At 37.1% G+C, this 67,602-nt stretch overlaps 1 protein-coding gene across 1 annotated transcript; it reads right to left on the bottom strand.

Annotated features, from left to right (window-relative positions):
• Positions 1–17,346: 17,346 nt before the first annotated feature.
• moxd1 (monooxygenase, DBH-like 1) lies at positions 17,347–41,595 on the bottom strand. Its single transcript, XM_051876045.1, has 12 exons — positions 41,080–41,595; positions 38,726–38,872; positions 38,275–38,442; positions 37,746–37,829; positions 31,897–32,076; positions 31,714–31,816; positions 31,077–31,243; positions 29,360–29,551; positions 28,684–28,743; positions 24,875–25,017; positions 19,082–19,250; positions 17,347–18,229 (listed from the first exon to the last, which is right to left on the bottom strand). The coding sequence occupies exons 1-12, from the start codon at positions 41,347–41,349 to the stop codon at positions 18,068–18,070; spliced, it is 1,845 nt and encodes a 614-aa protein (XP_051732005.1). The 5' UTR covers positions 41,350–41,595; the 3' UTR covers positions 17,347–18,067.
• Positions 41,596–67,602: the final 26,007 nt, after the last annotated feature.

The following is a 67,602-nucleotide window of genomic DNA, read 5'->3' as shown; positions in this document are numbered from 1 at the left end:
CTGCATCGTTAATCCTTTTGATCTTTTATTTTAAAAATGTACAAAAATCTAACCTTTCATTGGAGAATAAGAATTTTAAATGGGGGGAAAATCTCATTACCCAGGTGAAAGTACACTTCTATAATGTACTTAAAGTGCTCTATTTTCATGCACTAATTTTGTACTTAATATACAAAAAATTATTCTTTAGTACTTCTTAAGATAATCTTAAGAACATCTCAACTGTGCTATTTTGAGACACCATGAAATATGAACTAAAATGTGTTTTTTACATACTACCTCTGTATTAAAAAAATGTATTTAGTTACCATTTGTAGTACACTATGGGTTCAAATGTACTATAAGTGGTAACTAAATACATTTTTTAAATACAGAGATAGTATATCAGAAGCTTGGTTTTGTGCTCAGTGACCCATTTTTATTTGGATTTTGATGTTTGTTTTTGTATCATTGTCCTGTTGGAAGAACCATATAATGTTTGAAAAGTAACTGACACTACTGGAATTTCAAACGGGACAGGTTCTATGGTTAGATGAAATAAAAAAAAATAAAAAAAAATGGGTTTGGTGCACACATGAAGATGGGTTTGGTGCACACAGGAATAAAAATATATAGCAATATACTGCTGTATCTTTAATGCTGTGGGCCTCATTTTCTGCCAGAGATCCTGGATCTTGTTTACATGGCATCATGGATTCTATCAAATACCAAAAGATAAAAAATCAAAACCTGACTGTTCCTGCTAAAAGTCATGTAATGGGCCAGAGTTGGATCTTCCAACAGGACAATGCAAAAACAAACATCAAAATCAAAACAAAAATGTGTCACTGAGCACAAAACCAAGCTTCTGCCATGACCATCCCAGTTCCTTGACCTGAACCCCATAGAAAATGAATGGGGTGAACTGAAGAGAAGAAGCACCTACATGGAGCTGGGAATCTGAAGGGGTCTGGAGAGATTCTGTAAGAAGGAATGGTCTCTGATCTCTTGTCTCCAAACTCTTCTAGCATTATAGGAGAAGACTCAGAGCTGTATTCTTGGCAAAAGGAGGTTGCAAAAAGTATTGAATAAAAGGGTATGATTAATTGTGAGCAATGTATTAGAGAAAAACATTTATTTCATAATGAGATTGTTCCCCCATTTTAAATTTTTATTCTCCAATGAAAGGTTGGATTTTTGTACATTTTTTAAATGAAAGATCAAAAGGATTAACGATGCAGACTTATTTTCACAGCCTTCTTTGGTCATATTTACCAAAGGTATGAATAATTTTGAGTACAACTGTGTGTGTGTGTGTGTGTGTATATATATATATATATATATATATATATATATGATGTTTCATTAACAAAGTTCAGGAGGAGCATGTTCAGATAATTAACCTAATTAACACAGGAGGAGCTTATTCAGTTAATCAACTCAATTAGCATCAGGAAGTATATATACAGCAGACTTTCCTCAGCCCTGTCCACATGAACACAGGTATTTTCAAATCCGCAGCTTTTTTTATGCGGTTTGGCTGTTCGTCCACATGCAAACGCAATATCCGGTGACTGAAACCGAACCTTTTTGAAAACTCCGGCCAGGGTGAAGATTTTTAGAAAAAACAGCGTTACAGCGTTGTCATGTAGATGGTGAAACCGGAGATTTTGGCCAGTGACATCGGAGTGCACACTGTTATCTCATTTGTTTGACGTCAGATTGTGCGCCGCTATCTCCTTTGTTTACGTGAGGCGAGTCTGTGCAATGAAGGACGTAGCCAAAATATTGCTGCTAATAACTGTGCTAACAGGGAATATAACATGAATACACATACATGCACAGTTCTCCCATTATATTGCGGAACAGAGGCGTCAGAATGCAATACTACGCTGTTTTTAAAAAAAAATTTTTTTTACTTTGAATGAATATGTCACATTGTATTGTTCTGGTTTATGGAATTAATAATAATAATAGTAATAGTAACAAAATGCTTAATAAAATGACAATGTTGTTAGCCTACTGAACCGGTAATAAACTTTTTTTCAGGCTTCTGATTGGCCAACATGGCTTTTGACTGCGCTTCATAGCATGTTTTTGCGATTTCATGTGGACGGAGATTTTTTTTAAAACCGTGCTTGTGTGGACGCGATTTTTTTAAAAAAACGAAGAAGGAAAAACTCTGTTTATAAAAATACCCGTGTACGTGTGGACTAGGCCTCAGTTCTATGACAGTTTTCCAGCATCCTTCCACCACCCCATCTCATCACTTATAACTATTCCTATCCCAACCTAGGATGGGGGGAGGGGGAGTACTCTGGGTTCGGGCCATATTCCGAGCTCAGAGCCCTCCCCTCGGACAGCACGCCAAATACGCATAACCTTTACTCTATTTAATTATACGTAAGTGTGAACTTGTGAAATATAGAACTTTTATTTGTATGTATCTTATAAGTAAGTATATAATTATGTAAGTATTTTTCGCTTACTATATAGTAGAAAAGTATGCATATTTGGAATAGAAAATGTGCATCATAAGGTGTGTACCGTCCCAGAGTCCACACCCACCACCCATAATCTCTGTGGCTTTGAGTAAAATCTCTGTAAAGCTGCTGACCTGATGTTTTTTGTTTTTCCACATCTACTCTGTGTGTGTCTGTATCCACCTCCATGTTGAAGTCATTGTTTCAGAGGTGCACACCTGGGATAGAGGTCAGCAGAAAACTTGGGAAATACCTTCTCTGCGTCCTCTGAGGCTTGTGCATTTCAGATTTATATCTCAGTGCCAGGGGATCAAGATAAAAAGGCGGCTAGAAGTCAGGTCTGGGTCTCATTCGTTTGGAGTTTAATAACTGGAGCCCTGGGAAGTATAAAAACAGTTATGGCATTAGTTCACCACTCATTCGCCCAGCCTATAGTCTGATCCCTGAGCTCGTAAACCACAGCACATTACTGAAACACACAACTTTCATCGGGAAACTCCTGGAGCTCTCACCTCATTCAGCCATGTTGCAGAATCTCTGTTTTCTCCAGTTTCACACATGCTGTGAAAAAATCCTCTTCAGAACAAATCAAGATGCTTTAGTTTATAGTTTAGTGCCAAACCGCTCAGCTAACCATTAAAAAAACTCCAAGGCCTGGCTAAGTCTGACAAACAACATACAGACAAGGTCAGAGTTGTTGCTGCCAGGTCAAATAACTTGTGTATTCATGTCAGTCATTTCACACAGGTATTGAATGACCAGCAGTCTTACAGAATTGCAAACCTCAGTATACTTGTTGTTAGTCTAGCATGTAAAGGCCTGTTCACACCAAATGCGAGACAAATCACATGGGAAAGGTGCATTCACACCAGGAATATGTCACGACAGGGGCTAGAACCCAGAATGTGTTGCTGGTAGCCCCGAGCTCTAACCACTACACCAAGGAGCAGTGTAGACCCAAATTGCAGAGAATCACAAGAGGCAGGATTGGAGAAAAACAGTCTTTACTTAATGTCCTTCTTGAATAAACACAGAAATTAAGCATCAAAAACAGGGCTGAAGAAGGTACAGATCCATAAGGTGAAGATAGGCTTCTGGAAAAGAAGGAAATTGGATGAACTTTGTTATCTGTAACTGATCTCTGAGAGAGCACTGCTCCTACTCCCACTTCAGATGCATCCACTTCAACAATAAAAGGTAATTCAGGGTCTGGGTGTACCAAGATTGGGGCAGAAGAGAACAGTTTCTTTAATTTGTCGAAAGACTTCAGAGCTTCAGCAGTCTACGAGTGGGTGAACCTTTTGTAAGCGCGGAAATGGGTGCTGCAATTGTGCTGAAGTTACGAATAAACTTCCTGTAGAAATTGGCAAAGCCAAGAAATCTCTGTACCTGCTTCAGTGTTTTGGGCTGGGGCCAGTTGGTGATGGCAGATGCCTTCCTTAGTTCTATCTGGATGCCTTTTTGAGAGACAACATAGCTTGGGAATGAGACTTGAGACATGAAACTCACACTTTTCAAGCTTTACGAAAAGATGATTCTCAAGTAGCTTCTTCAGAACCTGTTGGACATGGTGAATGTGTTCCTGTAGAGAGTTTGAGAAGATTAATATGTCATCTAGATAGACAAATACAAACCGATTCAACATCTCCCTCAAGACATAATTGATGAAGGCTTGAAACACTGCTGGGGCATTAGCTAACCCAAAGGGCATGACTTGGTATTCCCAGTGGCCCTACAAGTGTCAGATCTGGTAGATTATTCAAGGAACGAACACTCACCTCTTCAATAGCTGCCAGAATTTCTTTATTCCCAGCCACAAAGGAAGCAAAGAGGTGCAGGAGTCCTTACATGCTGAACCCCAGTCAAGAAGAGTTCCTGAGGTCCAGGAATATTGAGGGTTGTGAAGCCGCAACCGGGGTAACCCAGGATAAGGGGTTCTCTGGAAGATTCAATAAGATAAAAGGAGATTGTTTCATGATGGTTAGCTTCAATGGTTAAACACAGAGGAACTGTTCTAAATTTGATCATTCCAGACCCAATAGGTCTGCCATCCAGGGCTTCAATTTTCCAGGATGAAGGACAAGTCTCATAGGGGATACACATCTTCTTTGCCAGTTCAATGTCCAAAAAATTGTCAGCTGCACCTGAATCCACAAATTCAGGGCAGGAAGAGCGCATGTAACCAGACCCTCCACAGTAGAAACAATGACCCTCTCTCATGCGTCTCTCTCTCTCTTTAGGTGATAGGCGAGTCCTGCCCAGCTGCATTGGTTCTTCCTCTGTCTGTTGGTTGAGATGAACAATTTCTGGAACATTTGGAGGTGATAACATGGGCATGACTTGGGGAGTGCAACGTTATCTTCTCCTCTCACGAATTCGGTTATCAATGCGGATGGCCAAGGTTATGAGTTCCTCCAGACTTGAACCCCAGTCTCTACTGGCTAGTTCATTCTTTACATCTTCAGAAAAACCACGGTAGAAGGTTGAGAGAAGAGCCTCTGAATCTCATTTACTCTCAGAAGCCAGAGTACGGAACTCAATGGCATAATCGGCCACAGATTGATGCCCCTGGCGTAGGTCAAGCAGCCTTCTTGCTGCCTCACGGCCACTGACTGGATGGTCAAACACCTGTTGAAGAGTCTCTGTGAACACCTTTAGATCTGAGAAAATGGGGGACTGTTGTCTCCAAAGAGCTGAGGCCCAGTCCAGGGCACAATCACACAACAGGGAGATTATATATGCAATCCTAGCCTTCTCAGAAGAAAAGAAAGAGGGTTGAAGTTCAAAGATCAGAGACACTTGAGTCAGGTACCCTTACAGGTACCGGGCTTCCCATCGTAGTGCTGAGGGGCTGGGAACATTTCTGGATAAATATTGTTTCGGACCAAATTAAAAAGTATGTTCTCTATAGACCTTATGCGCCAGAGAAACAAGCGCACCGCCATCTTTATAATATTGTCTTTGAACTTCCGTTTTTGCAGTAGCTCTGTATATTTCTATGGCATCGCTGTCAAAGAATATTTAGCTGGTGAAGTGAATTTACTTGTTGTAGAGTTCATGGAAGTTATCATGAGCATTGTTATGTTTAAAGCAGATGCCTTAACAAATGTCAGTAGACCGGGAAGATTTTAAAATGAGCAGTTCATTCATAAATACGTAAAATTGCTGTGGAAATACAAACCGGAAGACAAAAGCCAACGAGCGCAGCGCTGAAAAGGGGCGGGGCTACATAAGGTCTATAATATAAATTTTATCTGGACATACTACATCTGTCATGTTGTCATGTGACTTTGAGCATCAGTTGTGTCACTTCACTGTCATTCAACTCCTCCCATGGAATCATGGGATAATAAAGTGTCCATTGAATGCACACTTTAGAATCTCACCGGAATTAGTAGGTCATCCAGGTACTTTAGGCTTACTGCTTTATGAATATTGTGAATTCAGATTCATATTACTCATATTGCTCTGTTCCAGTGTTATTTTAGTCATTGGGATAATATTTTGAATTCAATATTTTGAATTTTTTTATTCTGTATCTCAAGTTAGTTAAAGTTATAGTTATTTTGTTGAGTTTTTGTCATTTTTATTTTTTTTTATTTTTTATTTTTTTTTTTTTTTTAAATCTGCATAGTTTTTATTAATTTTTATTTCAGTTTTAGTTATTTTAGCACATCAAAGTTAAACTAAATGAAAATGACAAATGTTTTTTATTAACTATATATACATTTTTATATTTATTTTATTTCAAATAATGTTTATTTTATTTCAATATTTTTAGATTTAGTTAACTATAATAATGTTGGATAAACTCTGACCCAGTCTGATAGCACTCAGAGAGGACCTGCCTGCGAACTTGAGTGTGCAAACATAAGCATGCAGGGTTGGAGGATGTTTTTGACATGATAAATTCCACTTTTTTGGCATTTTGGCAGAATAGGGTAAAAATTTTCTCAGTAAATGCCAGGACTGTTTGCGCTACAGCGGGTGCTATTTGCCCTGAAAGCGGACATTCCGACTATGGGAGTGTGATTTACGGCCTCTCTGTGTGGACACTTTACCTCTGCTCTCTCTGATAGGCAGAAACAAGAAAAACAATCTTTTATGGACCATTTTAATCTCATTTTAAAAACATGTTTTCTCCCACACTTTCATTTCCAAAGATAACCGTGAGCTCAATAACTGTGCGACCTCTTGACCCTGAGTTTCTGAAAAATCTGACTAAAATGGATAAGAGTACATTACATAGCCAGATGAAAAACAAGTAGCTAAGACATTTTTGTATAGTTTTTCTTCATAAATCAAGTGGCTTAATTGATCATTCTCTTTGTGGAATGAAACCCAACCGAGGCTATCCCTTGATTAGTGTACGTGCTGTTTCAAACGTCTTTGGCGCAGTGCTGAATGGAAAGCATGGGAAATAGGATAATTCTTCATAGCACACACAGTAACAGCGAGGACAAAAAAAGCCCTGCATTCTTTAATCATAGATCGGTTAGTGTCCGTTCCAAGTATTAGACCCACTTAATGCAGTTCAAATAAAGCAAACAGACTGCTTCCACGACGCACAGACACACACACCCTGCTATTATTGCGGCAGAACTCAAGAGGTGGTGAAGTCATTGTAATTGTTTAGGCTGCCAAAGATGAACTGAGGAAGAGAGGTATGTGACGTTAAGGCATATATCATGGCTGAAGTTTAAAACAGACCTTGCATCAGAGCAACTCTGTTTAGATATCATCCAATAGCTATTCACTGCTCCAGACACCTCGAATAGCAATAGTTCCATCGCCAGATGACAGGGTTTATTTCAAAGGCGCTGAGAAGCAATGCATCTTACATGTGATTTGAAGTCATTTACAGAAAATAAACTAGGAAGTCATACTCCATAAGTAATCAGGATTAGGAAAGATTTAACATTCCAGAATACACACACACATTGGGTTTCCATGTTTTATGGGGACTTCCCATAGACATAATGATTTTTATACTGTACAAACTGTATATTCTATTCCCTAACCCTAAACCTAACCATCACAGAAAACTTTCAGCATTTTCACATTTTCAAAAAACATCACTTAGTATGATTTATAAGCTGTTTTCCTCATGGGGAAACAAGGACAAGGATTTTGGATATTACCATCTTGGTGGGGACATTTTTCACACACATTTTTTGCTTTTGCATTGCTTGCCATGGATTTTTCTTTACAATTTATGAATTTTCAGAAATAGAGTCTTAAAGGGTTAGTTCACCCAAAAATGAAAATTCTGTCATTGATTACTCACCCTCATGTCATTCCACACCCGTAAGACCTTCGTTCATATTATTGAATAAAGTTGTTATTTTGTTTTTTTGGCGCACAAAAAGTATTCTCATCGCTTTATAATATTAAGGTTGAACCACTGTAGTCACATGAACTCTTTTAAATATGTCTTTATTACCTTTCTGGACGTTTGAAAGTGTAAATTAACTTGCTGTCAATGGAGGCCTCACTGAGCCAACGGATTTTATCAAAAATATCTTTATTTGTGTTCCGAAGATGAACGAAGGATTTACACATGTGGAACGACATGAGGGTGAGTAATAAATGACAGAATTTTCATTTTTGGGTGAACTAACTCTTTTAATAAACATTAAGCAGCATGCCAGAAACACCCACAGATTAGTTGAATGTTTTTATCAGTGAAAGGGTGAGAGATTAATGCTAGATATTCAGAAAAACACACATTTTTTTTTTTTTTTTTCATCCTAATTTTTATGCCAAGGTGTATGAATTATATGTTCACCTTGGATAACTCTTGGTTTCTCTCCAGCTTCCGGAGTCTATCCATCAGTGAATGACCCGCATTAGGCCCTTCAGAGGCCCTCTAATCATTTTCTCGTGTCCAAGATTTAAAGGAGATTTTATTCAAAATATGAGGTCATTAGAGGTTAGAAAACACTGAGAACACCCTTTTTGCTGTAAAATGTTGACATGTTACCCATGCCACATGCACAATATCTGTGAGAGCTCTGAAATGTTAAACTGGTCACTACCACACACAGACTTCACCTTTGGAGCTGTTAAAAGCAGGCCGCCATATTCACTGAAGCTAAACTTGAACTTCTAAATTAAAGAAAAACATTTTCCTAACTAACTTCAGAAACTCACTAAAGTCTATTTCTAATTTTACTTCATAAGGTTCACAGGATTAACTGTGACAGCTAGACAAACTCCTATAGTACATACTGTATTGAAAAATGTCAAAGAAAATAAACAAGTCCTGCATGCTGCAGGACAAACAACCCCAGAATTCCAGAGCGATCTGGTGTACTGTGTGGTCAGTGAACAGTTACAAAGAGCCCCTGTGTCTGTGAGGGTGGTGAAACGGGGCCTTACGAACATTCCAGCGGACATAAGAAGGCTTCTCTCTCTACGGCCGTTCGAGCGGCTGTTTTCGTAAGCTACTTTAGAATGTTTGCGCAACTGCTGTTGACCACTTTATTAAAAATATCTTTTGATGCTGAAGCTATGTCCAGCAATGGGGTCGGCTCAAACTGGTTTGCGAGGAGAAACAACGTTTTGTGGCGAATGAACGAAGCGTCTGTCAATAGGCCCAGCTCGCAACTACGGTTTGAGCTCAGGGAGCACTTTTGCAATCCGTCTCTGTTTGCCCAGGATGTAAGCGAGACGTACAGTGTTCGCACACACTCACCTGTCGAATTCAGGCTTTATGCCACCTCACTTCCTCAAACACGCATTTGTGATCTCTCTAGCCCACCTGTATTTCTGTTAATCTGTCTGGACAGAGGTAAGACAGACAGAAAAAAACACAAAACGGAAACGGAGTAGCCTGCGTGAGATTGTGACGAAAGTAACAGTATGCTGTGAGTCAATAAATGCTTTGCTGTGGGGGAATCTGTGAGTGTAAGAGAGTTTGTCTATCTGGGAACTATGAATATGTGTTATTAGAACAGGGCTCTATGGAAAGCTACAGGGTCACAAAGCAGCTTTAAGGTCTGTTTTTATTGACTCTTCATTTTTATAGTAAATCCAATTTTATATATATATTGATTATTATTATTGTTATAAGAATGGCAACAGTACACCATACAAAATTTAGTTAACAATTCAGTTTAATTCAATGTGATACATTCTGTTTCTTTGTTTGTGAAATCTACTAGCAAATTCTGAGTGAAAACTGTTTTGACACCAAATTTTCTTCAGTATATATATCATGATAGCTATTTTTGCTATAAATTCAACCTCAAAAATTGTATATATAACATAAATTAAGTGCTTTCCTGTTGATCAAACAGTAAAGTGTGGAGCTAGCAACGCCAGGGAATGCAAAAACTGATACAAATGTATATACCTTAAATGCAGTGTAAGCTGCTTTGGATAAAAGCCTCTTCTAAATATGTAAGTGAATATAAATGAAATGTACTTATTTTTATGGTATTATATTGTTTTTTTTTTAATTTTTATTTGGAACTTGATGGATGCAAACCAAAATAGTACGAATGATAGTATGAATATAGTATAATAGGTACAGCGGATTTTCTACCAGACGTGCCACAAAAAATTACATGCACTGAACAGTGCTGTATTCATGTCTTTTTGTTAGGGATAAGGTGTTGTGCTTGATAAAGGGTGTCTAATACATGTGAGAGGGACAGAACAACTTCCTTCTGTCTGGCTTCAGTGTAGTCAGGTCTTTGACCCTTGACCTCTGATCCCTAAGTCTGTCTGTTGAACTACCTATAATAACCTACATTGATCCATATTACTACCCCTACAGGCCTAGAAGACACAGGACCTGTTCAAATGCATAGAATAGAATAGAATAGAATAGAATAGAATAGAATAGAATAGAATAGAATAGAATAGAATAGAAGGTCAAAAAGTTTTTACAAGAGCCTGTTTGTGTCTAACTGTATTTACATGTTTTCCTTCCAAAGGAAACCATGTGCAGCTTTAGAGCTTGAGCTGCATCCCATACTGTGTTACTTATGTAACATGAAGAATGTAAAGGCTGGAATACACTACACAACTCAAAATCTGAAGAGATTTTAAAACATTAAACATTAAGACTTTGTAAATTGTTACAGAGAAAAAATGGGCATCATACACTAAATGACTGAGGATATCACACTATCAGCTTTCTCGAGTACATAAAAATACATAAACCTTCAGACCTCTTTTGCCAGAAGACTTATGACAAATGAAAATATGTTCTAAAACTGGCTCCAACTGTCAAACATGTTTGATATCCTCCAATTGCATTGAATCATACGTCTAAAGTTTAAAATAAATCTGTGCCCATCATACACAACAAAATTTCTGCCAGTCTGCAGATTTTAGGAGGTCAGAGTTGAAAGATTTAACAGATTAAATCTTTCAAATCTGACGTCCCTAAATCTGCAGACTGGCTCTGACTTTAAACAACTCGTGTTGACAAGTGCAGACTGCAAATTAGGGCAAAAATCTGGGGAAAATCATGTAGTGTATTCCAGCCATAATGAATAGTTTACATAAAATAATAATACAAAAATGCCAATTAAAAAATATTTTTGTTGCTCTTTTAAAAGTGAATGGTGGCTGTAAATCAAAATTTTCATAGGATAATTACTTAAAGGGTTAGTTCACCCAAAAATGAAATTTCTGTCGTACTCACCCTCATGTCGTTCCACACCCGTAAGACCTTCGTTCATCTCCGTAACACAAATTAAGATATTTTGATGAAATCCGAGAGGTTTTTTTATCCTCCATTGAAAGCAACGACATTACCGTCATTCACGGTCCAGAAAATTAGTAAAAACATTGTTACACACATAAACACAGAAGCTCTGCTACGAAAATGGTATATGAGAATGACAGGGGACTGACGAATTTGTTGAATAAAATCATTATTTTTGTTTTGTTTTTGCGCACAAAAAGTATTCTTGTCGCTTCATAACATTATGGTTGAACCACTGTAGTCACGTTGACTATTTTAACAATGTTTTTACTACTTTCTGGACCTTGAATGACAGTAATTTCGTTGCTTTCAATGGAGGATAAAAAAACCTCTCAGATTTCATCAAAAATTAATTTGTGTTCCAAAGATGAATGAAGGTCTTACAGGTGTGGAACGACATGAGGGTGAGTAATTAATGACAGAAATTTCATTTTTGGGTGAACTAACCCTTTAAATTTGCCCCAAACTACTTTTATGATGGCCCTTTTTGGAGCTTGAGAGCCTCTGGTCCCCATCCACTTTTACTGTATGGAAGAAAGTGGCACAGACTGTTTACAAAACTTCTCCACTTGTGTTCCATTGATGAAATAAAGTATTTGGAATGACATCATGGTGAATAAATGCTGACAACATTTTCATTTTTGGGTGAACTGTCTCTTTAAAGCATATTCAGTACTGTGTCTGGCCTAATGTTAGTTAGTGGAAGCTCAAGATAGAGGCAGTTCTTACCATGATGGAAAACAGGAAAAGGAAAAGTGGTATTTGTTAATGTATTTGCAGGCGCTGAACTCAGGGCAGTTGAGTCCTGGGTCTGAAAGTGATATTGTCTGGAAATGGAAAGAAAGCTGGTTTTGCACGGACAACAGCTCAGCAGCGCTCTGTTTTGAGTTTCCAGCATGCGATTTTAACAACAAACAGTGTCTGCTGACATGGTAACGTAGGCTGTTATGCTTTACTCTGGCAAAGCTGATGTCACTCACTTGGCAGGGTGGATCCTATTTACATCACTCATTTCTATCCATTTTTCTGTTTGCTTTGACGCAATTTGCCATGATTTCTTGAGGCATGTGGCACCATCCAGCTAGTCGGACACGAAATACACAAGTCATTTAACTCCCTAATCCAAGAAAAATTTCAACACTGAGTCCTCCAAATAAGATTGAATGAAACAATGCCATCCAACGTGTTTTTTCTGGACAGGACTCCAGCCAGAAGGGAAAAGGACAGGTGGAAGGAAATGTTTGCCGTCAGTCGTGTGCGTCACTAGCATTGGCACCTCAAATGTTCCACATTCCTTGCAGACCTGAGAGGAATCCTGAACATCCCGAGGCCTTGTTGCCAGATTCAAAAACACCGTGGAGTAGACTAACCCTCATCGTAAACTTAACTCAAAGCTCATGCATCAGGACTTGAGGCCTGGGGCAAGACGTGAACTGTATTTTTACAGTGCTCAAATATGCTCTTTCATGAGCAAACACACAACATCTGCACACATGGAGCCGCTACAGCATGGACGACGCGATCGCTCCAAAGTAAAGTTTGCATTCCGTGGAGGTTTTGATGAATTTGACAGAATGTGTTGTGGAAGAGCCCCTTGAATCCGCCCGTAAGCAAATCCTGGCTGGAACCGTTTTATTGGGCAGGGGAGGAATGTACGTTTCGAACAAGAGTTGTAGCTTTTTGGTTTGCAGTTATTTCCTTTCCCTCCGGATAAAGATAAATACAGAAATGTATTTCCCGTGGGCTGGCACAGTGTCTAAAAATATGGCTGGCAGAACACTCTGGTACATTTGGCGGGATTCTGACAGGGATCAAAGACAAATGAACCTGGGCTTGAGTTCTACTCTGAAGTAGTTAACAAAACAATTAGTTAACAATAACAACGCTGACTGTACTGCATTAAAATAATAATCGATATATTGATGATAATATATTTATGTAATACAGAATATATTAGTGCAGTGCAGTAATATATTAAAGGGTTAGTTCACCCAAAAATGAATATTATGTCATTAATTACTCACCCTCATGTCGTTCCACACCCGTAAGACCTTCGTTCATCTTCGGAACACAAATTAAGATATTTTTGATGAAATCCGATGGCTCAGTGAGGCCTCTACTGCCAGCAATGTCACCAAACCTCTTAAGATCCAGAAAGGTACTCAAAACACATTTAAAACAGTTCATGTGAGTACATTGTTTCTACCTTAATATTATAAAGTGACGAGAATACTTTTTGTGCGCCAAAAAAACAAAATAACAACTTTTCAACAATATCTAGTGATGGGTGATTTCAAAACACTGCTTCATGAAGCTTTACGAATCTTTTGTTTCGAATCATTTGTTCAGAGTGCCAAAGTTACGAGATTTCAGCAGTTTGGCAGTTTGATACGCGATCCACTGATTTGAAACAAAAGATTTGTAAAGCTTCATGAAGCAGTGTTTTGAAATCAGCCATCACTAGATATTGTTGAAAAGTTATTTTGTTTTTTTGGCGCACAAAATGTATTCTTGTCACTTCATAACATTAAGGTTGAACAACTGTAGTCACATGAACTGTTTTAAATACGTCTTTAGTAGCTTTCTGGGCATTGAAAGTGTTAATTATCTTGCTGGCAATGCAGGCCTCACTGAGCCATCGGATTTCATCAAAAATATCTTAATTTGTGTTCAGAAGATGAACGAAGGTCTTACGGGTGTGGAACGACATGAGGGTGAGTAATTAATGACAGAATTTAAATTTTTGGGTGAACTAACCCTTTAATGCAGTACAGGAAAAAAAAGAAGCTTAAACACACCAAAATGATTTGGACACATTTCAGCTAGCTAGACCGGCTGAGAAACCAGCTAAATCAGCGTAAACCAGCGAACTAGTTTTTTTTTTTTTTTTTTTTTTCCAGCAGAGCCCATTATCAGAAAACAGTTTGGTTTTAGGCCTATTGAAGGATATTTAGGTCATTCATGGTCCCAGACTACAGTACTCTGGTTACATTCAAACTCCTAATGAGGAAACCAAGATTGGGAGATAAACAGTTGGTTTTACCTCAGCAACAGCAGTTTGGAGCATGTGCTGTGCCTCAAAGCTCCTCATTCCAAAGTCATATAATATTTAGATAAATCTAATCGTGTTATGAGCTTCCCAGGATGTATGGATGTCACATCTATTTTAAGCAAATAGTCTTAGTCAGTTGTCCTTCAGGGATGAATTCCAGTAATGCTTTGACTATTTTGTAACATAGTTGATCCTTAAAGTGACATATGGAATATTTTTATCTGGTTATTCTGAGTTTCAGCGCCATTATGAATTACTGTCAGAATAAAAAAGTACATACGCGAGGACAGAATGTACTAAAGGAGCAGATGGGTTTTGTCATTTACAAGTGTAACAAAGCAAAGGGCTTTGAACGGAACAAAAACTTGAAATGATACTTGAAAAAGACGTTACTAGCCAATAAAAGGACTTATTCAGTGTGTCTGACACTTCAGAAAAACTGATGTTGAACAATCTGACATTTAAATCTACTCACTAGTAGTGCCATGGGGGATTTTTTTTGGACATGTGCCATGTAGGTACCATGGTATTCTTGGAAGTATCTTATAAATGCCATGGTTTATTAATTTCAGTACCATAGTGTATGTCAGAGTACCATGGTATTGCCTTCTGATAGTAGGCTACTGCCACAGTAGTCTTTTGTAACATAATAATAATAATTAAAAAAAATAGAATGGTATAATATTTATATACCATTGTATTCACAGAAATAAAGATGTGTGGAAACACTGTGGAACGTTTTTGTAAGTTTTATAATAAACTAAAAAAGTATGTTTCATAATACTTTTATTATGATAAAACTTAACTAAAAATTCCAGGGGGAAAAAAGTAAATAATCTCTGTTGTTTAAACATTCCCTAATGAACCATAAGTAATTTCCATCCCTGGCAAACACCGCCCTCTGCTGGCTCTTATTGGAATTAACATCATCTGAAATATTGTGAAGCTACACAGAATGTCCACAAAAGTCATGCCAGGTTTTCGGTCTCTTATATAAATTAAATAATAATAATAATTCATCATTAATAACGTCAACAACATAAATATTACAAAATGTATTCATACCAAACAGTTGGCAGAAATTTATATAAAGCCTACAACTCTGACTTTGACTTAGTCAAAATGGAAACACAATCAACAGGAAGTTGCCTTGGCACCACAGGATGTGTTAGCTTTCTCATTACCCTGCCATATTCTCAACTCTCTGTGATGTTCCATTACAAGAATCTAAACCTCAGTTAAAGTTCACCTCAGACTGGAAGACTACTAGACTCCCAAACATGACTTTTTCAACCAAGTCTCTCTACTTTATATAACCCATTTCAAGCCACAATATAAACAATAACTCAACCACAAATACATGTTTAAAAAACTGTCTTTTAATCCTTGTTTCTTTACATTAGTTGAGAGATTTTGGACACCATCTAAACATCCGTGGTTCCTGTGATGTGGCTAAACTGATGAAGATTTGTGTTCCCACACCAAAGCCTGGAAATTCTCAGTCACAAAACCTCTTTTCACGGCTCCAGCTGACAAGAAGAAGTGTAGCCCCAAACCAAAGGCTATTGTCCTTGTATTACATCAGTGACTTCCTCTCCTAAACTCTACTATGACCGCAACCTCCTATAGCGGCCCGTTAACTAATGCCTGACTGCTGTTTTCCATAGGCCAATTATAATTGGACTAAACATACCAACATAAAAGACACAAGTCTTTTGAAGAAGAAGAAAGAGTGATTCATGATTCCTCTCCCTTCCTCTTTCACTCTTAGGTTGACATTTGTGGTAACACAACTAGCACTTCATTAGTGCCATCTTGGGCTAAGCATCTTCTGAAACAGTAAACAAGTAACAAATCTTACCGCTCTTGAAGAACATCTTGGGGCTGGGTTGGAAAGTGTTAGGAATGAGAGATTGAGGGAAGAAAACCGTTCTGTGGCATTCTCGAGCACACATTGGCACATTTTTGCCGTAGTGGTGTGTGTGAGTGAGAGAGCCTGGAGGCCTTAACAAGAGATGTTCCGTGCTGTACCAGGGACTCCCAGGCAGTAACAGTGGGCTTACAGTACCCTGCTGTAACAGTGGATAAATCTACTGCGAGCCTTCAGAACAATCACATCCCTTCAGCTTCAAATTTAAGGACTGTAAAATACATCCTGACTAGTTCAAGTCCTGAAGAGGAGTCCATTTCTGATCCTATTTTTGTACCAGTCCGAATTATGCCATATAAAATTCACAATTGTGTCACTTTTTTTTCCCTTAAAAGACTTAAATGTATGCTTGTCAGCAAGCAAAGATGTTGTTTGGCTTGAGAAAACTTTTGTGTCCTTTTTATAAGGCATAGTTCATCCAAATTTAAAACAAAAAAAAAAAACATTTACTCGCCATCATGTCATTCCAAACCTGTTCAACTTTCTTTGATCTGCAGAAAAAAAGAAGATATTTTGAAAAATTTGGGGGGTCCAAAACAATGCTAAACCCCATTTAATTTCATTGTATGGAGGAAAAAAAAAAAAAAAAAAATCTCCTTTTATGTTCCAAAGAAGATAGATAGTCATACATGTTTGGAACACCATGTGGGTGCATAAATGATGAATGTAAGTGTGTGTGTGTGTGCGCATGTTTTTTTGTGATTTATGAGCACACAAATTTGTATAATGACATGGGTATTACGACGTAAACATGAAATATGAGGACATTTCATGAGTCCTCATATTTAAAATAGCTCTAAAAACATACTAAACAATGTTTTATTAAAAATGTAAAAATGCAGAATGTTTTCTGTGATGTGTAGGGGGATAGAATGTAGAGTTTGTACAGTATAAAAACCATTACGCCTATGGAATGTCCTCACAAAGATAGCAAAACAAACCTGTGTGTGTGTATTTATAGGACATTCGTCAAATTATGTGCTTTTGTTTTATACGGAGGAATAATTTTTATTTTCAGATGAACTACACCTTAAAAGCAAAAAAGCAAGCAAACTGAATTGAATAATGCAAACAGAATTAAAAAAAAAAAAAAAAAAAACAGTAAACATAAAAATGAGTCTGTGTCATTTCATTAAAAACTCCAGCTACAAATAAAGCCTCTAAATATTACAAGAATATATACAAGAAATAAACATTTATTGCTTCAAAGACATAGACAGCGTATAAAAATGTAATAGCATTCATTTATGAAACACACTTTTAGCTTATAATGAGAGGAACACAGTTCGCAGAGCTCTGGACTGAACGCTTTTGCACATGTTATTTTTAAGGCAGTTTTCACTTTTAATAAAACTACCAGTATGAATGAGAGACATGTACTGTATTAAAAAATATACACCACTTCTGAGGAGTTCTGCATGACAGTGCTTGAAGTAGTTTTTTGAAGTCATTGGGGTCCAAAACTACATTAGACCTCACTTTATTAGACAAAAACAAAAAACATTTTTCTAAATATCTTCTTTTGTGTTCCACAGAAGAAGTTGCGGAGTTGGAACGGTATGAGAGTGAGTAAATGACATAATTTTTCATTTTTGTTCTCTTTAACTCACTAGACAAAGGATGTGGTGAGATTATGAAGATTTACAGCTATGCAAGGCGTTTGTTAGAAAGGCTTTCAAGACTGTGGTGTACTAACCAAAGGATATTTCATGAGAAGCATGTATGATGCCTACATGAATACAGCACAGTTGTGATCAGTGTTAGTGATAAACTTGATTTAGGTTAAGTAAGAGTGTGTCACACAGTGCAATTACTCTATACTGTCTGCAAGGTGTAAATCTTGTCCCAATGCTGTAAGTATGGTATGTTTATGAGTACAGGGGATGAGATGACAGCAGACATTAGAGGTGTAAGCAGGTCTGCAGTATGAGCAAGAGACTAGCAATGAGGAGCAGAGCGAGGGAACTTTCACAGTGAATTTCTGAGACATTCCTACAGGTCACGACAGCAGCAGATGTCTGCTCTGACTTTAGATCCGGAGGAGAGACGATCATCCCTTGAATCTAATAGAGGCAGAGAAAAGAACCTTTAGAAACCACTTGAAAATACTGACCACTTAAAAACCACTTGAAAAAACATTTTGACATGGATACTACTGTTCAGATTTTTGGGGACGGTAAGATTTTTAAAAATGTTTTTATGTTGACCAAGGTTGCATTTCTTTTGTCAAAAATAACAGTTTTCTATTTTAATATATTTTAAAATGTAATTTATTCCTATGATGGAAAAGCTGAATTTTCAGCATCATTACTCCAGTCTTCAGTGTCACATGATCCTTCAGAAATCATTCTAATATGCTGATTTGGTGCTCAAGAAACATTTCCTATTATTATCACTGTTAAAATCAGTTGTGCTGCTTAATATTTTTGTGGAAAATGTGATACTTTTTTCAGGATTCTTTGATGATAGAAAGTTCAAAAGAACAACATTTATTTTTACATTTATTATTAGTTACTGTAACCTTTTTTATTTTCACTTTTGATCAATTTACTGTATCCTTGCTGACTAAAAATATACTGAACCTAAACTTTTGAACAGTATTTCAGTGCGTTTGTGCACTCAGTATATGTTTCTACATTAAAAAGTTCTTCCCACATAAATAGGACATTTGAGATCACATGACCAGCCAAATAATAGTATTATCTGAAAATCCTGCATTGTGAACAGCATATTTAATGTGCCTTCGGTATCTAAAAATTGCTTCTTTTTTATTATTCTGCATCCACATCACTAGGTGTCAGTATACGTCAAAGGCGCCTTATTCCCCACATATACAAAAAATGACTGAGGGTAACTTTAAAATGAAAGAATATAAAAGAATACAGTACAGGTCCTGCGTAACCAAAATCACTCACCGACCACTCATCCTGGCCGATCTTGGAGCAGCGAACGTTCATGGGGAGTTTCCGTACAATGTCGTTGAACGCTTTCCCTCTCTTCCTCGTCCACTTATATTTGTCCATGGCCTCCGTGAAGGAGAGGTTGCTGTATTTCTTAGGACTCTTAATCACAAATGGCCAAGTTCTTCAAAAAGCAAAAGACATTGGTGTTTGGTGTAGTGCATTTACTTAATATCATAACAATACTGTACTTAAAGGGTTAGTTCATCCAAAAATGAAATTTCTGTCATTAATTACTCACCCTCATGTCATCCCAAACCCATAAGACCTTCGTTCATCTTCGGAACACAAATTAAGGTATTTTTGATGAAATCCGAGGGTCCAGAAAGGTATTAAAGACATCGTTAAAATAGTCCAGTGGTTCAACCTTAATGTTATGAAGCGACAAGAATACTTTTTGGGTGCAAAAACAAAACAAAAATAACAACATTTTTTAACAATTTGAACTGTTGTCATACGCAGTTGACGTAGTGAACGCAGTTCAGCGCTTCCGGGTTCTATATGTCAGAACGCCGGCTCATTATTGGCCGGCTCCTGCGTCAGCATCACACGCATGCATCGTGCTGCTCATGTGTACAGCATCGGCCAAAACTGAGCCGGCGTTCGGACGTAAACACGGAAGTGCTGAACTGCGTTTACTACATCAACTGCGTATAATAACAGTTCAAATTGTTAAATAAAGTTATTTTTGTTTTATTTTTGCGCACAAAAAATATTCTCATCGCTTCGTAACATTAAGGTTGAACCACTGTAGTCACATGGACTATTTTAAATTGTTAAATACTGTTAAATTTAAATTTCAAATTGTTAAAAAATGTCGTTATTTTTGTTTTGTTTTTGCACCCAAAAAGTATTCTTGTCACTTCATAACATTAAGGTTGAACCACTGGACTATTTTAACGATGTCTTTAATATCTTTCTGGACCTCAAAAGGTGCAATGACATTGCTGCCTGGTTCAGAAACCATTGGATTTCATCAAAAATATCTTAATTTGTGTTCCGAATATGAACGAAGGTCTTACAGGTTTAGGACAACATGAGGGTGAGTACTTAATGACAGAAATTTCATTCTGGGGGGAACTAAGTCTAGTCTGTCAACATTTGATTACCCAAGTTTTTCTAATACAGTTTTCCATACAGTTACAAGGAATGGGAACTGGAGCTGTCAAGCTTCCAAGAGGATGCCAAAGCACCTAAACAGTATCATAAAAGGAGTCCATATGACTCTTTTGAACTAAATGACACTTGTCCATATTACTTTTCTGAATTCAAATTTAGATTTTATAAAGTAACTGATATTTACTGATGACATCCCTAGCTTTCTTGGTGCATTCATGGGAGAAATAGTGATGTCTGATAATTTTTTTTTTTTTTTTTTAAATGAATCTTTTAATACAGTTTTTCAAAACTTTGCCTCTTTTTTTTTCAAAACTTTACACACAAATCCAAGAATTGCACACACAAAATGCAAAATGCCTCACATCTCTTGCAAAATGAAGCACTGCATTCAAAATATTACAAACACAACTCAAAAGCAAACATTTGTCTTACGTTGCAAACACCTTTGCCATAATATTCTATTTTTGGTATATCATATTTACACAGTTATTCAAAAACCAAAGCTCTTCTTTCATGAGCTCCTATGTACATTTCTGTACAAGACTGAAAGTAATTGGCAGAGAGATGTTGACAAGTTCACAGTAAACACGAAAGCAAGATTGAAACCAAACTATTTATTTTTTACTGTAAGCATTTGTGAAAAGAAATACATCAACCATGTGTAGTTGGACAGAAACAATGGTTGTGTTTAAAAAAGGAAATCAAGATACTTCCTGTTAGATATTTATGTGTTACATAGAGAATTGTGTGTTGTGTTTTGAAAAAAGTGTTTTATGAAATTGAAAACTGAGTTGAAGGCTGAGAATTAGTGTATGGTTTTGCAGATTTGGTGTGTTGTTCTGGTGTTTGAGTGTCAGGTTTCAGAAATTGTGTGACAAGTAAGGATTTTGTGTGTAAGCAGTTGAAAAAAAACTGTAAATCGATTGTTTTGTTTTACAAAACTGATTTGTTCAGATTTTTAATATTGTACAGTAATTGCATGGAATCAGCAACCAGCACAATTCTTTTAAATTTATGCATTTGTATTTCAGAAAAGAAAGTCATACAGGTTTGAAACGGCTTGAGGGTGAGTAAATGATGACTTTTTTTTCTTCTTTCATTTTTCAGTCAACTACTCCTTTAATATTAAACACTTTACGTTTGCCTAAGTCTATACATATCAATGCAAATATCATAGTTTATATTTATTTAATTACCTATATTCCAACTCCTCTTAGCAGTACTGAACTTTTAAAAATGAATTTTAAGGTAATTATTAATGTTTCTAACTTCTGTGTTACTTGAATAAGGACTGCATCTGTGAAATTAAACGGAAAATATACAGATATGATTTTTTAACATATTAATTATGGTACTGTTTAACATAATCCCCATATCATATATGATGGTTTGAGTGCCATAAATGTACTGATCAAATATACTCCTGAGGGTCTATATCCCCTCAGTGAGCTTTATAGGTGTGTGTGTGACTTGGGGTGATCGAAAGACAGAGGGCGCTTGGGGCAGAGCTTTGAAACTAAATCTGTTTAGAGTTGCCAGGTCTTTTCCCTTACAATCCCCCTAATTCCAGCATCTGAGCACAATACTGTTCTGAGCCTCAGGGGGTCGAATAAACACACTCCACCAGCAGGGCCCTTCAGATGTTCCTCATTTTAGACGTACACACACACGCCCACGTCCATCCAAAACACACATTCGCCTGCTCACACGCGAAATCACAAACAAACATGTGCGGACATAACAAACCACACATCTCTCTCTCTATACAAACTAGTGAAAGGAATCTATACAAAACATCAGCAGCTCAGCAGACACCCACAGAAACTGGGAGTCAAAAACACGCAGCTGCTCTGAGATGTAGACCTCCCTTAAAACTCATATACTATATTATGTGTTTAGATTTATACCATGGTTGCGATAACATCTCGAAGGGCTAGTTCCACCTAAAATTAGCCAAGAACTGCTTGTCTTTCTAGATGACTTCTGGAGAGTCACCATGTTTGAATGTGTTATTAAACTGATACAACAGTCATGTTATGATACCCAGAGATAGCCAGATACCCAGAGATGTTATGATGCCCAATCAAAGATGAAGTTTAGCATTACAGAAATTTCAGAAACATGTATTTTTCATTTTTTGTCTCAGCAACGAAAATCACAAGAGGGGAAAACTAGATTCGATAACATCTGTCAGATGGCTTGTGGTTTCAAAGTGTCTTTCTTTTTTTAGCTCTCTTAGAATGAGACAAACACATTTTATAATGACCATTCCAGATGTTTCAGTGGGTCGGACAAACAATTTGTACTTTCTGATGGAAGCAAGATGACACGTCTTCTGGTAAAGCTCTTGTACTGACATGACAGCAAGAACATTTGGATAAGTGAAAACATTTATCCTCATTTGATCATTTACCTACTCGGCAGGCCATCAATTAACCGCCGTTAAGCTATTACGGGTCTGTGATAGTGACGCCAGTCTTATGTGAACCAAGTTGTCATTGGAAGGTCTTTCTTTCCATTGTTTTCCTCCCATTGTTTCTCGTGTTTTCTTCTTGTTAAGTTTCATAACCTACTGTTAGCTTTCTGCTTAGTACTTGCTTTCTGTCATTTCAAATTTAATTTTAAAGGAGCTGTAAGTGATGTTAACTGTTCTGGAACTTAAACCAGACTAAAGCCCAAAGCATTCACCTTATTTTTAACATAACAGCGTGCAAGGTTTCTGGTCTTATCCGCTTCCAGTTATTTTAGCTGTAAAGAAACAGCTATGCTGCTTGATACTGCAAACTGATATTTGTTATCATATTATTTTAATTTCTTATTGTAATTATAAATACACTTTTTTTTTGCATTTTTTTTTTAAGTTTACTGCACTTTGTTTTTGCTCTAGTTATTAGTGGCTAATGAATCTGAAATCTTGCACATTCACAGATAATAGTTTACTTCCATGTTGTAAAATAATGTGGATACTCAGGTTTTTGCACGCACACTCGTGTTATGCGTGTGACGTAAATTTTGTTATTAGCGAACTGTATGCTCACACCCCAATTTTTCTAAACCCCAAAGTATACATCAGTTTTGACGAGAATCTGACAGTATGAGCGAACACAGGTGTTCATCTTTGTCCATTATCTGTGCTATTTCTCTCCAGAAGTTATGACTGATAACTTTGTACTTTTTAAAACTAGTTGTGTGTTTCTCTTAACTCTTTTACACTAGTGCTTGTTAACTCAGGCCCCGTTTACTCTAGTGCGTTTTCATTTTAAAATTCAGAAACGATCTCCGTCTACACTACACGACCGAAAACGCATGTCACATGACCGTTCATGCACACTGGGCATGCGCGTACAAGTGTGCATGTAGGCAGCTGTAGTATTAAAAAATGCTGAGTTTAACTGTAATTTTGTTGTAATTTTTAGCAGCCATTATCTAAAAATTACAGCAAAATTACAGCAAAGATTGCAGTTCAGTCTCCATGTTATTGTTTACACGGTCGTCAAGGATACGCAGAGCGAACGTAGGCAGCCATGCCATTGTTTTCAAAAGTCTCCATTTTGGTCCGTTTACACTGAAACGCAACCCCGGTGTTTTCAAACTAAAACGGGCTCTGTAGCATTTTCAAAAGTCTCTGTTGAAAACGCCAGAGTAGTGTAAACGACATTTAGCAAAAGTTATGCGTTTTAAAACGAAAACACAGTAGTGTAAACGGGGCCTCAGCCATCTTTTGTTATTCCGTCTCATCCGTTTCTTTTTTAGAAGATATGCAACTCTGGTTTAAACAAGGTCTATTAAGCACACTATCAAATGCAGTATACTTTAATAGGCTATGCGTTCGGATGTACGCATACGCTAAGAATTCATGTCAAAACTGAAGTATACTTTAGCCACTGAATTAGACTTTCCAAAACCCTGCCTTCAAAGATACCACTGTAATTGGAGCATATAAGTAGTAGCATCTTAGTGTTGTCAAAGTTGACAAAAACAACAGCAGCAAATAGCAATAGTGCTTTCGAATAATAAAATAACTATTGACAATTGCTAAATAAGGCTGGATATAGCAAAATGCTAAATGATTGACAGGCAGAAAGCGCCGCAAAGATTTCTGATTGGCTAAACAAAAAATCTGCAGTCTAGTCTCAGGCTGTCACAGACATTTCTGGATGCTTAAAGGGTTAGTTCACCCCTAAAATGAAATTTCTGTCATTAATTACCCTCATGTTGTTCCAAACCCGTAAGACCTTTGTTCATCTTCGGAACACAAATTAAGATATTTTTGATAAAATCCAGTTTTTTTTTTATCCTCAATAGAAAGCAACGAAATCACCACATTCAAGGTCCAGAAAAGTAGTAAAAACATTGTTAAAATAGTCAACATGACTACAGTGGTTCAACCATAATGTTTTTGTTTTGTTTTTGTGCGCAAAAACAAAACAAAAATAACCACTTTATTCAACAAACTCATAAATGAATGTCATTTTTGGGTGAACTAACCCTTTAAAACAGTCATATCTTTCAGGTAATTGGGATGTTTTTGTACTGCTGCTGCATACTTCAGTGCCATTTACGATAAATGTGCTTATTCATTGTTATGAACTCAAGAAGCCCTTCTCTAAGGCGGTTTTTCAGACTTACGTAACAGGCTCCTGAATCTCTTTGACCCCAATGAATTTAAGCTGGCCGGTGATTTCTGGTAAACTCTCACACCTGGCTAGGTTAACCCTGGGGTAGTACAGCAGATATGACAAACACATCTCATCCCGTGTACTAAGACCTCCCTGTAGAAAAAAAAGAGAGATTCCACATTACTAGGGTCAAGACCTTGAAATACTACACTGACATAATGCATCTGAATCACTGTTACAGCCAAAAGCCTGTGACAAATTATGCCCATTACTGAGCAAAGCTGAACTGACATGCACAGAGCAGCAAATATATTTTGATCTCTCTAATATGAATCCAAAACACCAGTGATTTGGCTCTGATGTTTATGGATTGTGGACTGTCTACAGAGAAAAAGCAGCCCGGCTCAGCCTATCAGCTCACTGGCTTCATGTGTACGGGCAAACGTCAGCAGCTGGATCCATCTCCACAGACTTGCAGCTGTTTGCAGACACATTGTTTAGCCAAGAGCATGCAGACTTTCACAGACCAGCTGGATAAAAACCCTGTTGTTGAGATTCAAAGACGTGTTTCTAATAGAGCTGTTCAGTTTGTAGTCCTTAAGTCTATAGTTTTAGTCTATTGTCGTACAGTTTTTTTGCACCCAGGTGAAAGAAAAAGTATACTTGAATGCACTAAAACAAATACTTAAATACAATCAAGTACATTTGTAGTACATTCTTATTTTTTGTGCTAAATAAAATTGTAAAAGTTATACACTATAAATACACTAATTAAAAGTATATTTCTACTTCAGTAGTACTTCAGTGCACTTAACCGCAAAAATATACAGAGGAGTTTTATTAGTGTATTTCTTAAACGTGTGTTTTGAATGCTTTAAAACTTAGAAGTTCAATCTTAGAAGACTTTTATATAGTAATCCTAAGTTTAAATTAAATTGATTTTATTAAAAATATATCACTAATGTACTAGTTATAAGTATATTTTCCCAACTGTGGTACTTAAGTACACTTAATATAAATGCACTAATTAGCACTAACACTTAAATTGATTTTAAGTGTAGTCAGATAAAGTAAACAAAATATAAGTGTTTTATAAGTACATTACTTAAAAGTGTGCTATGAATGCTTTACATAAAATTTTAGTGGATTTTATATATACTGTCACTAAGTTCTATTTTAATGAATTTTCATGAAAAATAAAACATGCAGGTTAAATGTGTACTAGAGTTCTTACTAGAACTAGGAAGTATGACCATATTAGCCCAGTTCTGTCAACACTGCATTGGCTTCCTGTTAAACATCGTATAGATTTTAAAATCTTGCTAATTACTTACAAAGCACTAAATGGTTTAGCTCCCCAGTACCTGAGCGAGCTCCTAATTCATTATAGTCCTTCACGTCTATTGCGATCTCAGAATTCAGGCCAGCTGATAATACCTAGAATATCAAATTCAACCGCAGGCGGTAGATCCTTCTCCTATTTGGCACCTAAACTCTGGAACAATCTTCCTAGCATTGTTCGGGAAGCAGACACACTCTGTCAGTTTAAATCTAGACTAAAAACGCATTTCTTTAACCTGGCATACACATAACACATTACCAATTTATATTTTCAAATCTGTTAAAGGATTATTAGGCTGCATAAATTAGGTCAGCCGGAACCGGGAACACTTCCTATAACACCTGATGTACTCGTTACATCAGAAGAAGAATGGCATCTACGCTAATATTAGTCTTTCTGGTTATCCCGAGGTTCACCGTAGTCAACCGGATCCGGGCCGTATCCAGGTGAGACCAAGGACCTGCACCTTGACACGACCACAACGCAGCCCTGAAGTATCAGCAGAGATTGAGTCAACTAGATCATCCACTGTGAGGGCCTCATCGACACGACAGCCATGACACAGTTCCTCAACAACCGCCCATACCGCCGTGATGAATACGATCCTCAATTGGATGGAACTGGAATAAATACTTTGAATGTTGCGATCCTGTCGGACTTATGATAGCTACCTGAATCGTAACAAAGCACTGTTGGCCAGAGGAGAACTGGCCCCCCGACTAAGCCTGGTTTCTCCCAAGGTTTTTTTTCTCCATTTAAACACCTATTTGCCACTTATCTGCCACCTGATGTCACCTGATGGAGTTTGGGTTCCTTGCCGCTGTCGCCTTTGGCTTGCTTAGTTGGGGACACTTGATATTTGACTTGACATTTGATATTCAACAGTGCTTTGATCTGCCTGCATTGACACTATTTTTTTAAGAGCTGCTGTGCAGCCAAATAATGTACCAGTTATCAATGTAAAGCTGCTTTGACACAATCTACATTGTAAAAAGCGCTATATAAATAAAGGTGACTTGACTTGACTAAAATTCACAATTTAACAGTAAGTATACTTTTAGCATGAAGTTCTTAAAAGTGCTATATTTTAATGTGGGGAAAAAAGTGCTACTAATGACATACTAATAGTGTACTTGATTATACTTGTCACGGTTCACAGGTTCACTGGTTTATCTGTCTCTGTGAGTTTTTGTTGCTGCTGATGAGCTGATTAGCGTCAGCTGGGGCTCATCAGCGCTGCTATTTAATGTCTGTTCATTTTGCCCTGTGTTGGTGTGATTGTGCAGTGTTAGTCCTGGCTGTGTTTGAGTCTATCGTTCCTGTTCTGGATATTCCCCGTCGAGACAGTTTTGGATTACCTGTTGGACTCTTGTCGGAGGACTGGTTTGTCCGTTGCAGTCTGCGCTACCAAGAAATACTTTGCCATCTGCACCCATGACGTCTGACCCTTTCTATCTTTCCCACTGTTATTTTTCTTAATAAACTGATATTTGCTGCATTCGCTATTGAATCTTTATTTTACATGACAGTACTATTTAAAGACACCATTACCATGCAGTTAAGTATATCATATAAAGGGAATATTAACATAATTACAATACATTTGAAATTAATTATTTAATGTATAAAAATATGTGGGCAATACATTATAAATACATTTTGTATATATTTATCGTATATTATTCTTATATTTTAAATAATTTATAAGTGTTTGATGAGTATATTTAAAAGTATATGAAAGATGTGTTCAAGTGTACTACAAGTGGTAACTAAATACTTTTTTTTTTAATACAGAGATAGTATGTTAAAAGCATATTTCAGTTCATATTCATGTTGTCTCAAAATAGCACAGTACACTTAGATGTTCTTAAGATTATCTTAAGAAGTAAAGAAGAATTTTTTGTATATTAAGTACAAAATTAGTGCATGAAAATAGAGCACTTTAAGCACATTATGGAAGTGTACTAAGTGTACTGAAATAAAATGTATTTTAGTGCACTTTTTTTTTTTTCCACCTGGGCACCTTCATGTTGGTGCAAAACTGATTTTCTTCTGTGAAGCACAAAACAAGATTATTTAAAGAACGTATCTTTTATGTTCCACAGAACAAAGAATGAAAGTCATAGTTTTGGAACAACATGATGACAGAATTTACATTTTTGGATGAACTATCCCTTTAAGTTGGAGAACAAAATGATAAAGTTCAAGTAATATTCACCCCAGACCTTTCTACTCATAAATCAAGAAATGCTATTTTAATATCCCATTAGAAATTCCCAAAGGAAGCCATGGGAAATTACCGCTCGGGGTGGCCTACAAATCAGACCTCTTGACTGAACAGCTCTATTACAGTTGACTAACGTTTGCTATTATCCAGGATTAATATCATAAATAATTCTGTATATGACACACATCCGTACAATTGTTGTTAAAAAAACAAACAAAAAAAAACAAGACTTCACAAGCTTTAATCTTACCCAGGTCATGTTCATTCTGCCTTTGGTGTTGTATCTACATTCAGTGATTAGAGAATCCCCCTGGTGACAGAACAACAGGTCTGTTAACACACGGAAAATAAAAAGGGAATTACAAAAAACATTTGCTTATCTATTATGCTCACTGTTGGGTGCTAGCCAAAATGAATAGGTCATTGAAACTTTTGAGTATAAAACGTTAAAACCTTGCTGATTGTTATCACAGAACAGAACAGGATAACAAGTCACAACTCACACATGAGTCACCTCTCGCCTGTGGGCCCTTTTAAATAAATAGATACCAGTCTTACAGATGCACATCTTTGTGCACTCTTTACATGTTGAATTTATTACACCACTCTTAGGTAATACAAAGTGCTCGGATATGGCTGAGACGTTGGAGCAGATAATGATAATTGCTCTATTCTTTACTATTAAAATACTACCAATCCCTCAGATATAAACTATAAACCCTGAGAACAGTGTAAAGTCCGGAGTAAATGCCATTTAATTTGACCCAAACGAGACTTTAAGGGATAAAAGCACAGTCTGTTCACTATACCAAAATTTAGTAAAGCAAACTGTGAGGTTCACTGTATCTGGTGGTTAATGCAACACATCAATTTCACCCTCAGATGGAGCAATGAAGATTATGAAACTGAAATGGATTCTGACTGACAGGCAGGATGATCCTCTCCTGGCTGAGCGGCTGGAACTCCTGGAAGTTGAAATCAAACTGATCATCTGAGGCAAGTGGCTGAAGCTCGACCTGCCGGCGGAAGTGTCTGGTTCTGATAGCCCGTCCTGCCAGGTGAGCATGGAGCAGAACCGCAAACACATGAACTCCACTGGGCATTTCACTGTCTAATGACTTACAGGAAGAGAGACACATGTTATACTCCTTTTTTTGTGTGGTCTGGGTTTGGAGAAACTTTAAAAAGTTTGGAACTAATAAGACATTTTTATGTTTTTAAAGAAAATTAATACTTCTGTTCAGTAATGAAGCATTTAATTGTTAAAAAAAAAATGTTTAAAATAATTGTTTTCTAAATTTATTTTTTAAAATAAATACTTTTATTCAGCAAGGATGCATTAAATTGATCAAAAGTGACAGTAAAGATTTTTATAGTGACACAAAAGATTTGTACTTTAAATCAGTTCTGTTCTTGTTTTGTACTTTTTGTTCATCAAAGAATCTTGAAAAATGCATCACAGTTTCCACAGAAATATTAAAGGATTAGTTCACTTTAAAATTAAAATTACCCCAAGCTTTACTCACCCTCAAGCCGTCCTAGGTGTATATGACTTTCTTCTTTCTGATGAACACAATCGGAGATATATTAATAAATATCCTGCCGCATCCAAGCCTTATAATGGCAGAGATCGGTACCAACGAGTATGAAGCTCAAGAAAGTGCATCAATCCATCATAATAAAGGCCTTCTGAAGCGATGCGTTTGTGTAAGAAAAATATCCATATTTAACAAGTTATAAAGTAAAATGTCCAGCTTCCGCCAGACCACCTTCCGTATACAACTTGCAATTTTATTTTCCGAAATTTGAATACGGAAGGCGTAGGATGTAGCGTAAGCGTTTTTAACTGCGAGAGTTTTACACTTTCTTTGTAAGTCGAATATTATATAAGATTTTTCTTACACAAACGCATCGCTTGGCTTCAGAAGGCCTTTATTAACCCCCCCGGAGCCGTGTGGAGTACGTTTATAATGGATGAATGCACTTTCTTGAGCTTCATACTCATTGGTCCCATTCTGCCATTATAAGGCTTGAATACGTCAGGATATTTATTAATATAACACAGATTGTGTTCATCAGAAAGAAGAAAGTCAAATACACCCAGGATGGCTTGAGGGTGAGTAAAGCTTTGGGTAATTTTCATTTTAAAGTGAACTAATCCTTTAAGCAGCTGTTTTCAACATTGAAAATAAAAAGAAATGTTACTTGAGCAGCAAATCAGCATACTAGAATGATTTCTGAAGGATCATGTGACACTGAAGACTGGAATAATGGCTGCTGAAAATTCTGCTTTACCATCCCAGGAATAAATTATACTTTAAAATGTATTAAAATAAAAAAAAGTTATTTTAAATTGTATTAATATTTCACAATATTACTATTTTTTTTACCGTATTTCAACACATAAATGCAGCCTTGGCATGCATAAAATACCTTTACAACAGCATTTATTTATACAGGTAGTCATTTGTAAGTCTTTACTGTAATTTAATGCATCCTGGTGAACAAGAATATTGATTTCTTTCAAAAACACTCTTTCATGTTGATTCCAAATGTCTGAATGGTAGTGTAGCTATCAAATATCATCTTATAAAGAGTAAATGGAGTGTAACCACAATAATTCCTGTGTTTTTGAGGTCCCACCTCCTGGAGACACTCCTGTGTGCAGTGTCCTTCAGTAACATAATCCTGCATGCCTGGGGGCAGCATGTGGTAGAGACTGACCCACACTCCTGTCTCGATGACCCCAGCATCATAGCGCCTCAGGCTGGGGCTGTAGTACAAACGCAGGCCTGAACTGTCCAATATCCCTGAGATGAGATCAAAACTCTGAGCAGCTCTGAAGTTTGTGGCTTAACCAACCTGATCTCATGGGAAAACTTAACTATGATACTAGGTGGCGATTTCGTATGAATTTGTAAATGTGTGGAATATACAAAAACATATGATTTTTCGAAAAAAAGTAAGCATGAAGGTCCACCCCTAAACATACCCGTCACCGGGGCGTGAGCAGATCGTATTAAAATATATGAATAAGAATGTAAAAATTAATACGAATTAGCCACCAATTCACCAAAACGTAAAATAGTTATGAATTGCCATGAGATTGTGTTGGCTCAACCACTACAAAAAAGCTCTTTATTGATTGGCTGAAAATCATTTAGTATTACCATGGAGACTATATTGATTATTTTATGCCCTAAGTAAGGTCACTAAGTAAGACAGGTTTGGCCTTTAACTGTTAAAGTGTTACATAAAAAACAGATATAACATACAGTACCTCTTTGTAAAGATGGGTTATCAAAGTGAATCTCCATCTGTACATAGACTGGATCTATTGAGGTTCCTATAGACATTCCAGCATGTGGAGGATAGGTGAAGCCCTGCAATACATAAAATAATTTCCATTCAATATCTGAAACTCTCATTATTTCGAATGAATTTGAACTTATGAAATGACCACCTCTCCCCCAATAGCCCAGGCGAACAGGACAGTTTCACAGGTGAAGAAGGAGTCTGGCATATTTGGATGGTAGCATTCATGTCCTCTGTTGATCTCACTCTTGTTCAGATTGCTGTCACACTGGTAGAGCAGAATGTGGTGAACCAGATTCTCATGACCCTTCTGAATTAATGGCTCTATCTGAAAACACCAAACAATGAGAGTGGAAAAACTTACTAACTCCAAACTTTTGAATGGTAGTGCATATATAATAATAATGAAGGTATTATTTTAATTTAAATTAAATGCAATGAAATGGATTTGAAATGTTATACAATTTATTTTATATAATCCAAAACAAGAACACTTTCCACTACACATGCTGTTCTGAGCTTTGATAAAGGCATCAGCCATAAAGATTTGTTAAAATTAGGTTATCCTCTCTCTCTCTCTCTCTCTCTCTCTCTCTCTCTCTCTGTGTTTGTGTGTGTGTGGATTCTTGAGCTAAAACTAGCTCGGATATCTTTGGAGTAGGAAGTGGGGAATTTTAGAATTATTTTTCTCCTCACAGTGGGCTTCTTCTGTCGGAACTGGAATTCTAAATAAAAGCATTTCCAACAGAGTGAACTGTGTCCTCTCTTCCAGGGGCATCTGCCTGAAGCAGTGGGACCCAGGGCCAAACAGTGGCTGAATAAATATTCAAACATTCCTTTATTTCCCTTTCACCTCCTCTTTTTACCCATGGGGAACCATTTTGTTTGAGAATCCAAAATCTAATGAACATGTTAGCAGTAGTATTCTATTGTTTCTAACTGATAACAGCATGTCTGATCCATCCATCTACAGCAAAATCCATCACAGATTCAGCTCCCACCATCCATATAATGCTATGTTGTCATTATATTGAACAGTATGATTTAACGCACATGGCTGCATTGATATTAATCAAAAGGTTGCTATGAAAGATACACTTTTTGTTTAAGGGGAGACAATACAGGCAAAAACACTGTTTTTTCAGGCACCTGTCAATTTTGAGATTTTGCACTTTTTTACTTTTCATAAAGTGTTTTTTCAGACTGGTGGAAAGAAAACATCCAAAATACATTTTTAAGTGTATATCTTATACCACTTTATCTATTTGCGTCTATAGATTTCAATTACAGTAAATATCTTTAAAGGCCGTTTTCTCAAAATGAGTTTTTTCTCCTGCTCTGAGTCAGAAATCTTAAAATGCCTTAAGTAACAAAATTGCGTGTTTTGTCATTGAGAAGACACTAACATCACTTACAATCATTCAAAAATGTTGCACCACACTGTAAACCCGAATAAGTTGGCAATCAGTTGCCTCAAATTTTTAAAGTTAAGAAGTTCAAAGTTTAAAGGGTTAGTTCACCCAAAAATGAAAATTATGTCATTTATTACTCACCCTCATGTCGTTCCACACCCGTAAGACCTTCGTTCATCTTCAGAACACAAATTAAGATATTTTTGATAAAATCCGATGGCTCAGTGAGGCCTGCATCGCCAGCAAGATCATTTCCTTTTTCAATGCGCAGAAAGCTACTAAAAACATATTTAAAACAGTTCATGTGACTACAGTGGTTCAACCTTAATGTTATAAAAAAAAAAATACTTTTTGTGCACCAAAAATAACAAAATAGCGACTTTATTCAACAATATCTAGTGGTGGGCGATTTCAAAACACTGCTTCATGAAGCTTCAAAGCTTTATGAATCTTTTGTTTCGAATCAGTGGTTCGGAGCGCGTATCAAACTGCCAAAGTCACGCGAACTATTGAAGTTTCAAAACACTTATGGTGTAACAAAGCCTCGTTTACTGAAATCATGTGATTTTGGCGCTCTGAACCACTGATTCGAAACAAATGATTCGTAAAGCTTCGAAGCTTCATGAAGCATCGTTTTGAAATCGCCCATCACTAGATATTGTGGAATAAAGACGCTATTTGGTTATTTTTGTATTCTCATCGCTTTATAATATTAAGGTTAAACCACTGTAATCACATGAACTGTTTTAAATATGTTTTTAGTAGCTTTCTGGGCATTGAAAAGGGAGTGTTATTGCTGGTGATGCAGGCCTCACTGAGCCATCGGATTTGATCAAAAATATCTTAATTTGTGTTCCGAAGATGAACAAAGGTCTTACAGGTGTGGAACGACATGAGGTGGAGTAATTAATGACATAATTTTCATTTTTGGGTGAACTAACCCTTTAATTAAGCAGAACTGGCAGATTTTTATTTTGTACTCATACATTTTAATAGTTCTTATAACTTGAAATGTTTGAGTACACTAATTCATACATTTAACTTAAAATTATCATGTAACCTCAACGTAAACATTTTTATTAGTGTAAACTTAGAGTGCTAAATTGCTCATTTGCTAACATGTTAACATTTACTCTCCCTTTAAAGTGCCATGGGCATGCTGGGAAATAGAAAAATCCCAGCCCAGTTTCAGTTAAACTTAAGTTCGTCTAAATGAAAAGAAATAAGTTAATAAAACTCAAAACAATAAAACAGTTCATTTTACTTAAAATATATCAGTTCTGTGAAAGAAAGCACCAAAAACTCATAAAAGTTTAATTTAAGTTTGTCCAACTCAAACCAACGAATTATTTTAAGCGTTAGGGTTTACAGTGCAGGGTATTCTGATAAAATGACAGAGCCTAGAAAATTAGCTATATGACAAACATGTGTGACAATAAAAGCACATTTCTAATTTAAATATGGGTTTGCATATTTTGCACAAGGCCAGTTATGCATTTATTGTTAGTATCATCAGCAATGTGCATACAAAGCGTGCGTGCAGTCTGTTAGACTACACAAGCAAATTAACTACCTTTTATTTGGGGTCTTACTGTATTAGGTACACCCAGACAGCCTCTTCTAACATCACAGAGTATGAGGTTTAGCCTGAATAAGGACAGTGACAATATAGCCTGAATATAGACAGTGAGAGCATAGTGTCTGGAAAATCTGCTCCTGTTTGACAGTTCAACATCTGCTCCATGAAACTGAGCAGGGACAGAGCAGGAAACATTCAAACACTGCTGTGGTTATGGGGCAGCTGCTGGCATCACAGCCTGGAGCTTCACAAATACCAGACTAGTGTATGTAGAGATGACAGGAAAAGAGGGTGAAGAGGGGTCAGCAATAACTATTGACTTGTTGGTTTTTACTGATTTGTGTTCAGTTGGTGTTAATGAAAGGTTAAACTGAGACTAAATATAACATCTAACTCAAACGTGGTCCATTTACAGTACATGTACCCAAGTGATATGACAAACTTTATTTTACAGTATGCTCCAGCAGTATTTTGGTCATTTAGAACTGCTTGATTTAGGCCATGACTAAAGGCTGCATGCCACTGGCTAGTGAATGCAAGCATGTGTATGTGTGCATTTGTCTGTATGTTTCATCATCCTGTAAAACATGGACTAGGCTACTCAAGTCTATTCACTGTAGAGTCTTTGTATCCAGCACACTACATGCTGAACACTGCAGCAAACTACAGTAAATGGCTTACATTCATACTGCAAGCTGCTCATTTCTGCTTATGTTTTCGCTAAAAACGTGGAGCTGTAGCCATAGTGATGAATTCATGGAGATGAATGCATGCCTGTCTTTCCACAGCTGAATTTTACATAGACACGAACTGGTGACTACAACAATTAAATAAAATTAAAGGTTAGTGCATCTGAAAAATTAGCCTGAAAGGACGAAGCTTAATTGTAGTATTTTATCATATGATTAAAGTACCTATTCTGCCTTTAATTAAGTAAAACTTGAAAAGCTTAGTTATGGGAAGACTCTTTCATCTGGGTCAGAGAGTATAATTTCAGTAACGTGTCTGATCTACAAATAGCAGCTGCAAAAGACATTAATAAGCAGGTGAGACATAAAATAGAAGCGAGGGAGACAGAGAGACAGAAAGAGATGGCAACCGGCATAGGTGACAACAGCAAAAATAAACTGATGTAAAAACAACCAATATAAGGTAAAACATACCATGTTTTGAAACATGCACGTGGAATCTAATTTATGTTTTAAATATTTTCAAGAAAAAAATAGTATCCCACTAAGTAACTAACTACAAATGGCGAAGCTACTTATTCAGTAGCGTGACAGTAGTTGTCATGAAAACTCTCAGAGTGTTTGGCATGGTAATGGATATGACAATGTTAATATGTTTGGTTGGAATAGATCTGCTACACTGCTGCTGCTGTTATTGCTGTTGCTGCAGAGCAAGTACAAGACTTGCTACTGCCAATACATACACAGACACGCTGCTGTGAGCATGTAAGACATGCTGCTGCACAATACCTGTAGCAGATCTATACAGGTGGAGCTGCAGAAGGTGGAGGTTTTCTGAAAACGCACTGCAAACTGGTACAGCAAACACTGACCAAGTATTTGAAAGCTGAGCAGTGAGCTCATTGGCTGCTGATGCAACAGGAACCAATCAGCTGTGCTCCATAGAGAATGATGTGATTGCTAACAGATTGAGTTAAGGACATATCGGCCTGCGCCATCTGGAGTTTCATGACAGAACTTTGTATTTCAGTTATTTTCATAATAATAGCTATTTCTATGGCTATCAAATGTTGGGGGAATAATCAAACACGTTTAATTCAAACATGCTGCGTTCAGTATTCACACTGACAGCGATTAAATCAGATTTTTGAGTCTGATCCTCTCTGTACAGCGTTGGAATGTCTGATTCAGCCTAGTGAATCAGTTCATCCTAAATGGTCCTCTCTCATATGTAGCATTTTCATGTTATGAAAAATCATTCTAGTGTACCTGATCATTTACGTAAATAAACAGATTCACAAAAGTGATTCACCTATTCGAGTCCCTGTATTATATCTCGACTCAGTTATGTAAATTAGAATGATTTTGTCATATTTAGTGTAAATTTATCTCTACAAGTTTGATACTGTCAACATAAAACTCATCATTGTTATTGTGCCAGTAAAATATATGGCTCTGATTGAATTATAAAGTTAGTGCAGAGGCATTGTGTGCGCTGTGTAAACATGATGGGTATTGTAGTTCTAGACTAAATGTGAACATGCATTTACTCATTTCACTTGAGTGAAAACATTCAGTATTCTTCTAAATGAATAAAAACAGTGAAATGCAATCTCAGAATTTAACGCAAACCTGTAATAATTAAATATATTAAATTACGCAAATATACTTTATGTATTTAATCTCACTTTATTAACCAATGTCTTTGCTGCTGACCTTCAATGACCTAATTCAACCAGGTGAGAAAAAGTAACGCAAAAGTAATGTAACACATTACTTTACATAAAAAGTAACTAAGTAGTGCAATTAGTTACTTTTTTTAGGGAGTAACGCAATATTGTAATGCATTACTTTTCCCCAACACTGTATATTCAACTTCAATGTTAGCTCCTTTTTGTTTGCAGCTTGCAGTGCACCTAGTTACTTTTTTAAAAAAAAGAAGCTTGAATGAAGTTTAACTACAAATTAAACAAATTATTATTACCTTGTAGCCTGGCAAGCTACAGTAACAGTAATCTAATAGTAATAACTAGAATTTCTTTGATTGGAATTTGTTTAATACCGCAGCCAGAAGAAAATGCACAAGCTTCATTAAAGCCCATAAATGTAGGTACAGTAGAAGTTAACTGAGATAGTAAAAGGTACATCACAACAGGGAGGATTTAATTGGCAATATGTAAGCCTATAATTTCCTAAGCATGCATCCCTGGAATAGTTATCTCATCTATGGTTAACATGACTTAAATGAATGTAAGTGTTTTAAACAGTATGATTTCATTAAGATGGGCATGTTTTATGCTTTAGTTTTATTACTCACTCTGATTACATGATGTTTCTTCTTCAGCTCTGGAAATCTATAGATCTGACACCAGTATGTTGTATCCTTATGAGGCACAGGAACCTGCAATATTTAAAAATGTTTACAAAATTGTAGGTTTGCACAAGTCACAAAAGTTAAACATAGCAGTTAGATGGCAACAACCATATTCCATTGTGGACTTCCAGCTTTTTATTAATCCCATTTCCTGTTTTTTCCCTATTCAATGCTGAGTATTTGTTATGAGGTTGTAAATATGTACACTCTTATAAAATCTGGTGTTTGGCAGTATCCCACAGGCATAAAAGGGGCCTTGTTTTCATAGAAAATACCCAATCAGCAGGAAAAGAGTCTGTATTTTAAAAGGATTCATATGTAACCACAAAACCTTGACATTAAGGACCTTGATTTTTAAGCATGCACACAAATAGACAAAACGGTAGGCATAACACTGCCTAGGGCTAAGCCGTTCGATGTCACTCTTAACTCATCAAACGCTCTAGCAGTCTGCTGCATGCACTTTCCTCACCTCCTCGTTTTGAAGGTCAAAGAAAGCTGTTCCTGCTGGGATGCTGGAGCTGCTTCCAGGGTTGAGCAATCGCAGACTCTTTCTGCCTCTGTTCATCCCATGGTAGACTGGTCCTGACACTCCCACGTCCTCCGCATGGAACGCCCAGATCACTCTCACTGTACTGCCCTGGTCAATGACAAATTATGGGTAATTGTACACTTACTAGAAAGTGCAAGAGACTTTTTTTATATAAGTAATAATTGAGTTTATTGAACTCCTCAATAAAACACCACACTAAAGTTTTCCCCTGAACAAAAGGCAATTTGCTGACATTATAATTACAACCGAGAGCACAACTTTGGTTTTGGTGCACACTCCAAAAACTGGATAAAGAGACCCTGCCACTGAAAACTGTTTCTTTTAGACTTATGGAGCCAGATGTAATGATGCATGTAGTAGTCAAACCTACCGTAATGACTTTGTCATTGTCATCACAGGTCTGGAGGTTTCTGCTGAAAGCCAGGACAGTATGTGTGCCATTCTCTCTGCCGTACAGCAGCTTGTAGCTCTGCAGTGGATCTTTGTGGACCTTTCTGTTTGAGTCTGTAAAGTAGTCCTGAGTAGAGTGAGGAGGAACCAAGTTAGACCATCTCAGGTTTGCATCTTTTAGGTCTGAATCTGTTTTGATGGCATATTGGGATCATGTGAGTAAATCCTATTGGTTTTGGTCTGCATGTGCTCACATGTGATAACATGTGATCAAAATGTTTGGTCAGCTGCACTCACAAATGTCCTATTTTTTTTGTCCAATACATTCAGATAGAACTATGACTAAGTTTTGGAACAAAAGCAGTCATGACTCATGCTTACAAAACTAAAACTTCAATGTATAGGTATAAAAGAGCCTTCATTAAACAATGCTGATGAATAGCCCTGTGCTGAACACTAATCATAAACATCTAGTACTATTGTATATGGGTCATTGACGAATAAGGTTCTTAAAAGTGTAAAAAACCTAATGGAGATATAATTAATTTTGAAGTTTTATTAAGTGTTAAAAATGAGATTATGTGGTTTTTATAATTAATTAACACTGCTTTTGTCATTTTTTACAAGACGGACAAAATTTGTCACCAAAAAAGTCATTCGGTTTAACCAAAATTTCGGTTTTACCGAATGACACTTTTGGTTATACCAAATGACAATATTTTCAAACAATGCTAAAAGGCTGATATCTAGTTAGATTGCTAGCTAGCTAGCAAAAGGACAATCAAACATATTATATTTAGTACAAGTTTTTAAAATAATACAACATTTTCCATGTTTTATAGCGGTTGTACCGAATGACGTGACGTTTCGGGACATGCGTATGAGCAAGTGGAAACATGAATTTTTCAGATAGTTAAGAGAGAGTTAGTAACTTTGCTTCACAACCATGTGGTCCTTTGCAGGTGTCTGAATGATGTCACATCCTGTCACATGATATTGAACACATGACTTGATCCAAAATGGTCCCTTTATATTGGTTACTCCGAATGACATCCATGAAATTATTCTTTCTCATAACAAAGCAACGACTTCTACACATAATTTTAATACCATTTTGCACTATGTTGATATATGATGTTATAAAATCATGCCAGAATAAAAAAATATATACATTTATTACATTTTAAGATATTTTAATCACAAATGAAATGGCTGTATTTGCCTTTGGACGGTTAAACCGAATGACCTTTTGACACTTCAAAATCTTTAAAACACCTTTATATGTAGCAAAATATAATTAAAATCTTTTGGATTCAATAAAAGTGATCTAGTTGTACGACCTTACATACTTTGGATGTCATATCTTTGTTTTTTATTATTATTAAGGCCTTTGGAAAAAAAATGACCCGTCACGTCATTGACCTATATGCATACAGTTAGACACAGCTGGATTGGGATTATAATGTGCAGAGAATATGGACAGCTGGTGTGGATGTATTCAAATACTGCCCTGCTTGCATTTGAAACTGTGTGCATTTGAAACAGTAGTGTCTGTGCAAGCACTGTCTGATTAAAAACCAGGTCACAACAGGGCAGCTGATTATAGTCAGGTCAGTGGGTTACTGTCGATGATCTCATCGCAATAGATTTCAGGACACAAAAAAAACTATCACTGCAGATTTAAATGTTCAGACAGTAGCCTTTAATGTTGCGCACACTCTTGAATATTATGTACCGGTAATTTTAAATCTAAGAAACATGCTATGTCCATAGAGTATATAAGATTCCCCTTTACTGTAAAAAAAAAAAAAATGATGGAAAATCAAGTAAAACCGACAGAAACTATAACAATATATAAGCTATATTGTTTTTTACGACCACTAAGATGATCTGACAGCGATATGCAGAACAGATTATTAATTTTAGTTATATTTCTTCTTTATTGACACAAATATTATGTCTATAACTATTAATTTAAAATGTTCATTTGAGAACAAATGGCTGTAAATATGCAAAAATTATACATTAAATTAGTTACATTGCCTCTGAAATGTGACCAGTGTTACATGCACAGTGGCATTATGGGATAGTAAAACAAATGAAAGTAAATATAAAATCAAACTGATATGACTGATTTTTAAAACTTTTTTTTTTACTTCATTTTTACATATTGTTGTATAAGGTAAATGGATGGAAGCAAATATGCTAATCAATCAATCCAGCACAACATTTACAGTGGCCAAAATGCAGCAGGCTAATTTTAAACTGTGAGTCAGTCTTCTGTTACTGTATAATCAGAGATGCATTCACACCCAAAGGTGCGTGCACACTTACCAGCAGATATGGACTTCCGTTGAGCACACCACCTATCACGATATCAGACGAAGACATCGCACCGGTCGGTGACAAACCGAATCCTATATATCCTGTCGTTTCCACTTCAACTTCAAAAGTTATCGTGGACTCGTCAAATCCCCACTTAATGTTGTATCTCCCATCCGCATCTAGGGCAGCTGAATGAACGAATCGTGTCCCCTGTGAGCATGTCGAGCAGAAGAGTGAAGTTAGGAAAACTAGAGCGCAAAGATGCTGATTTTCAGACATATCGAGCTAAATCGCAAACAGCACTGACGGCACTCAAGGACGCTTTTTATCCATAGAGCAGTTTATGGAAATATGTAACTTCCGAGGGCAAGAGTGTTTGTTTGCTTTGGTGCATTGGAGGCGAACGATCCTTTCAAGCGCTGGCAGCCTCCCACCGCTGAACTGTTGGAACTTGTGTGATTTGATTTCTCTTTGATGTGGAAAGACATATAGAGCTGAACACCGTGTCTACGAGCGCGCGACGCGACAAAAGTCAAGCAGCTGCCATACAGCCATTATAATCAACGGCGTGGTTACAATACACTATTAAACTTGTGTAATGCTTCATTTCTGAAGTTCAAGTACCAAGTGAAGAATCACTTGAATGTTGGTGACTTTGGGTTCAAATAAAATCCTACTTCGTTAAGCAATTTTATTTTTCTCTGCTATATCTTCAAATGTAATCATAACAATTAATAACCTAATTCATTTCTTCATCAGTAAGTGGAAAAAGAGCCTTGAGCCCATCTACACTTAAGAATATGGACACCTCCCTAATATATTTATTTAGTATTTAAAAGTAGTATTTAACCAAGGAGCCAGGTCGGGGCCTAAACAAACTTAGATATATATATATGTGTGTGTGTGTGTGTATATATATATATATATTTTTTTTTTTTTTCTTTTTTTTTCTTTTGAGGAACCAGGGGCCAATTTCATAAACTTAGCCACTATGTTAAGAATGAGTCTTAAGAACTAGTTTGAACTAGATTCAGTTAACCAAAAGGTAATCCAATTCAAATTAGACAGATCTACTTTTTTATATAATTATGACCAGTCTTGAAAAAAAAAAAAAAAACTTATATAACTTTTAGGACTAGTCTAAGCAGTTTATGCAACTGGCCACAGGATTCCCACTGTCTAGAAAAAATATGAGAAAGCCTCATATTAAACTCGAATATTGTTGTCGGCAATGTCAAAAAGGTTGAGAACCACTGCTCTACTCATCCAGTGAGATTCTGAAGTGTGCAGCCAGTGAATGTATTAGTTAAAAGTCTCCTTTACAAAATTAAGCAATATCACACAAATGTTATTGTTCTGAATATCAGCACTGTGATCAGCCGTAGACACAAGACTGATATTTAGCATTACAGCACAATATAAAAACAGTGTGTATAACTATTTTTATATGTGTCACTGTGGTACAACATGTTGGTTGTCCATAATAAATATTTATGTGTGAAGACAACTGGATCTTTGAATAACTGATTTAAATTCATTTACAACAGAGCAAGGGAAAACATATTTATCCAGATATCTCTTACTCTGAGAATAAAAGTGGCTCCCAGTGACTCATCTTAATTACTCTAGTTTAATTACTGTATGTGTTTTGTGCTAGAGTAGAAGATACAAGCAGATCAAGTTAGGCAACTATGAGTTTGGCAGTTTTTCATATATTAGGTTATGTGTCTGAGAGACACGAGAGACCTAATCTTTGTTTGGAAGATGCAAAGACATGTTCTTAAAGACCTCTGCATCTCTGGAGTTATAAAGTTAAAATAAGCCTCTTTATTGATTCTAAAGGATTTGGAGATCTTTGTTAATTTAGCCTACCTGTGAAAGTTCCAATCATTTTAATAATACAATTTCATCTGGCAATGGTTGTGTGGCAACAAAAGGTATTTCTATTCTATTCTATTCTATTCTATTCTATTCTATTCTATTCTATTCTAGTCTAGTCTATTCTATTCTAGTCTATTCTAGTCTAGGGTTTTGCATTTTTTGACGGATGACTGCCATCTAGTGGTGACAATGCATACGAGTACACTTGTAATGAGAATGTCAGTCATATATTCATCCATCCATCAAATCCTGTTCAGAGTGATGACAAAATCCATTTGTGCTGTTTTAGACAAATGATTGAGATCTGAATCTTAGAAAGACAAAGTATAAAAGTATGGATGATTTCATTAAATAGATTCATTGGCTGGGCTGTTTAGGGCATTTTAATAGATGTAAATTGCCTTTGACATCAATTTGTGGACAGAAAAATGGTAAGTGTAGCCTATGTTAGCTCAGTAGCTTACATTGGATGTTTAAGAATGCTGTCTAGGAAACAGATCGAGATGGTCGATTGGATGATTTTTCTGTCGGTATAGTATCAGACACACTATTTTGTTTCACAATTTTTTTTTTTTTTTTTTGAAACACTTGAGGCTTGTTTGTTATACCACTCTGATAAATGCTATACATCCACGTCTTGGGTTCGAGTCTCAGGTCCGGCAGGAATTGTCAGTGAGGGGAGTGAATGTCCAGCGCTCTCTCCACCCTCAATAACACGACTGAGGTGAGACCCTTGAGCAAGGCACCGTACCCCCAACTCCTCCCCGGCGCCGCAGCATTGGCTGCCCACTGCTCCGGGTGTGTGTTCACGGTGTGTGTGTGTGTGTTCACTGCTGTGTGTGTGCACTTGGATGGGTCAAATGCAGAGCACAAATTCCGAGTATGGGTCACCATACTTGGCCACATGTCACTTCACTTTTTTTTTTACAACAGTACGACCATCTATTTTCGGAGACATTTCCATTATCTGTTTTGTAGTTTCTTCTGTCGACACTAGAGGACAGTAGAGTACAACGATTAACTGAATGGCATTAGTTAAATCAAAGTTCCAAAACACCAAAATGTAGAGCGTTTTTTTTTAAAACACTGTGGTAACATGTACTTTCTTCTCAGTGGCATGAGTTCAGCTCCCAATGAAGGACGTGTGTGTTCAGGATCCGACACAATTTTCCTACCTGCTGGGTCACATCTTCCTTAAATATATTTTATAAGAGATTTTATAAGATCTTTTTTTTTTTTTTTAATCAGAATTTGAGATTTAAGCATTACTGACAAGTTAGTTTACCAACCATATTGAGATCCCATAAAAAGTTTGGATTTAATATTTACTCTATGAAACAGTATTATTTACTTCTTAATGCTGCGCAAGTATATAATTTTGTCAGCACAGCTTCCTGAATTCACACCAAAATCTAAATAAAGCCCTAAGTACTTCAATGTATTTATAAATTAAAGAGTTTAAATTGTTGTTTTTGAGGGCAATTTAGGATTCAAAAGGTATTTGGTGATGCTATTGATGATATTATCATGGGAGGTTTTGTTAACAAGATGTGTTATACTGATAATTAAGTGGTTAATGTGCTAACAAAGTGTTCGAGTGGTGTGTAATAGTGTTAATTCCAATAAGGTAGTGTTTGGATCTTGGAATGAAGCGTGAAATTGCTTTTCTTTTGGAAATTTGGAACACTTCTCCACTAAAGTTTCAAAGTTGTTAAAAAAAAACAACAACTTTCCTTAATTTCCTCACCAAGAAGCCTTGATGCAGCGCAGTGTTAGAAAAACCCTTTTAAAAAAGTTACTCATCTCTTCAGATGATGCAACTTTCCCTTCTGGAGGCCTCCAACAGCGTTTTGAGAGCTTCTTCATTGTGATTGACTCATATTCCTATATATTAGGCCAAAGGACATTACTGTATTTGCACAGCTATTTTATAGACACTGTAAGTACTTTACGTTAAATGGGTGCTTTCAGTCGCATATAATATGCAGCATAATTGACTTCGGAAGCCTGTGCGGAGTTAAACTGCTGATAATGGCTTCTGACTACTCAGCTGAACTTTTAATATATATCAAATTGAAGATATTTAGCCTTCACTAGAAGCAGCTGTCCAGACTGAGATTAGCACACTGTCATAAGCACATAGATGCAAGCTGACCCATCCTTGTAAAATGAGCATATGGAATGCATATTTTCAAACTGAGGAAAATAATGAAAGTAAAATATGACACACACACACACACACACACACATATATATATATGTGTGTATATATATATATATACACACAGAGCTGGGTAGTTATGGAGGACGAGAAATGACTTAAGTATAAATAAATAAATAAATAAATACGTAAATGCAGAATTAAATAAATAAAGAAATACATAAATATATGAATGAAGAAATAAATATAGAAATACAGAAATAAATAAATGAATAAATAAATGTAGAAATACATAAGTAAATAAATGAATAAATAAATACAGAAATAAATAAATAATTAATTAAATGCTGAAATAAATAAGTACAGAAATAAATAAATAATTAAATGCTGAAATAAATAAATTAATAAATGCAGATATGCATAAATGAATGAATACATGAATTTTGTCAAAAGTGTCATTTTTAATTGTGCTTTTTTGTATCATTTGTGTTATACTACATTTTTTTCTACATTTATGTATTTCTACATTTATTTATGTATTTCCACATTTATTTATTTTTACATTTATTTATGCATTTCTACATTTATTTATTTCTGTGTACGTATGTTAATAAGGTAGGCGGTCCTAACCTCTCTCAATGCAGGATTGGTTAAACAGGATCGTTATCGTTACGGCTGTAATACTGTGGATACTAGGGCTGCGTTCCAGTTGCATTGTGGGTTATGGAGCTTCCTGAAGTGTACATATGAAGTAGACTCGCTCCCTCGGTCAAAATCAAGGGAGCGAGGGTCTGTCCATATAAACTTTCCTCATCCACTTCACGAAGTGGAACGCACTTCAAAATGGTGGCAGGGATTCCCCCGAGGGGAAGTGCTTAGGGAAGTTTGCGAGTGCGTGTCTAAAACTGGAGTGGAACGCAGCTTAGTTCTGTTAAATATGGCGGGTTTTTTAAGTACCATTGATCATGCACCAAGCGACTACCTTCTGTTTAGTTTGGACTGTGTAGTCGATGATTTAGTTCAGCTCAGTGCTGATATGGATGTAGACCTGGATCTAGCTGTGTTCGCCGGTCTTCAAGACGCAGCAGGCCAGCTTCACATGTGCTCAGAAACGGAGACAAACATGGGGCGTCCACCCTAACTTTTCCCTTCGCATGTAATCGAGGCACACCTCCTTTTGTGACATACCGCTGGAGATATAGCTAATTTATTTGGGGTGTACGAATTTATAACATTCTGTCAGCTGTAAGTTTTGATGACCGATTTGACACTTACGCTTGTGTTGTGAACTTAAACCCAATATATTTTTTTGGAATATATTTTTTCTTTGTATCTGTCAAAATAGTACAAGATTATCCTACAATATAATGTGACATCAAATAAGGGTTAGCACAAAAGTAATCTAAATGTAATCCAAAAGTAGTCAGATTCAAAAATGTGTAATCTAAGAGATTATATTACTGACTACAAATTTTGTCATGTAATTTGTAATAATGTTCATAAGTAATCTACCCAGATCTATATACATATATATATATATATATATACAGTGTATATATTGATTTTTGGAAAAATTAAATTTAAATCTAGTACATATAGTGTTATATATGTATAATACATATATAGTGTTACTGTTAGATATTTACTTATATTTACAAATGTGCTGACCCCTGTCCACTGCCGAAAGCGCCAACAGTGGGCACGTGAGCATCAGAACTGGACCACAGAGCAGTGGAAGAAGGTGGCCTGGTCTGATGAATCACGTTTTCTTTTACATCACATGGATGGCCGGGTGCGTGTGCGTCGCTTACCTGGGGAACACATGGCACCAGGATGCACTATGGGAAGAAGGCAAGCCGGCGGAGGCAGTGTGATGCTTTGGGCAATGTTCTGCTGGGAAACCATGGGTCCTGCCATCCATGTGGATGTTACTTTGACATGTACCACCTACCTAAGCATTTTTGCAGACCATGTACACCCTTTCATAGAAACAGAATTCCCTGGTGGCTGTGGCCTCTTTCAGCAGGATAATGCGCCCTGTCACACAGCAAAAATGGTTCAGGAATGGTTTTAGGAGCACAACAGGAGTTTGAAGTGTTGACTTGGCCTCTAAATTCCCCAGATCTCAGTCCAATCAAGCATCTGTGGGATGTGCTGAACAAACAAGTCCGATCCATGGAGGCCCCACCTCGCCACTTACAGGACTTAAAGGATCTGCTGCTAACATCTTGGTGCCAGATACCACAGCACATCTTCAGGGGTCTAGTGGAGTCCATGCCTCAATTATGTATTAAATAAGCTGTAGGCCAAAAAAACTAACTTCAACTATACAATTAAATTAAGATTTCAAGTATTTGAATTTAGATTTAAATTTCAAATATTTTCCTATACCTATGGTGAGGTTCAATAGAGACTGAGATTGAAAAAGTTCCTCCCCTCAACTCACACCTGCGTTTTCGCTGATGCACATCACACACATACAGCGCCTCATGTAGTGCTGACTCACAGACAGACCCGCTGCGGAAGGTTCAAAAGGTCTCTGGGGGCAGCCGAGCCTCTCTAAACATGCCTCCTGTCCCTGTGTCTTTCCATTCTGATGAATTTTTCTGTCTGGTTTTGACTGTGTCTCACACTCGCTGCTCTCTTAGTCTCTCCTCTTGCTCTGTTTCTGTCTCTCTGATGCTTTCCAGTCTGTCTGCATTACTGTCGTCTTCTCTCTCTCTCTCTTTCTCTCTTTCTCACCCCCTCTGATTAACCCTAGGCCCCCGCTGAGCTGACTGCCAGACGGAGCCATTTAATTTTCACTCGGATCCTTTTCATTTCTCTCCTCCAGGCATATCCCTCCATCACCTCAGAGTGGATAAAATACGAGCAGCTTTCAGGGGACACTCTTTCTGCGAGAGGAGACTCGGTCGCACAGCTTTCGTACATGAGATGTGAGTTATGTATGAACTTTTTTAATTTTTGTTGTCTTTTATATGGTGTCACCATGAGCTACTGTTGTTTTAATGTTCAATCAACTTCATTTACCATCTGTTTCTCCACGTATAATTGGAAATACCTGTGCATGCCTTTCAAACTCTCCTACCCCATGAGACTGCCTTAAAAGTATGTGATGTGAACAAAAGAAGAGGGATAAAAGAAATAAACCCTTGTTTCTGTTATGCTAAAGAAACATTTGGTGATAAAAAAAAAAAAAAAAATCCATTTTCCATCTGTGTGTTCTTTCATTTGGGCCGCTCACACACTGAAACATCTAAACAATGGCTTTCTGGCAGGTTAGATTGGGCTGCTCAGTGAGTGTGTTTAAATGTTTAGTATAGTACATCTTATGCGATGAGGTTTTATTGCTGTGTCCACCTAGCAAGATTAGCCAGGCCTAAAATAATGGGGTTTACATTTCACAGTGTTAAGGTGCTGCACATAGCCAGTATGGTTATCTTATGTTTTGAGAATAAGAAAAACATTATTATATGATTATACTGTGCCACTGAAAAGTAAATGTTTATGTGCATTAGATACATATATGCTTTTGGCCATTGGACTTAAAGCATGAGCAAAGTCCTGCATGTCCTTCAAGTAGCACACAGAGGAGGTCACAGTCAGCTACTGTGCATCACTCAGTGGTGGGGTTAAGTGCCTTGTTCCAGCAAAATACTAGCAGACAGACCGCAATATGCTTCCTTCTGTTTGTTTACTCCCATCACCTTTTGCCAGAACTGGAAACCAACAATTTTCTGTTGATTTTCCCACCTAGAGATCCACTAACCACATAGAGCATCAACATCTTACCACAACAACTATCAAAAATCTATTGAAGCTTATTTCCGCTATGGAATGAAATAATAAAAAAGGTAATTGCGACTTTTTATCTTACAATTCTGACTTTTTTCTCTCAATTGTGAGTTTATATTTCAAAATTCTTAGAAAAAAGTCAGAATTACAAGTTTATATCTGACATTTCTGCCTTTTTCTGCAATTGCAAGTTTATATCATGAAATTCTGACCTTATTTCTTGCAACTCTGAGTTTGAGAGATACAAACTTAGAATTATGAGATATAAACTAGCAATTTCAAGAAAATAAGTCAAAGCTGTCAGATACAATGTCACAATTACCTTTTTATTTTTTTATTCTGTGGCAGAAACAAGCTTCCATAAAAATCAGTTAAATCTTAAAAGAAAATCAAACAATGGATCATTTCTACATTTAACCTCAGTGGCCACCACAACTTTGCTGTTTGTGGAAACTATGAGAAAATTAAAGGGTTGATTCACCCGAAAATGAAAATTCTGTCATTAATTACTCACCCTCATGTCGTTCTACACCTGTAAGACCTTCGTTCATCTTCGGAACACAAATTAAGATATTTTTGATAAAATCCGATGACTCAGTGAGGCCTCCATTGCCAGCAAGACAATTAACACTTTCAATGCCCAGAAAGGTACTAAAGACATATTTAAAACAATTCATGTGACTAGCCAAAAAAACAAAATAACGAATTTATTCAACAATATCTAGTGATGGGCGACTTCAAAACACTGCTTCATGAAGCTTCAAAGCTTTATGAATCTTTTGTTTTGAATCAGTGGTTCGGAGTGCCAAAATCATGTGATCTCAGTAAACGAGGCTTCGTTACGTCACAAGTGGTTCGGAGCATGCATCACACTACCAAAGTCACGCCCCCCAGTGGTGAACTATTGAAATTTCAAAACACTTGTGACGTAACGAAGCCTCATTTACTGAAATCGTGTGACTTTGGCAGTTTGATACATGCTCTGAACCACTGATTCAAAAACAAAAGATTTGTAAAGCTCCGAAGCTTCATGAAGCAGTGTATAGTATAAGTGCATAGTGTATAGTAGGTCATTTGTGCTTGTCAAAATGGCAGTTGTTTCCGTCATCTTTTACTGACACCTAGTGGTCTGGATGCAGAATCATTTTATAGTTTTCAGTTATCGATGCCATTGTAAAAATGTACGGAGCTCCGGACATGACATGCAGGAAAAAAATAGTAGGCTAAATCGTGCGCACAATTTACTAATTCGTTCCCTCGATTTACTAAAACGTGCGAACGATTTACTAATTCGTTCCCTCGATTTATAAATCATGCACATGATTTATAAATCAAGGGAATGAAATAGTAAATCGTGCGCACGCTTACATTTTTTTTCTTGCATGTCATGTGCGGGGCTCCGTAAAAATGCTTTATTCAGGGTTGTAATTTATTTATTCAGCTAGCTAGTGAAAGTGTAATATTAAGCTATGTGACCTCAATATTTCTGTACAATAAAAATGTAAAATGAATAACATTATGTTATTGATATAAAAGTGTGAAAGTGCATGATTTTAAACAAGTTTTTTTTTTTTTTAAAAAACACAATTAATTTCCATATGTGTACACCTTTTTTTAATGAGGAAAAAAGAGTGCACCTTTGAAGTTTTAACATATAGAAGGGTTAAAGATTGAGTTTATGTTTGTTCTGGAAGGATAACTTATGTTTACTTACTATATTCTTTTTTTAAACTACTCTGATGTTTTATATGTGTTTTGTAAGTTCATGTAGGTTAAAGTTGTTTACCAAAAAACAAACAAACAAAAACTAATCTAATAATGAACTCTGTCTCCCTCTGCAGGCACATTGTAACACTACACAATAGCAGGTGAGAGCGCAACAGCTGGAGAGGGAAGGAACATTAACACCGATACGCAAAGCTGTTACTAGATGTTCCCAGTTTTCTTCGTTTAGAGATAATTATGTAATTGCTGTTAACACTGAGTCAACATCAGCACATTTTTTTTTTTCATTTCCTTCTCTTTGACACCTTCATTCTAAATCTTTAGCTTGTTATTTTGTCATTGATTGTTAGTAGCCTATTCAGCCTGTTAGTTTGTCACTGCAGTACTACACGACATACAGACATGTGCATAAATAAAATTTGAACTCTTTCCAATGAATGGTCACTGTGACCCAGTAAGATCACCATGCTACCTTAATCGAAAAATAAACTCCGGGTGAGAATTAGCCTTCAGGTGCTAATTACAGTCCTTCAGCTGCCCGCTGTCTCCTCTGAGGAGCTGCGAGCACGAGCTGAGTGAAAGAATAAATGCTTTCTTATAATCTGCACGTTCCTACAGGAGACTACAAAGACAGCACAATTGGTGACTTTCACATTATTTCGCTAGTATGGTTAGGCAGCAAAGTGGCCATTGAGCATGACTGATTCACATAACATTCGGTGAAGTTGTTTCGAAATGTTCGCTATTCAGCTAAATCCGTTGCTCTAGACTGAGAAAATAAATGGCACTTTATTACCTTAAATATTTAAGGGAACGCTACGGCAGCATTAAAGTGAGAAACATTTGTCTTGGGGCAATTTATCTGTGTTACCCTTTTTCTAATCCTGAAGGCTGATATGAAATATTAATCGCTGCCTTTGAATATATGTCCTAACATTTACAAACGCCTGGATGTGTTTTGCTGCGGATCAATTGTCTGAATGCCTCAAAAGCATTCATTCAGATTATGAATAAATAAGAAGCAGAACTGATAAGGCGTCATTGCGCTAAAGGAGGGGCAAGAGTTCATGTTTCTAATTCTAGACTTCAAAGACCTCCTTGCCTTTTTCATGTGTAGACATTCTTTCAAGAAATTAGGTCGAGTTTTCTCAGTGATTTAGAAATTAAGAGGGTGCCTCTTTGAAATATAATCACAGAGGAGAGCATGTAGAAACACATAACTTGCATTGGTTTTAGCTCTTTCATTTGCATATTAGGCCTACAGCGTTAACTAATTTGGGCTATACAGAGTCTCTAAAAACAGTAAAAAACAGAAATGCGCTCAATAATAATAGTAATAGTTAATAATATTGTATGCCTTCTGTTTCATTTTAGATTAATAAAATATTCACTAATAAATGAATATGTACTTTAATGGGTTTTGCTCTTTGATTTGCATATTAGGCCTATGGAGTTAAACTAAACAATATTGTCTCTAAGAGTAAAAACCAGAAATGTGTTATTAATAATAATGTATGCCTTCTGTTTAATATAAATTATTATATTTAATCATGCCAATTAAGCATGAGATTTTTTTGTAGAAACACAAATTTACCAATTAACATATTTTCATTGGTTTTGCTCTTTAATTTGCATGTTAGGCCTACAGAGTTAACTAACAGTATGAATATATTCATCTATTATATATATCCAATAATGACAATTGAACCAATTTTTTATACAGAATATTGTTTACAGATAATGTTAAATTTAATAAATCAAATGGAGCTACAAATGATTACTGAGGTAAAAAAAAAGGTTATTTGTTGCACATCTATGAGTTTCTATTCAGCTTGTACCACTGTCCTCCCACATCTACCCAGAAGTCAAGCTTTCTGCCTTTTATTACTAGTCATCCGCTGTAGACCTCATTGTGAGTGATGCTGATGGCAGGCACTGAGTTGTAGAAATGTGCTGCTAGGCCGACGTTGGTGTTCTCGAGGTGTGTGTGTGTGTGTGTGTGTGTGTGGGAGGGAGATAAGTTATGCAGGAGAAGTCGTTGTTTAGCACGGTGAAGCGCTCCACAGAGATCTATAGCAGCATGATGAGGAGATGAAATTAAGGTCAGCAAAACCACAACTTTTCCTGTCACAAGAAAGATGCAGTGAATGGGTGGGGGAGAAAATGACTTAAACTGTCCCTGGTTGTCTGCGTGGGAATCGGATTTCTGGAGTCATTAATTTTGTTCTCTAGCCATTAAAACAGCTCAGTTATGAAGGGTTTAAGCTGCTGCATAATGTGAAGATACCTGGAATTTTCTCAATGCCATAGCAGAAGTTAACTGAATATTTGTATTTTTTATTAATACTTTTCATACTTTTATTACACAAAGAAAGCTGCTGCCATTTACTATTTCTAAAATCATGAATAAGTTAATCGTTCAGTAACTGTCTCCACTTGACCATGAATGTCTGTCTGGTCCAGGGTTTCTTTTCTGTCTTAAATACACCGAAAGCCACATCAGAAAGACTCAAGAGCCCATTTATTGACACTAAACACAGCAACAATATGGATGAAATCCACATGAGACATTCAACAAATGAAAAATCATTTGCGAGAAGCCAAGTAAAGAAACCAACCTCTGTCTTTATATATTAATATCTTCAAGTGTCATCCACATAAAATCCACACTTTGTATAACTGTATATAAGCCATTAACTACAACAATGTTTTTAAGTTGTGCTTCTGCAAACTAAGAATTTTGAGTGTAAACATAACAAGTTGGCAGAACTCAAAAAATGTGAGGTAATCAGTTAAGTTTTTTTTTTAAGTTAAACTCAAAGATTAAGTTAGTAGAGCTTTATATTTTGATTTTGTACTACACAAGCATATAAAATGCAATATAATTGAAATTTTGATTAAGCTAACTTATACAATTTGATTGCATAAACATCATTTTGCAGTTAACTTCTAGCTAGCAATAGCACACTTGTGCATGTGCTAAAAAGACTAAGGGTGCATCTCAATCAGCTCCCTAGATCCCTAGGATGTGAATCAGTATTTTCTAGGATGTGAATCAGTATATTCTAGGATGTGAATCAGTATATGTACACTACACATTGAGACACTGATGGCTCTATTTCCGGCGACATGATAATGTCCTCGTTGTATGATGTCATTACTTGTATTTCTGAAAATACAGCAGCAGCAGCATATATCTTTCTGACATGATTTGTTTATGTTATTTAAATGTACATTATGATAAATACTTTGATCGCTACACATCCCTGCAACATTTCGGCTGTAAATAAATTATAAATGTTAGCTAGATTATGTTCATTGTGGGACTTTTATTTTTATTTTTTATAAAATGGCTAACTCCTTGATCAGTGCCCTGATTATTGAACTAGGGAGCTGATTGTTTTTGTGACTAACATTCTTAAATCAAGTCTTAAGTATTATTTTTTATTCTCAAGTATTAAGTCTTATTTTTTAAGAAAAAAAAAAAAAAGAATCAAAAGGCCTACTTTATTACTCTATTATTTGCCAATGGGGTCAAAAAAATAAACTTGATTCAAAGGGAAAACAAGTTTACTTTTTCTTACCCTATGCATTGGAAGATATTAGTTATTGTTTATGCATAATGTCACTTAATTTTGATAATTTTTTCAGAAAAAAAAAAAGTTATTTTGAGTCTTTCTTTTCCTTCATTTTAAACAAATATTCCCCAAAAATAACATGTGGTCAAGAGCCAGTTGGTATTCACAGAAAGTGACTGAACACAAAACGCAAAACATTCTCATTCATAAACAATATATAATGTTCTGGACAGAGCTGAAATCACTGGCCTGTTCAAAATTCTTCGCATCACACCACAATGCGATGAAAAAATACAACGCATTGTCAAAAGTTGCAGTAGCTGCACTTTGATGAAAATCAACATCAATTGGTCACACTAGTTGCGATGAGAAAGCCTAAAACTCTAACTAGTAGTTGTACAAAATGTCTAGCTCAAAAAACAGCTAATAGATATTTCTTGGCTGCATTTGTTGCTGTTTGCACTAGGACAAAAAAAAAAAAAATCCCTCTAAATACATAATGCTCTTGCATTAAAAGTTTGTGTCTCTTGACAATTAGATATAGGGTATTAGGTAAACTTAGATTACATGGTCTTTTCTCATTACACATAGTAATGGATATAATTATGAATCCGGTGTAGAGTGTCCCTACACTGTAAAAAGTACATGACTACAGAAAATAGTTGTTCTAGGTGCTCCAAGATAAAAATATCTTGTCTCTGAGGTATTTTTTATTAGAAAATCTTCCGAGAATCAACATATCAAGTTGAAGTGAACACAAGACAGTCAGTATACACTATCTGAGTTGTACTGCAGTAGCTGGAGAGAACTATGTTATCCTTCAGCAGGTTTTCTATAGGGACCGGCTATAGTCAGTTTATGACAGGGCTCTCAGGTTCAGCAAAACCGACGTGTCTGGCAAGAGTACATTTTCCCTTTCTTTTATTTAAGCTTATTTCATCTCTTCTCTCTCTCTTTCCTCCTCTTCTTTCCCCCTGAAACTGTCAACCCGGTGTGGTCCAAAGTGTTCTGAGAAGCCACTCAGGGTTTGATTGCCCTCAGCAGGGACAGTGTGCCGTAGCTTATCTGTCTGTTAACTGACAGGGAGAGAAGCCCCAGTAACAGATATCAGCTCTGTTACACCAAAGGAACCCCAGGGGACATTGGTCGGTCAGTTCGACACATAGACCAGCCTCTCTGACACTATCCTGTGGAAACAGTGGCATTGTTTAATATCAGACCTGTTTTGAGAACAGATGAAGACGGTGAATTTGACTGGCTTAAATTGCTTAATTTGATCAGAAATGACATCATAGTTATGAGTTTACTTCTACAGTATGTGAAGAAAAACACATCAAAATGTAATTTTGCAAGTTTAAAGCACATCTGTCAAACTTCTGTGACAGGAACATAGGGGCAAAAATAGAGTAAAACATAATATGCTACGGCTGTAATTTTTCTTCCTATGACTTTTCTTCCTCCACAACGTGTCAAAGGTTTTTTTTTTCCTTGAGGCAATTTATCAAGAACAAGAGTTTCTTTCGTGTTTTGGTGGCATCAAAGCATTGGTGAGGGTTGATTCATAGTGATGTCCCAGCATGCAACTGTCAGTCTGAGGGGTTCTCTGCTGAGAGATCCCCTTGACTGGCCATCTGAATCCACAGGAACATGTGCTGCCCGCTCTAGCCAACTTGACAGATAGCTGGGGTTTTCCATGCTAGAAGTCCTAATGTCTGGAGATGAGGTTAAACCTTCCACTGCCATGAAGAGAATTTCAATATTTATTTATTATATTATTTTACTGCATATAGTATAATGCCACACACCATATGAGGGAAATGATTTATGTGAACAGATGTTGTGGAGTGTGAATGATAGTGTGTGTATTTGATTTTGAAGGTCAATGTTTTCTTACCTTTATTGTTTATGTTTCCTAAGGCCCCATTAAGAAGACTATAAACCAATAATGTGCTGCTTTTAACCTTATTATCAAATATTATTTACCATTAATATTAGTATTTTTAGATGCTATTTTTTAATATTAGTCATTTTTTAATAAAAAATAATTTATACTATGAAGCAAGAGTTTAATTGAAAGTGTTATGTGATGTTAATAACATGGATTTTAGACAAAACATTGCAATTTACATTTTTGCTCTGCCAGAATAATAAAAAAAAAAACTGTTATGTGTCACTAAGCAACACATCACACTGACTTGTACTGATTCATAAAAACAGTGGCTGCATCCGAATGTTCCATGCCATATGGGTGAACATGATTTCACCAGGTGCAACATGTTCCTGGATCAACATCTTTGTTGATCCTGGAACAACATTTCAATTAACCAATCAGATTTGAGGGAAAGGTTTACAGTTTGTCAAGTTTAGACTTACAACCAGGGTTAGGTGCTTCTACATCAGTGTTATTCACCTATTATTTCCCTCTGATTTGAGGGATAAGTTATGGGTAGGGTCATGTCACCATCTACTGAACTGTAACTATGTAACCTGCAGAAAGAGTCACTGAAAAATCCCCGCAACTTACAACCCGAATTCCGGAAATGTTGGGACGTTTTTTTTTTTTTTATTTGAATAAAATGAAAACTAAAAGACTTTCAAATCTTATGAGCCAATATTTTATTCTCAATAGAACATAGAAAACATAACAAATGTTTAAACTGAGATATTTTACAATTTTATGCACAAAATAAGCTCATTTCAAATTTGATGCCTGCTACAGGTCTCAAAATAGTTGGGACGGGGGCATGTTTACCATGGTGTAGCATCTCCTCTTCTTTTCAAAACAGTTTAAAGACATCTGGGCATCGAGGTTATGAGTTTCTGGAGTTTTGGTGTTGGAATTTGGTCCCATTCTTGCCTGATATAGGTTTCCAGCTGCTGAAGAGTTCATGGTCGTCTTTCGTTTAATGATGCACCAAATGTTCTCTATAGGTGAAAGATCTGGACTGCAGGCAGGCCAATTCCGCACCCGGACTCTTTTACGACAAAGCCATGCTGATGTAATAGCTGCAGTATGTGGTTTTGCATTGTCCTGCTGAAATACACAAGGCCTTCCCTAAAATATAGACGTCGTTTGGAGGGGAGCATAAGCTGCTCTAAAACCTTTATATACCTTTCAGCATTCATAGTGCCTTCCAAAACATGCAAGCTGCCCATACCGTGTGCTCTTATGCACCCCCATACCATCAGAAATGTTGGCTTTTGAACTGAACGCTGATAACACGCTGGAAGGCCTCCCTCCTCTTTAGCCTGGAGGACACAGCGTCTGTGATTCCCAACAAGAATGTCAAATTTGGACTCGTCTGACCATAGAACACTTTTCCACTTTGAAACAGTCTATTTGAAATGAGCCTTGGCCCATAGGACTTGACGGCGCTTCTGGACCATGTTCACATATGGCTTCCTTTTTGCATAATAGAGCTTTATTTGGCATCTGCAGATGGCACGGCGGATTGTGTTTACCAACAGTGGTTTCTGGAAGTATTCCTGGGCCATCATGCTAATGAGTGATGCAGTGTCATCTGAGGGGCCGAAGACCACGGGCATCCAATAAAGGTCTCTGGCCTTGTCCCTCACGCACAGAGATTTCTCTAGATTCTCTTGAGATTTGCAAAGCCTTTGCAATTTGATGTTGAGGAACATTGTTATTAAAGTATTCCACAATCTTTTTACGGACTCTTTTTTTTACGCCCATCTTTACTTCTGAGAGACTCTGCCTCTCTAAGACATCCCTTTTATAGCTAATCTTGTTACAGACCTGATATCAATTAACTTAATTAGTTGTTAGATGTTCTCCCAGCTGAATCTTTTCAAATTTTCTTGCTTTTTCAGCCATTTGTTGCCCCCGTGCCAACTTTTTTGAGACCTGTAGCAGGCATCAAATTTGAAATGAGCTCATTTAGTGGATAAAAGTATAAAATTTCTCTGTTTAAACATTTGTTGTTATCTATGTTCTATTGTGAATAAAATATAGTGATTTTCTCATGTGATTTGAAAGTCTTTTAGTTTTCATTTTATTCAAATTTAAAAAACGTCGCAACATTTCCGGAATTCGGGTTGTAGCAAGAGATTTACATACATATTTAGTGTAGGTTCATACTCATTCTGAAGACACAAAAGAATATTTTATACTTAATGCACAGTGTTCCAAAATGTCTATTACAAATTGTAAGACTACACAGACCGATGTCATATTCTGTTTTCCCCCTCAAGTGGCTGGATTAGATTTGATTTTCAAAAAACAGGTAAAAGATAGAGAGTGATAGAAGTAATAGAGGGAGAGAGAGAGAGAGAAGGAGATGACCAAACCTGACATGTGTGAGTCATTTACATTCTGTTTCCACTCAGGCCGCTGAGATGAAAATTAACTCCAACACCGAACTAATAAGACTCCAGTTAAGTCTGAGTGGCAGTCTGTTCTCTGGTAGCATGCGGCATTTAGGATCTATTTTATGCCCATGGCTGGACACCTTTATCAGCCATTACGCAGCCCAAATTTGCACCTCAGAAGGGCATGGGGCCTGATGTAGGGTGTTTTAGTTGTCTCCTGTGGGAAAATGGGAAAACACTACAAATGAGATAAAGAGACTGACTGTGCTTTAGCTTGCGAGGAGTTGAATTCTAAAGTAACTGACGATTACATAGACTCACTGGAAAAATGTGCCTCTACCTACATTTTTTTAAAACACCAAAAAACGCTCATATTGTATACATTCAATGCACTGCAGTTTCTAGCTGAAATGAATGGCAGTCAATCACCTTTTCACACAAATTATGATTACAGGGGTAAATTACTGATAACTAATAAGCAGCAGATTTGCAAAAGTATTTCCAAGCTATAGCTAAAAAGGCTATTTCCAAAGTGCAAATAGCGATAGATGCCATTTACACTAAGTGAAAATAGCAATATATTCTGTTTACACTAAGTAACCTGCGTTGATCACATTAAAAGCCAGGTCTTTGAGCCTTTTACTTGCTACTGCTGCACCACTAAAGGCATTGAATTCTGCGCTTCATTTTTAAAAACTGAGTGGCCCAACCAGATATTGGTGGGAGAAGCTAGTGTAAATAGCGTTTGCCAACAAGAGACGCTATTTGCACTTAGTGTAAATAGACACTCTGTTAATGATAAAGACTTATTTTTTCCTGTTCCAAACACAATACTATATCATGGTCTGAAAACATTTTACCATAGTACAGGATTTGTAAACCAATACATTTTGATGTTTGCACCACATATCCAGCTCCATATGCATGACTTTTCTTGCATAGCCTACTAAACTTGCCCAGTAGCTCACCTGGTACATTGTACTTTCGGTCTTGGGTATAGTCGGGTATAGTTTTGGGTAGTTTTATCACGATAAAAGAGCTCAAAGATGTGTATAAGCAAGCTGAAATGGCATGGTTGCTTCAGCAAATGTGTTTTTATCTCACGTTTGATATTGTTTACATTATCGTTTAGGTTTAGGTTAGGGTTTAATGTAGGTGGTATGTTATTTTCAAACGCAGCAGAGCATTAACCTTTTAGTGACACTCGCTGGACATTTAATCTCCAAACTGTTGCAATACGTACAACAACCAACATAATAAAACAATGTTGGATTCACGTTCATCTGTTTTTGGATAAAAATGAATGCGTTTTAGAGGCACTCACTGGATATTTCACTTTGCAAGTGTCACGAGTGGGTGAACCTGTGCCTACATACTGTAAAAAGGTTTTGGATAAACCATATGGTCACAATGGCAAATATACTTGCCCCCCCACCCCCAACCCACACACACTTATGCTGACCCAGTGTCATCTTGGGCTGTCAGAGGAGCTGTGGTCTTGAAAGCCGTGGTGACTGGAATATGTGAGGTCTTTATGACATCATTAATCACTGTCACCCACACACAGCAGCAGAACCGTATCAATACCACACAGAACAGCATATCTGTGTTTGTCTTTACCTCTGTCTGCTGCAACATATTGCCATCACATGTTGGAGACAGTCAAATGAACATTATATAATTTTCTATTTGACGGAGCATTTGGCAATGCAGTTGCATTGTAATGGAAGTGTATAGAAAAGATTGTTCAGATTGTATTGTGGGCTACAGAAAAGAATCTTTTTCCGTCGATTATTCAAATGAGATCTGACACAAAAATCTTACATAAGTAAAGAGAATGGAAAGCAAAACTCGATATGTGTGGGAAGGCTGATTTCCTTTGAAGACTGCAAACCAACTAAGCAAACAGCCTTTGGATAGCACTATCTTTCATTTTAGCCATTAAAAGTTTGACAATTTCTATAAGCTGAAGTAAGACACACCATCACCTTCCTCAGAAACAGATGGGGAGGTTTTGTGGCTTCAACACTATACACAGACATGTAAAGTGCAGAAGTGGATTTTTTTACAGCTCATGTTTATTCATGAACAAGCATTAGATTTCATCTGCCAAGACACATTCTGCTATAAAAATGAACAGGTCTAAAGATCTGAGAGTTTAAAAGTTATAAACACTCTGAGATGAGTCTTACCTCCAGTGGCCTGAAAGATTTGGGGGAAATAAGTCTGGCTGAATGACTGTGAGGCTGAAAAAACTCTCAGTACATCTGATTTACATTATATCCCATTATCTCTGGTTGTCCACTCAGCAGATATATTTCATCCCTTTAAAACACAAGAGGGGTATATTAACCAAAATTAAGATTCAAAGCCAGCTGAGAGTCACTTTCAAATTATTGGACCCATTGCAGACATTTAAACAGTGATGTTTTAATTTAAGCATAATTAGCACAGCATTATTCTAAAGTTGAGCTCTATGCAAATCTAATAGAGCAAAATAATTGTGCCATTCAGCTAGGACAGGGGCTTTCACACCTTTAATATAAAGGACCCCCGCATATGATGATCCCTTCGCAAAGGACACCCTATCTAAAATATAAAGGCAGCATTTTCGTGTTTTACTTGTGTATATATGTCCAGATAACATTTTACATGATTATTAAAGGGTTAGTTTATGCTGTTACGCTGCTAATTCTGTCATTAATTACTCACCCTCATGTCGTTCCACACCTGTAAGACCTTCGTTCATCTTTGGAACACAAATTAAGATATTTTTGATAAAATCCGATGGCTCAGTGAGGCCTGCATTGACAGCAAGATAATTAACACTTTAAAATGCCCAGAAAGGTACTAAAGACATATTTAAAACAGTTCATGTGAATACAGTGGTTCAACCTTAATGTTATAAAGTGACAAGAATACTTTTTTGTGCACCAAAAAAAAAAAAAAAACCTAAATAATGACTTTATTCAACAATATCTAGTGATGGGCGATTTCAAAACACTGCTTCATGAAGCTTCGAAGCTTTACCAATCTTTTGTTTCGAATCAGTGGTTCGGAGCTTGTATCAAACTGCCAAAGTCACGTGATTTCAGTAAACGTGGCTTAGTTACGTCATAGGTGTTTCAAAATGTTTCAAAATTTCAATGGTTCAAGTGGTTCAATGGTAATGGGACCCCCTGTTAACTTTTACAACCAAGGATGCACATCCGGATTTTGCAGAAATAAGGCAGGAACACACCAAGCCGACGGTCGGCCATTGGGCAGTTTTTTTTCGTCGGCCGACTAAGTTTTCTCAGTGTGTTCTGCACCGTCAGCTGAAGTTGGTCTTTGTCAGCTTTTTTCGGCTGATTCGACATGTTGAATCGGCGTTGGAGCTCATCGGTCCGTCGGGCCATTTGATCATTCTGATTGGCTGTTCAGCTATTGCCACATGCTGGTACGGAAGGCATTTCATCTTACGCAGGCGCAGAATGAACGTGCTACTTGGCCGTTGGCTGTTGAGCATCGGTTTGGTGTGTCAAGCCAACTTTGGATCTAGACGCTGCTGACCTGAGCCAACTCCGCAGTCTGCTTTCGTCGCCACTAGTTCGTCGGCGTTGGCTTGGTGTGTTCCTGCCTTTAGACGCGTTCATATTTTGTTGATACTGGAACAACATATCCCTAACCATATTTCTACCCTTTAATCTACCCCTACCCATAAGTTATACCTAAAATCAAAGAGAAATGAAAGCTCTAGCGTAAGTTCTGCCGGGAAGACTCTAATGTTACGTCACTTATTAGTTTAGACCTAACCAATCATTATCTAACACTTGGAGTATAAAAGATCGGTACTTACACATGTCTAAGTTCACAGATGCTGACGCCAACCTCCACCCCCATCCTCCCCACCCTGATGGTCCCTGTCCATACCTCCCAGGGGGTCGGCTACGCCCCTGCCTTTATCTCCATGCAGGAAATGCAGAGCCTACAACTCTCAGGATGTGTGCTACGGACGGGGCCTACACCAAAGAACTTTATCTCATAATATTTTGCTTACTGATTATTAATAAATAACATTGTTACGTTATTTTGCCTCCCGAGTCTTTCTGGTAGAAATGATAGTTGAATAACACTGATGTAGAAGCACCTAACCCTGGTTGTAAGCCTAAACTTGACAAGACAAAAATGTTGATCCAGGAACATGTTGCATTTGTGAAATCAGGTTCTTTACAATAAAGAAAACGTAATAAAGCTATGAATGACAAAATCAAGTGGGATGACAAATGATAATTCATTACGTTGATGACAGATTGTTGACATTTCACAAAGAGATGTCAAATGAGAAATTTTGACTTCCAATCAGACCTTTTAAAACAATTTAGCCCCATAATGGCATCTAATTTTTACACTGAAACTGAGATCCTCTGAGTCAAATGTGATCAATGGCATAGCAGTGTTCCAAACCATTTTTGTTAATGCTGCAATCTATTTTCATTTATTTCCAATTTGTCCAGAGCTCTCATCGACTTAATCAATGTTAACAGGAAACAAATGCATATTTTTGCTGAGCCACGTGGTCTACAGTTCTGCCCACATGATTCATGACTGCACTGAACACACATATACAGTCACGTGCTCTTACACGCTCGTGCAGCTGGTGGGCAAAAGAGTTTAACTTTGCCTCAGCAGTGAACAGAGGTTGCAGAGGGAGAGTGAAAAGTTCATTTAGATTCATCAAGAAAAAAGAAAAATCCAGAACAAACTATAAAGCTGCACACACTCCCCAGGGACCTGTATCTTCCTCCTGATTTACATAAAGGTCCGTGCATCAAAAGTAGCGGATGCCCTTTTTAAAATATTAATGCACAGCTAGTTTCTCTCTCCCTCATTGCTTTGTAGCACCTTCTATCAAAGGCTGTGAGATAGAGCGAGAGGAGAGGGAATACTGTGTGTGTGTGTGCTTCTGTCTGTTTGGGTACGTCTGTGTTTAGTGTTCTTTCAGTTTTGGCCCATTTTCTGTTGTCATTTTCGCTGGCTGGCTTGGCAACTTCACTGTGCGCATTTCATTGTCACTCAGACAGCAGCCATTTCGCTTATCTTTCTGGAGGAAAATGAAATAGTCTAGTCTGGTTTAAAATGGAGTTAATGTAAGCATGAATGTATTGGACGGGTTGTTGTTATATGCTGTAGGAAACAGGGTGAAGACGTCGGTTGTCTACATAAGCTGCGAATAATGCAGCCAGTGCAGTTTCATAGAGCCCAGAGTGTCGATGAGTCACTGCGCTTCCTCACTTCCAGAAAGTTTGAGTTGTTTTTGACCCAGAGGCTTCACAGCAGGGAAAAAGAAGAATAAACATTTGATTGGTATTAAAGGAATATTTAGTTAAAATGGGGGGAAGGGGGGGTGCATTATTTACTCACCCTCCTGTCGTTCTAAACCCGCATGACTTTCTTTCCTCCGTGGAACATAAAAGGTGAATTAATGAGGAATGTCCTGGCCACTCTTTTTAATATAATGAAAGTAAATGAAGACCAGAGCTGTCAGGCTGCAATATAACAAAACACCATAACAGGCCAGATGGAAAGCATTTTTGCTTTTAAAAATGCGAGACGCAGGGTGCTGAAATAAAATGTATTTAAACTTATCAGGGCCCGAGCACTGATGGTGTGAGGACCCTATTGTAATCGCTCGGTCAATTCTTCTTCTTTTCCGAAATGAATCGCATTTTTGAGGGCCTATAAACATGCTCGAAAACTTATGAAACTTTGCACACGTGTCAGTGGTGAATGATGTGGGTTTCAGAATTAGGTGTGGCAAAATGGCTCGATAGCGGCCACCTACAAAATTTCAATTAAGCGCCCTTTGCGCTACATTTCACGTACAAGTATGAAATTCAGTAGATAGATGTAACAGCCCAATACCTACAAAAAAGTCAATGGGAGAAAAATCTGAAAACCCAACAGGAAGTGAGATATCTGGTCAGTCTAATCTTAAGGCCTTAGTGATGTTAAATTGCAAAGATCTTGAGTTTTCATTGAACGGCGTGTCCAGGGCGGCCTGACAAAGTCTAATGTTTTGCCATAAAGCTGTTGTAAGTCAGGCATACAATGTCCAACCTGCCCCAAACTTCACATGTTTGATAAGAGTCCCTGGCCTGAAGACATCTACATGGAAATATTCAGTTATTCATAGCGCCACCCACTGGCAACAGGAAGTGACGTGTTTAACATTATGATGCACTACTAGAAACATACTGAAATATGCAATTGAGTACTAAACATACTAGAAACATTCTAAAACATGCTTAGCTGAGTGCTAAAGCATGCTATTATCATCATGAAACAGGAAGTTGTTGTAACTCAGGCATATAATCTCCAACCTGCCTCAAACTTCACACGTACAGATATCTACATTCCGAAATTTAGTTATAGTCATATCACCACCAGCTGGTGGCAGGAAGTTTGGCAAATACAAATGACTGATATAGTCCTCCTGTATTTATATACTTAAAGGTGGGGTATCCATTTTTTTAACAATGCTGTTGGACATTGTTGGTATTTGAAATCAACCCAAACAAACCCACCTCTCTCTTCATTGCTCTGCCTCCAAAACTCATTCTCCAGTCCTAACCACCCTGCTTCGAGTGGGTCTCGAACCCCGGCCCGTCTGCTTCTGGCATACGAAGCAAGTGCACTATCCATGACGCTAAATACCGCATTCTCTAACAGTTGTCAGTTTGCAGTGATTTACCTGCACAACTCTCACTATCTGGCCACTGTTACACATGCATTACGAGAGTGGGTGTCTGTGTATCACAACTGATGCACAACAAAATGCTTCACGAAAAATAAAGCGCAGTTGATGAACGAACGGCAAGGAAGCACAAAAAATGAACATACAGTACACAAGAGTAAATACAAACAAGAGTTTGTTGTTCGTCACAAACAGCACAGCAGCCCCAGACAATCATGACACTCAAACCCAGTTTTACTCGCATGAAAAGCGGGTTCAAAGCAAGCCTCCGTGTCTGTTTTCAGGCCTTCCCGCTTTCCACCGCTCTCTCCAGCGCTGGAAAGCTTTTCTAATATTAACGCAGGTCCGAAAGCACTTGCCCAGTCATAAACCTTCATTCAAGTGATATTCTTTTGAGCTCTTTTGTATTGTCTCATTATTTCTCTTTCTTGCTTTTTTTCTCAAATCTCCCTCTTGCTCGTTCTGTCTCCACGACCGTCATAAGCCCCCTAATGCTGATTGGTTAGATGTTTGTTGTTGGTATCGGCCCGACTAAATTCCAAACAGTGTAGTTGAAAAAATGGATACCCCACCTTTAAATGCATATTGTCCACCGTGCTCTGTTTTCCTAAAGCCACCCGGTGGTGGTGGCACGGGTGCGAGGACCCTTTCATCGCTGCTTGCAGCTTTAATTTTAACTTTTGTTTTTAAAACGTGTGGAATGCTGAAAAAGTCCAAACATAAAAAAACAATGAACAAGCAGCGCAGTGTAATGCAAAAATACATTTTGTGTGAACGGGCCCTAAAAAGTATCATAAAAGTGGTCCATATGACTCATGCCCTGTATTCCAATTCTTCTGATTTCATACAATTAAAGCTTGAATGTGATGAACAGACCAACATATATGTTGTTATGCACTGAAAATGAAAGATCATGAGAGACAAAATGCTGTTTGATTCATTAACAAATTATTCTTTTGAGCTGGATCTTTTTAATTAATACAACCCAATTCCAAAAAAGTTGGGACACTGTACAAATTGTGAATAAAAAAGGAATGCAATGATGTGGAAGTTTCAAATTTCAATATTTTATTCAGAATACAACATAGATGACATATCAAATGTTTAAACTGAGAAAATGTATCATTTTTAGGAAAAAATAAGTTGATTTTAAATTTCATGGCATCAACACATCTCAAAAAAAGTTGGGACAAGGCCATGTTTACCACTGTGTGGCATCCCCTCTTCTTTTTATAGCAGTCTACAAACATCTGGGGACTGAGGAGACAAGTTGCTCAAGTTTAGGAATAGGAATGTTGTCCCATTCTTGTCTAATACAGGCTTCTAGTTGCTCAACTGTCTTAGGTCTTCTTTGTTGCATCTTCCTCTTTATGATGCGCCAAATGTTTTCTATGGGTGAAAGATCTGGACTGCAGGCTGGCCATTTCAGTACCCGGATCCTTCTTCTACGCAGCCATGATGTTGTAATTGATGCAGTATGTGGTCTGGCATTGTCATGTTGGAAAATACAAGGTCTTCCCTGAAAGAGACGACGTGTGGATGGGAGCATATATTGTTCTAGAACTTGGATATACCTTTCAGCATTAATGGTGCCTTTCCAGATGTGTAAGCTGCCCATGCCATACGCACTCATGCAACCCCATACAATCAGAGATGCAGGCTTCTGAACTGAGCGCTGATAACAACTTGGGTTGTTCTTGTCCTCTTTAGTCCGGATGACATGGTGTCCCAGTTTTCCAAAAAGAACTTCAAATTTTGATTCGTCTGACCACAGAACAGTTTTCCACTTTGCCACAGTCCATTTTGGCCCAGAGAAAACACCTGCGCTTCTGGATCATGTTTAGATATGGCTTCTTTTTTGACCTATAGAGTTTTAGCCGGCAACGGCGAATGGACGGTGGATTGTGTTTACCGACAATGTCTTCTGGAAGTATTCCTAAGCCCATGTTGTGATTTCCATTACAGTAGCATTCCTGTATGTGATACAGTGCCGTCTAAGGGCCCGAAGATCACGGGCATTCAGTATGGTTTTCCCGCCTTGACCCTTACGCACAGAGATTGTTCCAGATTCTCTGAATCTTTGGATGATATTATGTACTGTAGATGATGATAACTTCAAACTCTTTGCAATTTTTCTCTGAGAAACTCCTTTCTGATATTGCTCCACTATTTTTCGCTGCAGCATTGGAGGAATTGGTGATCCTCTGCCCATCTTGACTTCTGAGAGACACTGCCACTCTGAGAGGCTCTTTTTATACCCAATCATGTTGCCAATTGACATAATAAGTTGCAAATTGGTCCTCCAGCTGTTCCTTATATGTACATTT

This window comes from Ctenopharyngodon idella, chromosome 20 (assembly GCF_019924925.1).
Source record: "Ctenopharyngodon idella isolate HZGC_01 chromosome 20, HZGC01, whole genome shotgun sequence".
NCBI classification, from domain to species: Eukaryota; Metazoa; Chordata; class Actinopteri; order Cypriniformes; family Xenocyprididae; genus Ctenopharyngodon; species Ctenopharyngodon idella.
This window is presented reverse-complemented; position numbering and strand designations above follow the sequence as displayed.

What these genes read in the sequence shown, in the direction of transcription:
- moxd1 (XM_051876045.1), bottom strand. Translation starts at nt 41,349, where the DNA reads ATGTCTGAAAATCAGCATCTTTGCGCTCTAGTTTTCCTAACTTCACTC. An exon ending in ACAATGACAAAGTCATTACG is followed by an intron (nt 38,443 to 38,725) that starts GTAGGTTTGACT and finishes GTCATTGACCAG; the next exon opens with GGCAGTACAGTGAGAGTGAT. An exon ending in TTGACCTTCAAAACGAGGAG is followed by an intron (nt 37,830 to 38,274) that starts GTGAGGAAAGTG and finishes TAAATATTGCAG; the next exon opens with GTTCCTGTGCCTCATAAGGA.